This window comes from Phaethon aethereus (genome assembly GCF_964289735.1).
Source record: "Phaethon aethereus genome assembly, chromosome: 1".
Lineage (NCBI taxonomy): Eukaryota > Metazoa > Chordata > Aves > Phaethontiformes > Phaethontidae > Phaethon > Phaethon aethereus.
Window position 1 is genome coordinate 88,912,069 of NC_138575.1, and position 71,034 is coordinate 88,983,102.

Sequence of the window (71,034 nt, forward strand, 5' to 3'; positions counted from 1 at the left end):
CACTTTGCCTTTGACAAAAGGAAATTCCTTGAAACTGAGAATGGGGAGAGAGCGGGAGGGAGAGTGTCTCGTCATGTGGGTGGCCAGGAAACTGGAGGCCAGAAAAGTACGAGAGAGAGAAAGAGTAAGAGACAGGGGGGGAAAAAAACCCACCAGACTGAATTCTAATCCAAATGCTGTGAGGCGTTCACACCAGGCCTTGTGAGAATATTAACAAGGTTACAGGAGAAGGGCCTTTAGCCTCGGGAATTATTAGTGAATATGGAATTATATTTGCGCAAACACAACCAGATGCAAGCAGCTAAATGCTCTGCAGATGTGAAAGGAGACAGAGTGTGTTCCAAATGGGCAGCAGCTTCGTGTGTTTTAACCCTCCATCGTGGTGCCTGGTTGCCTGAGAGGGCTGCTTTTCTGAAATGGGAATGGGACGGGAGGAACAGGGTCTTCTTTTTTATCGGAAATTCGAACATGGGTGCAACTTTAGGGATTATTCTTTCCCAGAGCCACTAGCATCTCCCAGCTGACTGACTATCACGCTGAAGAATACGTCCTGTCTACATTCTTTTATATCTCTGTGCCTTAAATTAATTTCCTACAAGTTTTCATTTTTCCTCCATTTTGCTATGTCTTTTTCTAAAATCTCCCTCTGTCCTCTTTCCCTGTTTTTCCTCATTGTTTGCTCTCTCTGGTTGCATTGTCTAACTCCATCGTGTCCCGAGCAGTTAGCCCGTATGCAGGACATTACAGGCTGTTTCCATTAGAATGAGAAATTGATTACAAGAGCCAGGTATTTCTTTGAAGTAATCCTGTTTTACTACAAACAAAGTCCTGCTTCTTGAAATACAGTAAGATTGAACAAGAATCCGTTGCTTTGCTCGTGATCCCAGATCTGCTTGCATTCAGGGCTTTGCTCAGAAAGCTCCTTCCCTTGGCTTTCTTTCAAGGCCATTGTGTATTCGCTTCATTTCTTGTACCATGATTTTTCGGTTTGCTCCCTGCCTGTTTCCTCCCGCTTTCCACTGTTTCATTCACTTTAATCGATCCTCTGACCCTGCATTCAATGTTTACTTTGGGCAGTAGCCGCCATTGTTTAAGTTATTACTAAACGCAGGGTGTTCCCTTTTTTAGCCAGTGAGCACACCTAGCACCCTGAGTGGTATTTATGGATGATTCGAAACGAAAAAGCTGCCTCTCAGCTCCCAAACTCACATTATTAGGTGCACAATACCAGTAACTCAGGGTCTCAGTGGAGAGTACAGCTTCATCATTCTAGATGAATCACTACTTCCAAAGTAATCACAGTTCGTACTCTGAAGAGAAGACAGCATATACTAAATCTTTAACGATCAACTTTATCAATTGAAGTACAAAGCCACTGAAATGGACGTAGGCATATAAAGGTTTTTGGCGTCGCTCTGTGGAGGGTTAAGACTTCTGCTCAAGAGGAAATTTTCTGCTATAAAGAATAATGGCAGCAAATGACTGTTCATCATATAGAATTGTAAATGTAGAAGTATGGAGATCTGGAGGCTTGCGTATGTGGAATTTTAACAGATTACAGTTTGACTTGGGTGAGCATGCTAATTGTGATTTTTATTACCTGGATGTTTTGAATTCCTATTAAGTAAGATCTTGTGTGTTTACCTCCTTGAATCACAATGCTTGTTTTCGCTTGTTTTCAAAAATAATCACAACATTCCTACAGTATGGCTTGTGTGAAATTATTGATGATGTATGCGCTCAAATTTCATCATCTTTTAAAATATTTTCTATCACTGAATGCATGTTTTACAGGCAATTAAAGACTCTAGAGTCAGGGCAGAATTTTCAAACTTAGGCATGCTTTATTGATTAATTGATTTATTGTGAAAAACACAGTGTACTCTCCTTAACAGTACAATATGCATGGCTTGACAACAAAACAAAATTCCCAGTAATTTCAAAGATGTATTTGAATATATTAATTTGCTTAGAGATTAAAAATGAGGCATTTAAAAGAATGGACCACCCATTATTAGACCTCTCTCTGTCTCCTATCTTGGTAAAGAGAATACAGACTCTAGCAACCCAAGAGTATATGAGGCAGAAGGTGGCCCAGTGAAAAGGGAGGGTGGAAAAATATCGCAGCTTCATAGACGAAACGCTTATTATACTGTGACAAAAATTGTTTCCTATTAAAACTGTCAAATAAGAATTTTATTCTCTTAGTATTTAAGGGGGCATCAAGGCATCAATGGGAGAGAGCAGCAAAAAGGACTTCAACCTCCCCTACAGAACTGGCTAAAAGCTCTGCTAGCTCCCACATCAGCGGAACTCATTGTAACCTTGCACGAAGACTTAATTTCACTTGCTTCTTGTAATTAAGCTGGTTTTGTCTGGGTATTTTTCCTGTTGCATGTAATCTTGTTTTCCCGTCAGGCAGGGCCCAGAGGCTGCTTGGTGGACCACCGCCTCCCCTCAACATGGCTGCTGCTCCCCAGTGCTCTGGACGGACCAGAGCGGTGGCAGGCCTCAGCTGGTGGCCACGTTGAGAAGACTCTTCCCCATTGTTCCCAACGGGGTCTGTGTTTTATGATGCCTCACAGTATAGGCAGCCACCATCTCCCCCGAGGGCAACGGCAGTTTCTGTTTCATGGAGAACAATGGATGATGGTGGCCAGTCCAAAAGGGAACAATTCTACATGGGGGGAAAAACAACAACAACAACAAAACAACATTTATTTACAAAAAATAACAACAAGTATGGCCATTCATATGAAGCATCTGGGAGGAAAGCACCTATTGTGCCAGATTCTCTTTACAGACAAGCTGAGGGGGACGTTGGAGGCAGCGCGCTCATTTTCTGCACTGAGGGGGAAGCCAGGAGCACCCTCCCTGGAGGAGTGATGAAGAGGAAAGCGGACATGTGCAGATGGCTGGCTCCAGGCTTGTAAGCAACGTGGGCAAAATTGCATTTTGCTGCCTAAGGAGAAGGGACAGGGTCACTTCTGCCATGAGACGGAGGAAAGGTGAGGAGCTGCGGCAGAAGGCTTAGCGAAAAGCTGTGAAGAGCCGATCAGTCGCTGCCACCATCACCAAGAGGCCAGAAGAGCTGGAGTCATGGCCCCATGCTGCTTGGCCGTGCTGCCGTCCTGCCCAGCCAGAGCTGGTGCCCATGCAATGCCCTCGCGTGCGGCGGTGCGGCCTGGCTCGCTGAGTCTGCGGCGTAAGAAAAGCAGGCGGCAGAGCAGAGCGATTTTGCTGTCACCCCCCCCAACCCGACGCTGTAGGCAGCCGGTCGCTGCCATGTTGGCATACAAGGGCAGCAGGACTGCGTGAGCCCGGGGAATTTCATACATCCACAGGATGAAGCCAGGCTAAGGGAATGCAAACAAGGGGGTTGCGTATGAAGAATAATTAATGGTGGGAGGTGACAAATCAGCAGGAATTTGGAGTGCAGAAAGCAAAGGGTGCTAGATTCTATTTCAGCACTTTTCATTGCTCTGGTGAAACAAGGCAGCTGCAAACCCGGTCAAAGTATCCCACAAACTGTAGGTGTTCTGCATTCCCCAGATGGGAACACAATAGCCACAGCATATCCATGAATATGCATATAAGCGGTAAAATACAACAAACAAACAAACAAACAAACAAAAACATTGACGATCTTTATCTGGGAGTGTTATTTAATATTACATTAACACATGTGAGTGAGTTTTTTTAGAGATAATTATAACAACTCTGCATTTTACGCACTTCAATCTTTCTGGTGTCTAGAAACACACTTGGCTGTGCCATATCTACATTTCTGTGAAGTGTTTATCTTGGTATTTCATGACAGTCTTATTTTTTAAGTTAAAAAATAATCAGTGGAGTGTATATTGAATTGTACATTAAATGGTTGTTAAAGTATTACCAGTTCAACAGGTGTTAAGCCCCGATCTCATTTTAGCAATTAGTATTTTTATTAACCACATAGAAGAAAATATGAAAGCCCTGCTAGTAAAGTCTGCAGATGATGCACAGCTTGACGGAATGATAAACAGTATTGAGAAAGAGCCAGTTATACACAGCTGGGCTGTTTGGTTGGAAGGGGAACTCATTCAAGCAATGTGCCTGCACATAAACCGGGAAGGTCACACACCTGGAAACAGAAAACCTACGTCACTCTTACAAGTTGGGGGACTGTGGAAACCACTGACACCGAAATTGGTAGACAGAGATCAGATAGAATGTGAGCCCTCAGTGCCATGCAGCAGCTAACACTATTCTCAAACATATAAATGTTATTTATTGTTCTATCAATCTGTGCATCATCTGCAAACTTTCTTATCAACACTTCTATCTATTTTTTTTAGCAGATTGTTGAGTAGAAGCAGACAAATGATAACGAGAATAGCCATAGTATTGTGGCACATATTGATGCTTACCCTGAACAGAAGAGCTTGAAAAACTAAAAAGATTAAGACGCCACAACTGAAATTTAAAATGTGCAAAGCCTATTTTATGACAGTTTTGAAAAAAAACAGTCCATGCCATTTCTTTAAGAAAACAAATGCTTTGATTATAAGGGGAGAAGATTTCTAAAAGTAAAATGTGTTTTAGCTTAAAAGGCAATGAGGTTATACAATCAAAAATTGGAAAGTGAAATTAGACTGATTTAGATTGGAAATAGGGCATATTTTTTAGGAACTGGAACAATTTATAAAAATAAATCATAGGTTTTACATCAATGAGTTTTCAAGTGTCTGGTGCCTAATGACCTCTGATTTAAATACAAATTAGGCAAGCAGAACTCTCTGTACCCTAGTCTCACATCTTTGAGATCCTTATTGCAATAAGCAGGTTGAGGGACTCGCTTCATTATTCTTTGTAGAGTTTCTTCTGAAAAACTTGGACAGACATGTAAGTCACAGGCAAATGTTCACACTGTAATATATCCTTTAGAGAAGGTGAGAGAGATGTCATGCTAATTTCCATTGTAAAAAGGCAGCTGTGAGGTTCTCTAAACTGAACAACCAGAGTTACAAAGCAGAGGTTCAGACTGTGTGAATTCCTACCTACTCCTAAATTTTCCAGATCTTTTTGCTTATGAGATTTTTCATGACAATTTCTTAACCTTGCCAAGCTTGTTTAAACCTTTAGAGTTTTCTTAATTTTTCTATTAACTCCAGTAATAATATTTGCAGTCTTAAGAGTCTTTAATTGGTTCACAGGTATGGAAATATCACCATCAGTTGGGTATACCTGAAGGAGGTTTGGCAGATGGGGGAAATGATTAAGAGAAGACTATCCTCACTAATAATGTTGCCCAAAGTAAAACTCTAGTCCATGGACTGTTACTTGAAGATGTGCTTCCACTTCAGAAAGGAAGAATCACTGTTGCATATCACAAGAGCCTCCTCGGTGCCCAAGACGATTATGACTGAAGAATCAGACCAGACAAAGATTTTATCAAACTGTTTCACAGATTTGTTCCAGTTTTGCATACAAAATAACATATCTTTGGGTACAATGGAGGGAGGGAGTACATGAATCTAGAGAAATATATTTTGGGTGGTATTTGCATTGATGACTATTAGTATATTGAAGTTTTAAAAGGAGGACATTTATGTAGGAGATAGGAAGGTCTCAGGGCAGCATCTAAAACAATAAATTTCCTTCTTTCCAGGTCTAAATTCCTGTAAGAATACCAGAAAGTATGAGAAAGTACTGTATATCTGGCCCCCAGTGCTTCTTACAACATCTTTTCTCTCCTTTTCCAGTCTCGTGTTCTTTAAAACCAGACAGATATGGATGATACATCAGCACTGATTTTTTTCTTTGTGAAGTCCATTGACATAGCCGTTTTTTTCTGTTTGTGGATTTCACTTAACTTATAGAGGGTAAGTACATCCATTCACCATTTCTACTGACGGTCCCTAAGAACACTTATCTGGACAGCAATATTTGCATATAAAACTGAATTTCAGATACAAAAGACAGGAGTTATTAAAAGCATTGCTTATGTTACATGCAAAAATATGTTAACCATTTTAGAGATACAGGATAAGATAGCGCTCTGCTGGGAACAATGATCGAAGGTCTCCTCAGACACCCAGGCTGGATTAACCATCAGAAATAATAGCAGAATTGGGTTTTCTATTTACTGTAGTAAAGCAACCTTGTCTATAAACTCCTTATTGCTGCAAACCAAAGGTGTGTGTCTGGGGAGGGCAAGCTTTTCCCCTTGATGTTCCAGGACGTGGAAATACAATCCTTTCTCAGACACAGATGTTTGCAATAGAAAACTTTCACTCCGCTCTCTTCTGTTTTTAATCTGCTCATGACAGGAAACACAGATTCAAAATGAATGTAAAGAACACGGTCACCATAACTGATGATAATACAAAAGAACATGTAAGGAAGATTTCTTTTTCCCAATATATTATAGGCAGAAAAGGTTTACAGATTTCAGAAGATTCTAGGTGGTTTTATTTCTCAGTGGCTACCAGTACAGTGTTTTTCCATGAACTTCAGAGGATATAGCTCTCTGCAGTGCTATGATACTATCAACAGTTTCAGCATACAAAAGATAATACAACACTTCTTCATGCTCTCTGCCAGATCTTCAGCGCTTTCAAATGACTACCCTGCCAAAGCTTCACTGAAAAGACAGATGTATAAAAATGGTCAAAGATTCTTCTATAGCATGTGTAAAATGTAAAATGAAACAGGTAAGAGTAATTGATTCACCCTCTTCAGCCAGTCTTGCTGCTAACCTCTAGGCTCTCAAGAATTTCACAGATGTGCTTTTAAACTACGCCAACCTACACATCTCAAGTGAAGTTCTTTATCTATGACAATGTGAAGGGTTTGACTGGACTCTTTCCTGTGCTTTTTGGTTGCCTGTTCCAGTTTCTCCACTTACTCTGTTCTTCATATCCCACCCTACCTGGTCTCCTTTCTCTAGTTTGCCTAAATCCCCTTTCCTTGCTCTTTCATTCATGTAGTACCTTGCTAATAGCATCCATCTCTTAAAAAATGACGGGAGTCACAATATTTACGTGGTGATTTCTGCAAATCCATTTATCATGCTGCGTGTCATACACTCTTTGATCTGTGTCCATTTTGTCTTTTTAGACTGAGCTATTTGGAGCAGGGGCTGTCAGCTGGTGCGTGCTTGAGCAATGCATAGCACAAAGGGATCCTCTTTTAGACAGTACCTGAGCTATACTGTAGCAAACAATAAAAAAAATTGTAATTATAATTACCCCTCCCCCAAGCTACATTACAAAACATGATCAAACACTCAGAAATTGAGAAATGACAGCATCAACTCTGTGATGTGATTTTAATTAATTTCCCTTGCTTCTTCTGTATAAATATTATGATACTGTAGCTATATGATAGCGTACTATTTTTTCTGCAAGGGTCTTGCTTCATTGATTATTTTTCATTTTATAAAACATTTTTAATTCAAAATGGTGTCACAGAACTTTCTTACCATAAAATTTTCTGTCATAATCCCTCAATTGAGTAGAAAATTACTAATCTCCTTCTACGTTATTCTTTGTTACTTTTATCAGAGAATGTGAAAATTCAAGAGTATTAGTGAAATTATTTTCACAATGCTGACTTGAATAGCTGTTACTCTTACTCTATTTTAAAGATGGGAGCTAAAGCACAAATAGATTAAGCATAAAATGTAAATCTTACATGTTAAATTAATAGACATAGGTTCTAATATTCTAGGCTGTTTCATGTTTTTAGCATATGGTATAAAAAGCACAGCAGTAAAAAATCAGCTTTTAACTGGGAGTGCACAGAATTTCTGTTAATTTTTCACATAAGGAACACAAAATATTTTAGTACACATGATTTTTGACAGTGGCAAGGAATAAAGCCAGATTTTCAAAGCTTATTCTGCTTCTTTAACCATTCTTCCTTTTTATAATCTGCTGCTAACAACCAAACAATTTCTAATTTCTACCTTAAATAAGACAAGGAGGCTGTGCATAAAAACTCTCTACACATTCCTAACTAATTCCCAGGATCCCATTCACATTGTAGATCAAGGCTGGGTTGTGTGAAAAGCACTGCCTCTTCAAGGCTTCATGAAAATAAAAGTTTTGTGGGCTGTAGCCCAGCTACAGTGGTCTTTCTACCCAGAAAAAAAGAATCGCAGCCCTTCTGTTCTGCTCCTAGCACTATCCTGCATTTTCACTTTTTTGAGCACATGCCTAAGTCTTCTCTTAAATAATTTTACAGCTATTGTTTGTAGTTTTTTCCTTGATTTTTCGATATCTCTTTTTAAGCAAGGAAACCCAAAGTGGACTTAGTATTTACTGATTGGTACCCCGGTACTAACAAATCACTTAATTGACCATTTCAGTAACAGGACTGCACTAGAAAATAGAGTTGCTTGTCCAACACTAAATCTTTTGCAGAATCACTATGTCCTAGGAGACACATGCTCATCTGAAAGATATGGTCTAGAACTCCTGTTTCTAAGTCAACAGTCAGTTTGGCGGTATTAAAAACAGAGAATTGCACTAGCGATATTTTGATTTCAGTTCTGGTTCATGTTCACCCACTACTAATTTGGGCTCAGTGGCAGATGCTGGACATCTAAACAGTCTTGAATGGATTCACAATGTGCATTGGGGTAATATGGGTAGGGGAAAAGTGTCTAGGAATCATACATGAGAAATGTCAGAAGAGTTTCGGCAGCAGCAGGAGAATTCAGAGGACAATAAATATGAGCAGTGAATCTTTTTCCTCCCCTAACTTGGCCATCTCTCAGGATGCAAGCCATCTCGTCTTCTCCGGGATTCTCAAGCCAACCTCTTCCTCATCTCACTCGCCTTGCACATTCACACCATGCTGCCTCTCTGCCTGCACCAAGAATCTCTCGTGCTTATTCTTCTGCCCCTGCTAGATTTCTGTCGCAGTAGTGGGCTCATCTTGTGTTAAAACGCTATTGTAAATATTGTATTAAATGTTTTCTTTTTGTTTAGCTTGAGTTTGGGTTCAACAAAGACTACAAAGTAATAACTCAGGCTCAGCTCTGGTTAAAGAAAAAAAAACAATGTTAATTCAAGTTTTTACTTTGGTTTCAATTGGATTTTAAAACATGCTTTGTTTAATGCACTCCTATTATCAGAATGGTCTGAGGCATCACCACATTTTAGTGTTATTTACAAGTCTGTCAATATTTATGTCAAGGACATATTTCAACATAAATTATTCATATATATATTAAAAAAATTAAGTATTTATTTCCAGATTACTGGTAACAATATTGAATAGGGCAAAGCTCGGATCACCATAGAACTCTACTAAAAGTCTCTCAATTCAAATTTAACAAGTACTTCTGGAGAGCTGCCAGCTAATCAGCCCTTAGTCATTTAATGTGTGCTTCTCTGGTATGTTTAATTAGAATGTTCTGTGGTACTAAGTCAAAGGTGTTACAAAAGTCTGAAAAGTATCACCTTTTACTGTTCCATTTATTCATTCAAATTCTAATAACCTTGAAAATTAACACTAATATTTTCTAAGCAGTACTAACTATACCTTCATTCTTTAGTCTTCTATCACTGACTCCCACATAGCTTTTTTCTTCATCATTTTGCCTCAAACCAATGTCTGACTTACTGATTTATAACAACATTGTAGTATTTATATTTAGTAGATGCTGAAAGCTTTCTCCTTAGTAACTACACACTGGAAAAGAGTTTGTTTTTAAATGCTCTACAACAGAAAAATTGTCTTAACATTTCCTTATGACATTATCTCAATTTTCTTTACAATGTTTTGAAGCTAAGTTTATATTCCATTTGCCTCTCCAGCATCCCCCTCTTCACACTAGTTTAAGATAGCCCTACCTGCTCCAATTAGTCTCCAACAGAGAACAGTTCTAATTGTGAGACAGAGGCTAAGGCACCTGTGCATACCTCCCACCATGAGGGCTGTCACCCAATGCTCCACTCAAAGCACATCTTTAGTCTCTCATTCGTGGAGCAGCCACAGGCTCTTGTCTAGTACTTTTTGGCCTTAGGACTGGAAAATCTCAAAGAATATCACATGGACTTCTCCATTTTTCAGCTTCTTCCCTGATGACTCCTACAATTCAAGCAGCTTCACATGATTTTTGCCTAGTTATGTTCTCAAAACTGAGAGGCTGCCACATTTTTGCTGAAACGTAACACTGAATAAAAATGTCAGACAAAAATGAACATTGCACATAGTCTGTTTTCAGCTCTTTTTATAAACAATTTTATAAACAATATCTACAGTAATGATGAAAATGATCAAAAAATTATATGTAAAACTTCTGGATTCAACTTGAAGTTCTTATTGATTGTGCAAAGTAGTTTTTTAATAATTTGTACTATAGTAGAGTCTGGGGAACGAAATTAAAATTAGGCTCCAATGTACTAAGTACTGTACTTACAGTTCTAAAATTTAAAAACTGTTAGTAACCAATGCATCAAAGTGAAAATAAATAAAGTTACATAAATTTACAGTGGTTTTAGCTATTAAAATTACTTCACGATTTTACACTTAGGAATATTCTATATAATATCCCCAGTGATAGGGTTTGGACTGATCTTGCTCAGTACTGAGTTGGCTACTGGAAATAATCACCGGTACAATGCGTAGTGCCCCTGATAACAGACCTGCAAGTGCACCTTCTTTCCTGGTTTGTTTCCCCAAATCCTGCAGTGGCAGATTCCCACAGTCACTGCCCCAGATGTTTCCAGCCCTGCAGGGGAGCCACAGTTTGCACCACCTGAACATTGGTAACAAGCATTTTGTGGCTTCCCAGCCTGGGAATTTAACTGGGGAGAAACCTAGCACCCTTCCCAAAAGGGCCAGCTCGAAAGGTTCATGTATGGCATTTTCAGGAGTGTGTGAAACCTCATTTGTAACTTCAGTGTTACTTACTTGTTTTGGTTCCGTTATCTGGTGCATTGGAAGCAACATGGGGACAAAAGACCAGATTTGGGGACATGTTGTGTCAGGGGTGAAAAATGAAGAGAGCTGCTTCAGCCTTGGCGTTCGGGATGAAGCAGGGCCGACTCAGGGCTGAAAGCAGCTTTTCAGGGTTGTCTGTGGGGATTTACTTTAGATAGTTCGATGAGTAAAAAGGCGTGAGATGGGCAGAAGCGGGTATCTTCAAGTACGAGCCACGCTGCGGATCTCCGTGTGGAAAAGCTTCCGTGGGCATGGTCAGCCGGCCTGAGGGAAACCGCGGTCAGGGAGACCTTGGTTACACAGGGGCGGGCCGGGAGGAGGGGCTGAGAAGAACAGTTTCAAAGGCAACCAGCACGTAAGGCAGGACCCGTGAAAAAAAAAAGAGGCAATGCGCTGGCGTTTGCAAAAGGGGCAAGGCAGAGCTGACAACCCTCGGGCCCGGCTTCCCCAGCAATTGCCCCGCCGCCCCCGCGCCCGCCGCTCCGCCCGCCCGCCGCGGCGCTCGGCTGCCATGTGACCATTGCCCCCCCACCCCCACTCCGGCGGCCGCGCCCTCGAGCTGCCACTCCGAGATTGCGCGTGCGCATTCCGGACAGCGGCGACACACCCTTGTCCCCCCCGCCCCCCCCCCCGCTGCGCTGCAGAGCGCATGCGCTGATCCTTCCGGGCTTCTGCCCTGATTCCCTTCCCCCCCATCCCTTCCCGCCTTTGCCATGGCGACACCGAGTGGCCTGATCCGGGCCCTGCACCGCGGGACCCTCAGCCAGGTAACCGGCCTGGGACACTTCCCCCGTCCCGTCTGGACGCGGGGTTCCTTCCCGGTGTCTCCAGTTGGGCCGGGCCAACCGTCAACCCGCCCTCCGTACAGCCGTCCAGCTCCGCGCATGCGTGGTGGGGTGGCCGTGGCGGCGCGCGCCGCGGCGTTGGGGGAGGGGGGACACGGGGCGATGGAGAAGGGCGGGGCCACGCCAGGCGCCGTGGGTAGGGGCCGCCACTCGCGCCGCCGGTCTCTCGGCCCCGTCCTTTCGCTTTTCCAGCTGGTTGTCTCTGGTGCCTCTCAGCTGTAGGGGCTTTTACTCCGCGGGGCACACGAGGTTTAGCGGCACGGGAGAGAGGGAGGCCTGAGCCACCAAGTGAGGTGTCGGGGGGCAGCGGCTCGCTCCCGCCGCGCCTGGTCGGTGTCCTGGTGGTCGCTCAAGCGCTGAGGTACCACTGGACATTATTCAGCGTTGGTCTTTATTTTGTCCCTAGAGCATTATCTTCCGATTTTAAATATACCTACAGGCTACCGACTCCTTCTTTAGCAGGAAAAAAAAACACATAGGTATCTGAACGTTAGTTAGTTAGCGGATGTATGTCAATCCATCCACCTTAGTACTTACACAGCTTCGGAGGGCTGTGCTAATGGTTAAGTTTGCTTGACGCATTTGGGATTTTCATTGTAACCATAAAGAACAGGAACTCCCCCTCCCTTATATTACAAAATTGAAATAAACGGGCAATTGATTGTATTTGGAAAGATACCCTAAGCAATCAGCAGAGTCAGGTAGGAATATATTCCGCGAGCATGTGTTTGTAGGCACCCTCCTTCATAAAGATTTCTCTCTATAAATAACGATTTGCCTTTACCAATCCAATCATGAGTGGAAGAATTATTTATTACAACAATCTGATGACAATAATACTAATGTTACAACATTTTAGTGAATGTTTGTTTCCCTTAGCTAGACAATCGGCTTTTTCATTAAAAACATACATTCATATATCACCAAAATCCTGAATGGTATGCTATGTTTCTATAATGGAACACTTTATCCAGAATGGGTGTCAGGGTAGATGTGTCTCATCTTGCTTCTAAGGAGAAATAGCATAAGTAAAAGATTAAAGATGGCTTTCAGTTTCCTGGTGTTATCTGTCCTATCTGTGACCTTGCAGCAACTGAGTTCTATCTGTTACCCTCAACCATGGAGGTGTTATTCTGTGAATTTCAAGCTAAGACATACACTAATACATAAAAAGTTGGTGTATATATAGTGGTGAGTCTGGGTAAGCAAGTTACAGGAATGTTTGAGTTATTTCAGAACTAGGATTTTTAAGGTTAAACTTAAGAAATTAAGGCATATTTCAGTTACTTATCAAGATGGCTAATAACATGCAAATGACCTTGATTCTGCCCTTTCTACTGAGGAAGCAGAGTGAGAGGGAAAGAGGGAGAACCTGTTATCCCATGTGAAACTTTCATAACTGATATTCTACTTAGTAACTGTATGCTTCCTACTAGGTGTTACTATAAGGCAGAGGTAAAGTTTCCACTTACATTTTTTGTTTCAGAATTCATTTGTGTATAAGACTACTTTGAATGTTAACTATATAGAAGACCTAAAGAATCTTGACATGGCATACTCGATAAGCTTGTTGGGTGTTTCCATTCCTTTAGGTGTTTTAATTTCATTTCACTTATGTGTAACTAAATCTTCCTAGGTTTTTAACACTTAAAATTTGGACAGTTACACTGTCTCCGTAACACGTTTGCCAAAGCAAACAACATGCAGATCTTGCAAAGATGCCTCAAACCACTCTTTACTTTTAGAACAAGAGTTCTAAATGGTCTAAATGAGTTTAGAACAAAGTTCCTTGAAAAATTTAAAGGGTTTGTATACGCTTATCTTTCCAGCTACTCATGGTGTTTCTTTGGGATCCATTCAGTATCCTAGCAGGTACCCTCCCTTGCCTTCATTCCTCTAGCAAAGGATTCTGGTTTATCTTGCATCATAGAGAAATCTGCTCTGAGAGAACTTGGCTCTGTTATATCTTAGTATTTGCTCTGACATGAACTTTTTTGCCACTTCTGACTCACCTGTCAGATCAAGATTATTCATCAGGTGCTTTGTCACCTGGTTACTGTTACCTGATGTCCTTTAGATGTGATAGGTTTGAGAATGTACTTCCTTCCTATTATTTTTTAAATGTTTTCATTTAAAAAAAACAAGAAGCCCAAAGTAGTGTTGGTTATGTAACCATCCCGCCCACCCCCAAATAACAGTAGTAATTTGTTTCTCTGATTTTAAATTTGCAAGTCAAATATGCTGTGGGCTTTTGTCACTTTCCCCTCTCACTTTTAAGAGCCCTCTTATGTCTTTCTGGAAAGAACTGCACTGGAATTGAAGTGGTACTGAAGAGCTTCTTCAAAAAAATTGAAGAGAAAAAATGGCTTCCTAATTTATGCTGTTCCTGTTGTCAGGCTTGACTTCAGAGTAGTTCAACTATTATGGTAGACAGCTTGGAAGAGAACATGTATTTGCTGTGTGCTAATGAGGAATATTCAAATATCAAGATGGAAATGTGTTTGTCTTCAAGCTTGAGCAGTATATATCTACTGGCACACGTATAGTTTTGATGTTTAAGCGTTTGATAATGCAGTCATAGTTATCAGAAGATGTAATTTCTATGGTTTCAGCTTTGTTTCACTGTAGTGCATGGTTCATCGTTATGCTGCATTTATCATGCTGTGGAGAAGTTCCTCTATACTTTTTGTTGTACATACTTCTAGTATACAACTAGAATATGTAGGCAAGATATATGTGGTTAAGAAGAAGGTGACATTTTGTTGGCGAGATTAATTATATTTTGAGTATTTTGACTTTTAAGAGCTTATTTTCAAATTACTTGATTTACTGTTCTTGAGTGGTCTCTAAGCCAGGGTTATAGAAAGTCATTTCATCAAGTCTGTTTCTATGATAATACACTCTTAAAAATGGCAACTAGCAGCTACTCCAGGGAATTACTGATAAAATTCTGAGAAATCCAACTATGGCATAACCCATCAGTAGGAAAATTTAATCTAAGGTGAGTCAGTCAGCTGTTGGTGTATGACCTGATAAAATATGAATTAAGTTTAGTCCTGTCAGCAAAGCTGTAGAAGTTGTTGCTATCAATGTAAATGTTCAGTTATATCTTAAATCTTACTAAATCAGGCCTCACATTGTGTCAGTCGGTGCATTTCACGGTTTAGCTGTTACATCGGTATCTTCAATTGATAACCTCTCTGTAGTATCACTGTTGCAAAAGCCAAATCATTTAAGCCCAAAAGTGGCCAGTGGTCGAATCCCAGCCTGTGTAGGCTTTCTTTTCTCCAATTCAGACTTTCATTCCTAACTGTAACAGCTGCTGATTAAAAAAAAAAAAAATCTAAGTGAATGAAGTAAAGATGGGGACTGTTTGTGCTTAGGTGATTAGGGAAGAAAATCTTACCTATCAGCGGTACTAACAATGCCAGTGACTAACTGTGGAGCATTTCTGTACTGGTGTGAACTCAAGCTCTTTTTTCCCTCTATACCCCATGATGGACTTCTGATTTCTTCAGAGAGGAGCCTAGTCAGCATTGCACATACCCCCTTCAGACTCTCTCATCTGCATAGGTCCTGCTACCTACTATGTTTGAGACATACCAGAAGGTAGTTTGCTACCTTCGCTGTTACCCCAGTGAAGTAGAAGAATGACAATGTCTTGCTTTTGATTACAGAGTCTCATGCATCAGTAGGTGGCTATCCAGGCTCCCAGCTGGAGGCCTACTTCTAGATCTTATTTGCCTTCAAGAAGAAGTCAGGAGAGGAGTCTTTGGCACCATTTTTCTTTTCTAGTAGCAAAGTAGTTATCACTATTACAGTTATTGTAAGACTACTCTAATACCTATATTGCTTTTCTTCCTGAGAGCATCTTTTAAAGAAAACATGAACCTCTCATTTTGCTGCCTTTTCTCCTACCCTGATCTTCTCTCTTTGATAGGTAAGCTTTCCCTGGCCTTCACACATGATCCATTACAACAACTGTATTGTTGTTGCTAAGCTGTACATTTTGATGTCCTGCAACCTTCATCTCTTGTCAGCTTTCACAGGAGTGACGCATTGGGAAGTGGATTCTCTTTTAGCTTTAGAACTGTATCTTCCAGCCAAAAGGGTTGGTATTTTTTTAACACAAAATACTTTCCTTTCCTCTTAGGTGCTAGAATTTGGTCACTTTTTTTCTGGCACTCAAAGTTGGATTTACTGTAATGAAACTCTGGCACTGTTTGGGTCATACAAAGAGAAGGTTGGTTTGAGTCCCACAGTCCCGAGGATGCCTCTTCTACCTTTCAGTGAGCGCTGCACAGAAAACATCTCTGATGAATCTCTGGTCAAGCATTGGAACAGGCTGCCCAGAGAAGTGGTGGAATCACTGTCCCTGGAGGTGTTCAAAAAACTTATAGCCGTGGCACTTCGGGACATGGTTTAGTGGGCATGGTGGTGTTGGGTTGACAGTTGGACTTGATGGTCTTAGAAGTCTTTTCCAATCTTAATGATTCTATGATTCTATGAACGTTTAGTCAAGACCACTGCAAGTATGAGACCTTCAAATTCAAGGTATCTTAGCCAACATGTTGATAATCTTAGCAGCTCATTTAGGAATGTTCCTGTTTCTTTACCTGGGTTATCTGAAAAATAGTAGTTTCTCTAGCTTGCTTTACAGTTTGTGACCAAAGGCGCTAAAACTGCATTTACTGCATTTTTTTCTACTGTGACAGCCTAATGGGTCTCACGGCCAAAGTCAGACTAATCCGGCATGCTTTGCTCTTAACAAGTCCATGTTTGCTGCTGTTTTCCTCTAGTTATCTTCTAGGGAATTGCAAAAGATGTTTTTTGTTCACTGAGAATTGATACTAAATGGACTACCTCCCAGACTGTTCCTCTTTTCCTCTACTTTTAGAGACAGGAATGACATTTTTCTTTTTTTAGCCTTCTGATCCTTTTGCTAGGCCTCTGTGAACCTCAGTGATTCTGGCCAGTATTCTCAGTACTTTAAGAAGAGATCTTCAGACTGATTTGGCTCTGATGAAATTTGATTCATTTTTTGAAGAAGTATTGTTCTTTCTGTATTCAGGCCACCTGATCACTCCATTGTTACTGTGCTAGTCATGTTAATGACTGGTCGTGTTTCATAGTTTTTAATGAAGATGGCTGTGAAAAAGGCAGTTAGATAAAAATTGAAGCATTGTTTTGGTGGAGACCATTAAAATGTTTTTTGCCAGGTTGCAAATTTAATCTTGAAAATGTTTAGCTATGGGTTGGCATTTATCTATGCCTTATATGGGCCTATTGGTTCCAGAGAAAGGAAGTAACTGAAATTACCAGGCCCTAATCCTTAAGGATTTCAAAGATTGTAGTTAAAACTATAGTGGGAGAGAGAGCTCAATTTTTAGTTTCATTCAGATGTGTTATGAATGAAATGCAAAGAATTTAAAAGCATCCATGTTCCCATCTTGAAAGTGTTGCTGTCACATAGGGGTCACTTTGTTAACTATTAATGAAATAAGTCCCCAGATGCGTGTAACAAGCTGCACACATGCACAGGTTACTGCAGCAGGTCAACTTCAGAAAGTCCGTCCAAGCAGTCGTGTACTGAGATTGATGGATGAGCAGACAGTTTTTTAAGTGCCTGCCTTGGATTTATGATTGTGACAGTCCCCAGCGTAGCAATCTCTTTCTTTTAGAGTCCATGAAGGTTGGAGGTAGCAAAGGGCTTTTGACTGAGACAAAAAGCTGGAAATGCAAATACCTGTTAGCAAAGACCCATGCGTTTCCTGGTGTCCAGTATGGGGTTGTTCAGTATGTTATAATCTACAGGACCTCTAGGAAAGATCTAAGTGACTTGAGAAATGCTTTCCAAATACAAGTAGCCTCTATGTGGATTCATGTGTAGAAATTTTTACTAGTTTTTTAACTTCCTGTTTTCCTATTTTCCTGAATTTTAACTTTTTTTGGCTGTTGTTACTGGGCACAGATAGTAAAAGTTACCCAACTCCTTCTGAAACCAGCTGGATTTAGCAACTTGTTCCAGCCTTTGGATTAAATCTCTAGTGTCTCCTATCCAGGGTGGAATGGAATTCTTTCCTAATCAGTCATTTGTTTTTATTTTAATCACTAAAAAACTTATGTTTAATCCCCTAGGGAAACTGGCATATCTTTCAGATAAAGCATTGGAAGTGTTCTTTATGCAAGAATGAAACTGTTAGCTTGTGTATCATTTTCAGAGCTGAAGGAAAGTTAGTATGCACTGAGAATATACATTTCTTCAGTCTTCACTGGGTTTGAGAGAACTCAGATTTCCACACAGATCTATTAGACTGTCCAGTCATAGGGAGACTTCTAATCTGCCTTGCTTAATGCCTTGTCTTTAGTGGATTTTGGCCACTGTTGTAGCTGCACAGGAGAGAGCCCTCATTGTAGATAGAAATGAAGGATCTTTGAGGCGTGAACGGGTCCTATTCATTTCCATAATGGAGTTCTAACAATAAAGTCTGGCAAACGTAGATTCTTTTAGCAGGAAACAGCCCTTTATTCTGGCGTCTTGGCAGGGCTTGGGTAGAGTCCCACCATTCTTTCCCCCTCTGGCCTTTGCTTTCAGTCTCTTGGCTGAGCCTGTTTTTTCTCTTGAGACTGTTTTTATTAACTTGTTTTTGTACACTAAGTTTAATGAAAGATGCTACTCTGCCAGTCCTGGATGTTGATGTTTTGTGTAAATTTCTCCGGTGCGTATATTGGACAAACATACTGTGAATTGCACAGTCTATAGTGGATCACCTCTGTCTCTAGACCACAGACTGGGGATCTTGTTTTAATGCTGTTTCATTGGCAGATAGAATTTCCATTTACTAATACAGCAAGTGCTATTCTAGACATTCAACAATTACTTTTTCCATGACACAAGCTGTGGTTTATGCTGGGACTCTAGGGTTAGATGAACATTTTGAGGAGTTGACTCAAATTACAGTAGGATCAGAACTTGAAGTGAAGAAAACCCCTAAACACTAAGTCAGTTAAGTCACCTTAGATCACATATTTTTTGAGCTTTGCTGAGTTGTAAGTAGTGAATTGAAATTGTTTTCCTTTTGGTTATTTGAGCCCTTTACTCAATGGTAATAATACCATTCTTGGAGTCCCCAACTCAGACAAATCACATAGCAGATTTTATAATTTTCTGTTGTATTGGGTAAATCTGTGTATTCACTGGACAGGATTAAATACATTTTTGTCCCAGAGATGTCCACCTTGAGAGTGAGCTGAAGTTCTCACTGTGAGGGAAAGGAAATAGATATATATTTGTATATATGTATGCACACACAAATATACAATGAAGTATATGTACTTTTTCATTTCCCTCATTCTTGTGCTGAAATCTGATGATTGCTACTGGAAATGAAATGTCTGCTTTTACTTTTAATTTCAAGTTCTTTGAATTATGCTGGGACTTGCTTCCACTTCTTGGAGCTGGCAGAAGTAATGGAAAGGTGAAGTTTACCCGACTACTTCGGTGATGTCTGCACGATATCCGAATGAAGAATTAGTGTTGTGTGAATGGAGCACTAAAGGGGTTTCCTCAATTTTCATGGTGTTGCACATAGGTCATGTTATGAACTACTACCAGGATGCTGATGCCTTCATAACCAGGCAGATAAAACCCTGCTATTTGTATTTAGATGGCACTTTCATAACTGGAAAACAAGGAACTTTCATTTTGTTTAGATTACCTTGTTTTATAAATAAGGGGTTTGGAGCCTCACAGTACACATCAGAATGTTCTTGTTGATATTTCTAAGTGGGGTAAGGCCATCTACTTCAGTTACTTAGGTAAGTGTTAATATTTACATTCCTGCACAGAAGATCCCAGGGTTGGATAGTGCTAAGTTTCCATTTTTGAGGCTCAGAGCTCCTGTATAACTCCTTTAATTCCCATAAGTATTCAGAAGCTAAAATGAGATGAAGTTGTATACATACGCCAACTCTGACAGATGGACTATATGTGGTTTTGAATCCCATCACTGTTGTTTCTGGTCACTCAGTGACAATCAAATATTATAACTTGGTCTTCATAGTGTCCTCCTCACAATCTGGATGCTGAACTATTAATCTCATTTGGAAGGTTGTTGGCCAGCATTCAAAAAAATGGATTCACAAAAAATCTTCACAACTTGTAAGGTTCACCACATTATTTTTACCTTTTGCCAGGTGCATGGTTCTGACTTTGGAATCTGCCATGTTAGCTGTGGCTTGGAAAAGATATAGCAACATTTCCATGTTAATAAGAAACTCCAGGCTTCCTGGTGATCTCACCAAAGATTCATATAGCAACTATTTCTGTCACTTGCTTTCACACTTGTAGATACTCTAATATTCCTGTCCTTTGGCAGTGAGATTGCTAAATGGCCTATTTTGAGCTTACCCAACAGCAAGAACAGTTCTTTTCAGGGATTCTGCCTTAATTCTAGGTCTCATGGACATTCACTTTTCTGCTTACCAACATCACTTTTTACATTAACAGCAGCAAAGAAATAAGGGGAGGAACAAACTTTTGATGACAGAACTGTGTTATGTTATCCTTCCTAAATATAATCTTTTTATAGCCACATCAAAGTTTCTTTCAAAAGTGGTCTTTGACTTATACTCGAATTAGGTTATCCATTTGCAAATATTTTTCTTGAAATCACATACTTGCCAAGATGTAGAAAGACTTTACTTAATAGGCATCCATAGGGTGCTTTCCGTTTGCATAGAAGAACAAAACAGTTTCAAACATTTCAAAGCCTCTTTGTTGCTTATGTAGAGGGAATGAGGGGTCCAGCCCTCTGAATTCCTGACCAAATCTCATTTTGCATCTCTGCTGGCAACAAATTAGCCCATGTAATTGCTGCCACCAAGAATGAGTACACATTCTGCACTTCATACACTTCCACTGGGGTTTTTTTGTTTGTTTCATGTTTTTTTGCTGGAAGATATCCACATTTGAGGTCTTTGCAGAGTTAAAGCAATGTCAGCACTTTGCATGTTCATCAAGCATTACAGAATCACAGAATCACAGAATCACAGAATCACTAGGTTGGAAAGGACCTTTAAGATCATCAAGTCCAACCATTAATCCAAAACCACCATGTCCCCTAAACCATGTCCTGAAGTGCCACATCCACACGTTTTTTGAACACTTCCAGGGATGGCGACTCCACCACCTCCCTGGGCAGCCTGTTCCAATGCCTGACCACCCTCTCAGTGAAGAAATTTTTCCTAATATCCAATCTAAACCTCCCCTGGCGCAACTTGAGGCCATTTCCTCTTGTCCTATCACTAGTTACTTGGGAGAAGAGACCAACACCCTCATCGCCACAACCCCCTTTCAGGTAGTTGTAGAGAGCGATAAGGTCTCCCCTCAGCCTCCTCTTCTCCAGACTAAACAACCCCAGTTCCCTCAGCCGCTCCTCATAAGACTTGTGCTCCAGACCCCTCACCAGCTTTGTTGCCCTTCTCTGGACACGCTCCAGCACCTCAACATCCTTCTTGTAGTGAGGGGCCCAAAACTGAACACAGTATTCAAGGTGCGGCCTCACCAGTGCCGAGTACAGGGGCACAATCACTTCCCTGCTCCTGCTGGCCACACTATTCCTCATACAGGCCAGGACGCTGTTGGCCTTCTTGGCCACCTGGGCACACTGCCGGCTCATATTCAGCCGGCTGTCAACCAGCACCCCCAGGTCCCTTTCCGCCGGGCTGCTCTCCAGCCACTCCTCCCCAAGCCTGTAGCATTGCATGGGGTTGTTGTGGCCAAAGTGCAGGACCCTGCACTTGGCCTTATTAAACCTCATACAGTTGGCCTCTGCCCATCGATCCAGCCTGTCCAGATCCCTCTGCAGAGCCCTCCTACCCTCCAGAGGAAGGCCATTAAGCCAGGTCAGAACAGCCAAAGGTGCTGTCACTCCCTTCAGAGGGATATTTTTACAGTTGGCCATGCAACATTGATTATAAGTCTCTAGTAGAATACTTGCCAGTACCCAAAGAAAATTGGAGTATTACATATCTTTGGGGTATCTGCAGTCTTTCTTTTTCACTGATGTACTCCAAAGGATACATCCAAATTGAGAGTTGATAATTTGCTTGGTTTCTTGTGGGCCAGTTTGAATAATACAGGTAAGTTAGCAAGGGAGAGCTCATCTTTAAAACAAATCAGTGAGTGCCAGACATGAACTAGGGAACTTTTTCATTTGACCTTTCTGGGCCCAAGATGTGTAGTAAGCGGGACTGTGACTACAGTTTGCTATAACTTGGGTGGCATGTGCTCTGGTTATTCTAGTCTCAAAGATAACGTTCTATGAACTTCTACATACTTTAGGTCTCAAACATGGTAAGTCTTAATCGTTAACTGCTACAAATCCTTGCCTGTATTGCTTTTGTTTTTACATTCCTCAGATGTTAGTGACCAAGGAACAGCAGTGTTTTATTGTGCTACTGACTGAAGATGCTGGTGCACATTAGATATCAGTCTTACAAGAACTTCCTCTCATGTAAGCAAAGAATTTGCTCTGTGTACAGAAAACTTCATCAGTTGTAAATTCAGTCTGCTTGTTCAGTGGAAATACAGATGCTACACTCATCTTATCTTCAACTCAACCTTGGATTTAATTCCTTGGGAAGAAAATATAGCTTTTATTGACCATTTACTTTTTGGGGTCAGTGCTTGTATCTAAAATAGGGCATCCAGATGAGTTTCTGTGCTCTTGGACACAGGAATATGCCTTGGCTACATCCTCAATGGAGAGCAAGACCTGAGTACAAATGAACCTCTCTGTCCTCCTCATCCATTGTTTGTCCTTTATGTGGAAACAGCCCAGTCTGGTGATTTCAGGACCAACTTGCACTGATAGAAACAGTTTAAATGTAGCCTATGAGTACTGTCTGTCTCCAGAAAAAGTTTTTTAAATTCTGTAGAAGTCCCTGGTACAAGTATGCTTATTATGTCTAAAATATTTAAATTTATAGAATTCTCTTAAGCATGGACAAGGAGGACCGGCTGTAGCATTTTCTTTGTGCATGTGTGCACCATTAGGGAGACTTCCACATCCTAAGGCCACCTCAACAGCCATCAGGTGGTTTTAAAACTTTCCTTTTCACCTGAGATGAATTTCAGGCAGTGACCACAAGGTGAAAGTTTTTGAACAGCTGTGTTAATTTTGGCCCCATATGAAATGAAGCCAATTTTTCCTTGCTACAGGAAATTGCCAAATAAAATAATGAGAGGAAATGAACTACTCTTTGAGTTTCTAGGACAATATTCTGAAGGAACATAGTAATTCCAAACAAAAAATATTTTTTAAAAAACATCCCTCTAGATGTAAGTCGATAGTCTTGGTTTATATCCCATAGGGCAATCTTGGTAGCAAGCAGACTCCTCACTTGAACAAAATATATAAAAAATATCATAAACTCTCTTTCAGCTAGAGGTCAGGGAAGGAGCAAGAGTGATCAGATTTTTTAAGAGATTTGGATACTACTGTGATCAAAAGCGTAAAACATCTTTAATTTCTCTGGGAGGGAAGTATTCAGTTATGGGGGCATTCTTTAGCTTTTTGTTTTGTTTTGCTTTGCTTTAAGATTGTGATGTTTTCAGTACTTAAAGTGGTTTCATCTATTAACTTAAAAGCAGATCAACATTGCATGTATCAAATAACATATATTTATAATTTAGAAATACGATATACTTTTCATTTTGACAGTAATGCCTGTATCATATAGCAAAATGAGTGCTAATTCTTCACTTGTTGCTATCAATTTTATTCTATTGAAGCAGTGTACACTTCTGAATGTATGTATATACCAGTTTACAAGTATTAAATGTTAACCTGTATTTCACATCTCTTGACAACATGGAATGGTTTTTCAAAGCATGCCAGTGATCAGCTGCTACCTGTGAAAAGGCTTCAATTCTTAAATTCTGTTAAATGCAGGTAGAAAGACTTGAATCTTGAAATGCCACGAGATCTAGCCTATCTAAATGGAACTGTAATTTCTCTTCCATCCTCTTTGGTCATTGCACTTTGACCTTAATTATGCCTATATAGCATCATAGGCTCAGAGGACAAGAAGAGACCCAACTGGAGGTGATCTGGTGGTTCCCCCAGCCCAAAATAAAAATTGCCTGGCCCTACATCTTTATAAGCACATCTTATATGTTTTGGGTTTTTTTTAATAAAGAGCCTCTCTTAGCACTTTTCTGAAATGCTTTCTTTTTCTTACCATTGGAAAGTTTTCATCTGGTCTGAATCTTTCTTACTGCAACTTAAGCTCATTGTTTCTTACCCTATTAACCATGGTCCCAAAGGTCATATGTAGAAGACTACATATTTAAGCCATGTTTAAGACCTTGTCCCTCCACAGTCTTCCTTCCACTGGACTAAACCTCAGTTTATTTCTGAGGTCTCTCATTGGACTTGATTGTACTTCTATGGCCTCTTTCTACCATTGTTTTGAAACACAGGACCTAGAACATGTCCCAGTGCTCCATCTTGAGGCCATCCTCATCCTGAGTAGGATGAGTAAATTGTTTTGTGTCTTCTGGATTTTAATCCTATTCATATATTCCTGTGCAACTTTTGCTGTATTTTATAAAAGTGGTGGTTTTGCAGCAGCATGATACTACTTCATACTCACCTTCTAAAATGTTACAAACCCCAGATGCTGTTCTGCAGTTGTTGCCTGGACAGCTGTTCTCCTTCCTGTGTTTGTGCAGTTGAGTAGTCCTTCCTGTGTAGATCTGTGTTCTTTTACCTGGTAAATAGCATCCTGTTTTTCAGACAGTTTCTTGGCTTTGTCAATATAATTTTGAGGCCTTATCATCCTTCCACCTTTGTGTCATCTGCAGATTTCATGAACTCTTTATTTCAGCATCCAGATTACTAATGAAGATATTAAAATATTAAATAATACTGGACCCAAGAAAAAATCCTGTAAAACTGTATTTGGTATATCTTTCCACAACCACTGTAAGCCATCAATAAGTGCCTTTTTGGGTTTTTTCTGCCCAGTTCCACCCACAGCATATATTATGTTCTAGATGCTATTTCTCTAGCCTGTGGGAAACTGAGATAATATTGAACTTAATGAACCTTTAGTTCTACTTCTCCATTCTAGCATCTCTTGTGCTATAGGTTGAGTGATCTGATATCACTAGTTCTTGAGAAATACTGCTGTCTGCTGTTTATAGCTCTAATTTCTTTTACATTTTTTATTTGTTCCTGTATTTTTCCAAGAGCTGAAGTTAAGCTGACTGATACAGACTGATAGCTCCACTTAGGTGGGGTCCCGGAGTGGAGCGTGAGGTTCTCTGCTGGCTCCCTGGCCAGCTGCTGCTGGGCCAGTGTTCTTTCTGCCAGCCCATGCGGCTGCAGCTGCATCAGGGGGAAGGCAGAGCCGGTGGGTGCTTCGAAGAACTGTTTCCAGAAGGCATCTGTGCCCTCAAATTTTAATTGTTTGATTGCTGCTGCTTCAGCCTTATTATTCAATGGACAGTAAACTAGTTTTTCTATGGATTTGTGTCTTAGGGGTGTTCTCCACAGTGTAATAAGCCTGTCTCTCTGCTCCCTCTCCTTTTCCCTTGTGCCACCTTCTCCAAGCAATGCCTGCAGTACTGTAACTATCACATTTTCAGCTTTGAGCGTTGTGTGCATCATCTAATGAATTTGGAAGCAGCACATACTGACCTGCCCAGCTGGCCAGAATGTTCCTGCTGATGTCTCAGCACGCTTAGCTCCCACTGCAGCTTCCTGTCAGTGAGGCACTAGTTTGGTTTATCTCTTAGCACCTTACTTGTGTGGTAGTTGTAAGAACATGGTGTTATTAAGTCCTTTACCCATTCACTGAGTCTGGGTGAAAAGGGGATAAGGTCTGCAGTTAATGTCTGTGGTTGGGTGGTTTGATTGAAGAAGCTTTATACCTTAGCTTAAAAAAAGGGAAGTAAATGGTTTGAGACTAGTTAAAGCAGGGTTAAGGCTGCTGCCTGTCTTGAAACTGTCTGTCATTTGAAACCATTACCTGCAGTTCTGTGTATGTCTTTGAAAACCAGGAGGTGCAGAAATAGTGCGTGCGTCAGCATGAGTTGGACTTGCTCGGTAACTGCACCTCTTTGGGGTATTTCTCAGCTTTGAACAGATGCCATAGCATGCTGTCCTTACAGTTGATGTGGAAAACTGTAGAGAGCACAGCACCAAAAAAAACCCCTACTGTTGGGCTGTGGCGTTGCTAAGGAAGACATCATGGTTTCGAGTAAGATTGGTGACTGCCGTTGGCTGCGTGCAGACCCAGCGCTTGGTTCCTTCACTGTCAGAGCGTTCCCGCTCTGTCAAATATTATCAGCACTTCTTGTCCTAGGACCTCTGCAGAGTACTTGAGCCAGCTCTTCTGTTTTGTAGACTGCTGGCTGCTTAAAAGTCTCCTAGCCAGACTTTGTATAACCTGTTTCACTGGTCACAGGAGGGAAGGTTCCGTGGCTGCCTTGGATCCGAAGGTACCTTCTGTTGCGTGGCAGTGTGAACTGCGGCGACCTGCTGTAGGTAATCCTTGCATCTGTCAGTACAGCTGTCGCTAGCACATTGAGTGGCACGTGGAGCTCATAAAGGCAAATGAGAGAATACATTTGCAGAACACAGCGTACAACATTAAAGGATCCATTTGCTCAGTCGTCTTTAACAAGGCAGCATAAGAGGGCAGCCTAACCCAAACACAGTTATACTGTATTCTTTTGCTAGCCCTAGAGGGCAGAGTGAATTTTATAGGGTGGGGTTAGTATGTGCTGTAAATATTCCTCCTTTAAATGTGTTTCTTATTTGAAATATAAATATTAAAATTTTACTTAAGTTTAAATATAAATGCATTTGACATTCAAGAAAGGGATACCAGGCAGTGCTGTTTAAATCTTAGTTTAGTTCAGTTTTTTAGCAATGAGTTAATCCTTTGTCAGAAGCTATTTATTTGAAAACTTGCTCTCGTCTAAATGTGTTTCTTTCTAATTTAGTGTTAGCTCCTTAATATGTTTCTTTCTAATTTAGTGTTAGCTCCTTAATCCCTAATTTTAAGAATTAAGCACTGTAAAATAGCATTTACATCAGATGAATTTGATGTATTGAATTACTAGATCAAGATAAACATGTTTTAAAGATTTCTACAGCAAGTTTGCTTAAAAAGCAATAAATGAGGCAGTCTGTAGTCTGAAAGCAGTCTGAAAGCATAGACTGCTTCTAAGTTTCCCTTCAGGTTTTTTTTCAATCTCTAATAACATTAACACTTAAATTGTCCCAATTAGGCTTTAAAATTTATGCGTTAGCTAGTAAAATCTCACTTGTCTGGTTTCCTTTCATTTTGCTGCTTAATAGCTGTCTGAAGACAGGTTTTGCTAAGCCAAGATTAAGAGATGAGCATATCATTTTAGCAACGAGAGCTTTGAAGTTGCAAAGTATTAATGAGGGAAATAAAAAAATCATAGACAGATGCAAAAGATGCAGTAGTTAGGGACTTCTGTCAGCCAAAGAATTTCCTTTGTCTCTGAGGTTGAGGCAAGTTTTGGGGTTTTTTCTTCTTTTTTTTGGTCCCTGTTGGGAAGATCCTCATGTTTGAAATTTCCGATTTTCCAATTTGTGTTTTACTCGTGTCTGTGTTTGCTTAATGCTGCTCTTTCTTCCCTTTGACTTTCACATTTTCTTTTCCTCTGGCAAATTTGAACTTGCTTCAGTTTGGGACAGCTAGGGCTAAATGAGCCGCCACAGATAAAATTATAACAAGAAGAGCAAAGTCTGTGAACAATCCTTTGCTGTTTCCTGAGTCGTTCCAGTCTCATTAATCAGCACGGGTGCTGTGGAGGCTGTATGGTGTGTTATGTCGCCAGCACAGCAGCTTCTCCGTCCCTTTCCCCCACCCCCTGCGTGCCTACACAGTGGGGAAAACTAGAGAGGGAAGCCATCAATCTTTCCTGTCATAGATGTCAGCAGTGATTCTCCTGTCGGCTTCCTGCTCTCTCTGTCGTGCACACCACCTGTGTTTAGAATTAGCTCTGATGCTGCAGATCTCACTCAGCTCTTCACCTGTTCTGGCCCGACTAAATAGCTGTTAAAATAGAGCAGAGCAGCTAAATGCTATAGCATGTGAATAGTAACCACCAGTGTGGGTTGTGGGGTGATTTCTGTTGCAGCTGCAATTGTAATACTGTCATAATTTTCTGTCACGGTGATTTTTTTAGATCTGAAATCTCTTGCTTGTGTTTCAGCCCAAGGGTGAGCTTGTAAGCAAGTCCTTATTTAATGTAAAGATGAAAATATTTATTAGATACATTCTAGATAGAGGTATAAGCCTATCTCCCATCAGTTAGCTTGCTTGGATAGCTTTATGAACAATGTCTAAAGAAATTAATTAGTCTGAAGCCTTGCCCTTACCTTCAGTTACTCAAAGAATACAGTTAGCAAAAGACTTGTTGGGAGTTGATTTTTATACCCCTATATCTGGCTAGTGGGGGTCTTTGAAAATGTAAATGTCCATCTCCCCCATCACTGGGTAGACTGAGAAGCTGAGATGTACTGCCTTGGTACTTCTAGGGCAGGATTAATGTCATCATCTTGTGGTCTCTTTTGTTAAATAATAGGTCTAAAACAGACTCTAACCAGCCCAACTTTTATGTATACTTCTATGTAATTGTATAAATGTTCTCCTGTGCAGTCCTGAGAACTGTCTGTCTATTGGCAGCTTTCTCCTACCTCCTTGACTGGATGCTAGCTTTTTCTGTTTTTAAAACCCACAGAGAGATTAAAGTGTTTATAATCATAAAGTTTGCTTATAATTGTAGTTTGTTGGCAAAGTGTATGATGGTAATATTTATATGGAGTTACAAAGAAGAGAGGCTCTAAAAACTTAAGTCCCGTGAATGCTATCACTTGATTTTATTTGTGTAACTCCTTGTGAAGTGGAGGAACTGTATTATGGCTGATTTTACTATGTATTTGAGAAGCAGTTTTCTGTTGACGGTGCCAGACAAATACATGTAAGCAACAGGTAAATACTTGTCTTCACCCCTCACAGAATTCATAAAGCTAAACATGAAAGGTATAGTCAGGATACTAAGAATTGGCTGGTGCCATGGGATGTTTTGATGTGCATTGATCTTTTCAGTGTGGATTCTCAGCACTTTTGGGGACCTGCATTGGTTTCTTCTTTTCAATGAATGCAATTTGAGGCTTCCCAAATCACTAGCTACCTCTCCAAATATCCATGTATTTTGTATCCATGGTTTGTGTTTCAGTATGATGAGAGTTTCATGCTTGAATTTGGTGCTTATCCTGATCAATTTAAAAACATCACCACAAAAGATCTTCCTGCTGAAGTCTTTAAAATCTTTTTAAAAACAAAAATAAAATTTAAAAGGCTAACTTCCTATAATTTTAAAGGAGACAGAGGTGGCTTCTCATACTAATCAACAAAGGAAGACTTACTATTTTAAATGTTGCAGATGTGGTGCTGAGCTTTTGGAAAGAGCCCTGTAACTTTATGGTCAGTGATAAAATGAAATGCTTTCAGGAATGGGGTTGTCTTTTGCTTTCCACTTGATTTTTAGTTTGGAAAAACAATTCTAGATTATGGTTAGCTGTACACTTCCATACTTGTTTTTAAAGGAATCTTGAACTCTTACTTTCCAGATTCTCCAATGTTTAATTTTTAAGATATGTTTTCACAGATTTTTCTAAAGTAACTGTTAATATTTAAATTTCAGTTTTTAAGTTTGTAAATGTTTAGCTTGGGTAGATTCTTAACTTTTTTAAAGATGTCTTGTAGCTGTTGTGTTGTTTAGATACCAATTTTATATATATATCAGAGTAATATGTACTCAAATTTTACAGATGTCTAAATTAAAGGGTATTAACAAAGTAAATTTGAGTCAGCTGAAAGTTATGGAATGACATAGAGAAACTTCATTGTGAAACTTTTTCTACAGCTGCAGATGGTTTGAGGAGCATATGGCATCCTGCTCTGGAGGTTGCAAAATGCTTTTAAACACAATTGGAAATGCAATATGTACAGCTACCAGCATCCAAAGAACTGCATACCTGCTTTTAGGGATTAATGCTGCTGGACTGCAGAAGAGCTTGGAAGGTTCTCTGTGTGCTTGTTAACAGACAAGAGAGTCCTGTGTCTGCTTTCTGAAGGGAACATTTTAACTCCTAAAATTGATTGTCCTTCTTCTCCAGGTTTCCTATAAATAGTGAAAGGTGGTGCTTTCTGATACAGAATGGCTGAGCATGTTTAGTATGTGAAAATAGTTTGGCCCACTAAGGGCAAAAAACAAACTCAACCTAAGGTAGCTGTATTTTTTTAATCCCCCCTTCTTTGAAGAATATTTGCTTTGGTAGATTGTTGCGAGTATAAATTTTAGGCAGTTTGCATGTTTCTTTTAAAGGTTTGGTGGTCTTCAAGATGTAATCAAGATGTAAGATTCAGTGGTCTTCAAGTCAGTCTGCCCATGTCATTAATAACATGAGAAAGTTGTGTATTATACATACATTTCCCTATATAACTGAACACCATCAAGTTGACTTTACTAATATTCTTTTATAAAATTATTTTGATTAAGCAAGCATGCTGTTAACACCTTCTTTCCTTTAAAAATAAAGCTGTTTGTGATGGTCTTTAGGAGACATGCAGATAGGATTTCCGTAACTCTAGCAACTTTGGTTTGTTCCCCTGTTCTGGCACATTTGTTTCATGAGCAGGGAATGAGTGCATTTTTGACTGCTGAATTGAGGCCTTGACACTTGTAGCTCTCCTTACTAATGTGTCTCATATGAGGAAAGCTCTGCTTGGGTCCAAGAGAGCAGCACTGTATTTTGGAAGCTATCATCTTTTCCAGTATACTCTTTTGCATTGAAAGTGGATGTGGCCATACTGCAGGGTGTCAAGGCCAGACTTTAGCCATCCTGCTCTGGGACAAGAATGTAATTCTTATTCCTGATTATTTGAGAGCATTTGGATGTTGTCAGTTTTTCATTATAAGGAGCAGCAGTTGTTCATCTCATCATGAAAAAGGAGGTTAGGTAAGAGAATACCTGAATCTTAATTGGTCTAGCGCCAAGTTTCATTTAGAAATGCTGCTGAGAAATGCACTGTGGTGTTTGGAATTGCCATGCAGAAGTCTTATTGAGAGAAAACAAATAATAGATGTTAAAACATCTGTCAGATACCACGCTCTTAACAAGAGTGAAGATTAACATGCAGCACTACTGGTGTAGGTGCACGCACCACACAGAGTTAAACATACGAACAGCGGGCTCACACTGTGCTTACTACAGATGTCTGAATGAGTGAGTGCCTGTGGGCTGGAGCTGCATGTCTTGTGGCTTTCACTCTGCTCCATTGGGAAGTCTTCACTCCTTTTGTTTTTATCCTTTTCCAACTCCAGTACTTTCGAGCACACAGCTCCCATCCCCTGACCTAACAGCTCCATTGAAGTGCATTCCAGCCCCATGATTTCATGGTACCAGGCAGAACTCCCCTGCCACGCTGCTATGCTGCCCGCTGCTTCTCATGGAGTGAACAAACAGGGAACATAAACTGTCTCCAAAGGAGCAATGTTCTCTGTATATTTTTAGTGCTAGAAATCCAAGATTCATTTAAGGGTGTTTTGTGTGGGCTTTTTTTAATATAGACTTCTGCTAACACAATGGAATATTTCATACCACGCTATTTGCTGTAACATCTCATGCTTTATGTTGTTAAATGGAATCAAAGGAGTTAAGGATGAAAGACTAGTCAACGGGTCCCTCAGCTGGGAGCGTGTGTGGGTTTGTTCTTTGTAATGTATTTGCTAGTGCTTTACCCAGGTCCAGCCTAGCTCAGTTTTCATTATTGGCTTTACTTGTTTCTGCAAATTCCATACTTAGGTTAAGTAATTGCTGAGCGTAGTGTAATAGTGATACTGTTTGTTTCTTATGTTTAACTTGATATTTATTGCCCATATACTGAACAAACCTTTTATAAGTAGTTGTTTACCGTTTGAATGTACAAGCATTGTTAAAGATGCTATGCTTGCTTTCACAGGTATACTCTTTACTAGATAGACAGAGAACTTTGTTACCTCACATGAAACTGTGTCTATTTTACCTTGGACTTTTGTGTTTTCTTTCCGACATGTAGTGTCACCAGATGCTAACTTATATAGTGTTACAATAAACCTATCTTTAATTAGCTCCTTGTTACGCTTCAAATATTTGGAGTTAGTACAGAATTTGAATGTATGCTGAAACACTGATATCTTGTGTTTTCTTGGTGAAAAATGTTATCAAACTGCCCACTTGAATGTCTCTATTACATTTGTACCATGTATTTGAGTGTATGATTCTCAAATTAGGGGACATAATTTTGCCAATACATCAGATATGTTCATAGTGACTTAATCTACAGTGATCTGGGAAGCGGAAAAGGCAGATAACAAACATGTTGTAGGAAGCATATGAAGCAGGGACTTGGCTGCAAGAGAATGGAGTCTGCGTGACTTGGGGACTTTGACAAGGTTTGTTTGTTTGTTCTCTGCAGGCTGAGGGTGCCAGCTCTTTTTGGGTCAAGGTACTGGCACATGAGCTCATCTGTGCTGACTGCACAGAGATTCCCGCTTTCTGGTATTACAGACAGTTATCCCAGGGAGTAGAGCTGTTTCTGCACTGAAGTAGCACTAGCTTCAGGATCCCAGGGAAAAAAAGCAATAACATCAGGAGACATTTCAGGTGATGCTGTCTTTGTCTAGACTGCAGTTGAAAGTTATGCAAGTTTCTGCACCATGCTTTAACATGGTCATCCTAACATACTTTATTTGATGCACATGCATAGTTGTTTTCTAGAACAACATAAAGTTTCTTAGCTATTCTAACAGTGCGGGTAGGAAACATATTTTATATAAAGTCACTGGAGTCAAGGCAGTAATAGCTTCCTTACCATATAGCATACTCTGTGCCTCCTTACTGTCTTCATGAACCATGCAAGAGCTCTTCTGGGAAGCAGGGAGTGGGGAAGCACAAGTGGAGAAAGAAAAGAATACAGGAACACAGGGAGGATGAAACTACGTGATAAGAAAATGGAGAGTAGGGCTTTAAGTAAGAAGCTATAGCCTGTGTAGAAAAGGATGGTTAAACAGGCATATAAATGGGCACTGGAAAGGAGGAAGCACTGTGGGGAGAAATAATTGTGGGAGGGAGCATCAGGATTTGAACTGAGTGAGGGGAGACAGGGAGATGAGAAGAGGAAATGTGCTCTGACAAACAACCAGCTTTCCTGGGAGCCCTGTAGGGGCAGAACACCATCTTAGTGATCATCTGTTCATAGCCGGGTTTTCTTCTTCATCTCTTATTCTCTTGGTGAAGAGCAGGAACATGGGAAGCAAGACAAATGTTAGGCCTGTGAAGTACCTGTTGCACTGCCTAGCAACTGCTCCGTGACCTTACTAATAGAAGCACAGCTCTGAACCCTAGTGAATCCCAAGTTTCTCTTGTAGAGAGAATTTAATTTAAACTGTGTTTAAATTTATCTATGTTGGGATTCTATATGCCTCCTTCTCTAGGTGAGCACCTGGCCCTTTCTCAGTGTTAACAGAAAGCTGGCTGCAGTCCTTGGGCCAGATGCTTAGAGGGACGTGAGGGGCTTCTGCAAGTGGTCATGAGTGCTCTGATGTAGGTTCCTAGAAAAACAAGTGATCAAATGGCAAACAAGGAATTGAGTAGCATAATTCCATTTTTATATAATGTAGAAAAGAGGCACAGGTGGTCAAGAACTGGAGCACAAGAACTGGAAGTTAGAGTTGCTGTTAGAGGAAATGGTGTGCTTTTCATTGCAGTGACTACCTTGCAGCTGCTGGCTGGAGGTTCTCCAAGAGCACTTAGAAACTAATTCAAGAATATACCTAGAAGTCAAGCAGGGGTGAGGGGGTTACCACGTGGACTTACAAGTATAGACATTTATGTGAGCTAGCCCAAACCTGCTCTTACCTGTCAGCACAAACACCAAAACATTGGATAAGAAAATTGTCTTTTGATCTGAAAAACAGGCTTATTTTGAAAGACAAGAGAATTTTTAGCAAATTTTTATGGAAATGGGCTAGGCTTTTCTGAACTATAGATCATGTTTAAAGAACAAAAGTCCCATTCCACTTGCAAACACTTTCTCAGTAATTTTTCCTGAGTCTGAGTCAAACAAGTCAATTTGAAGTCCTTTTTTAATAGTTAAAAATAACGGTACTTGGCCTTGACATTTACTGCCATTTTGTGTGGCTTCGTAGTTGTATGACTTTATTATTTTTTTCTCCCCCATACATTTGTAAGAGATTCACAGAAATGAAAACAGACTACATCAGTAAATAAATTCTCTCTACTTTATAGATGTTGCTTATAAAATTTAGCAGGAAAAAATAATGCAGCCAGAGGCATAACAAAGTTGATGTTCCTGCTGCACAACAGAGTCTGAGGGTTTGTATTGTGCAGCTTTGTGACTGAGACTCCCTGCTCAGGTTGGTGGGACCTTCATTTATAAGTCAAGCAGTCTCGCATGCTCTTACAACTTGGCACATAACAAGCGTTTTCACATAAAACATTGTTGAGTTACTTTCTGAATATGGTGGAATTCTTTGGAAAGGTCGAGGAGGTAATTGATCATACACTGACAGCTTGGCGCAGTGAGAAAATGGTTGGAGGGCTGGGATGCAGGAAAACAAACTTTACAGGATGGTAACTGTCACTTAGCCAAGCTATACATGTTTTAAGCTTTTTAATCTTTTCTCACAACCTCAGCTTCTTAATCATTTTTTGCTGCTTCTCTGTGAACTCTCTTCAGATGTTGACAGTTTACTGGTACTGATGCATCCACAGTATTCCAAGTGTGATCTTGAGCTGTAGTAATATTTCTTTGTAGATCTCTTTTAGAAACTCTACTGCTGCCAAGATGGGTAGTTTTAGAACTTTGATAATCTCTTTAATTATTCTTTGACCTTTGGGTCAAGGACTAGGTTTCTTTCAGGAACTGCTCAAAATATTCTTTGCAGCTAGAAAAATAAGACTTCAGTGTTCATGGGAGTTAAGATGGCAAATCCGCTTGGATATTGCCCGTGTTTACAACAAAAATGTTTGAATATCTCTATGCTATGATCCCAAGTTTCTGTATCAGAGTGCATAATGTACTAAAAAGAAACATACAGCTGTGGCACAAAAAAGGGTGAAAGAATCTTCCACTTTGTTTCTGAGATCTAGTTTTCACTGATCTTGTTTACAGCTATGTTTGTACATGCAGCCTGACAGCTTAAAACTACACTAGTTGTCTGTCCCTCTGCAGTAAGATAGAGTATTTTGACTGACTTACTGCAATTATTTTTAGTCAATCCTGAGGTAATTTATACATTAATACACTGACAAGAGGAGAAAAGAGATAGGCATAAGTGACACTTCATTAATGACTTTAAAATGTAAAAGACTATGTAAAAAAAAGCATATGTTAATTTTACCAATGCTTTGTAACAGAATATGGTCATGGATCGGATTTTCTCTGGTATTCAGCCAACTGGGACGCCTCATCTGGGTAACTACCTTGGAGCCATTCAGAACTGGGTGAACCTGCAGGAGGAGTGCAGCTCAGTGCTATATAGCATTATGGACATGCACTCTCTCACCATGCCCAAGGAGCCAGCTGTCCTGCGCCAGAACATACTGGACACCACTGCTGCTGTCCTTGCCTGTGGTATTGACCCAAAGAAGTGTTTCCTGTTCCGACAGTCGCTGGTTAGTGCTCCTGTTACATTAGATTTGTTTTTCATTAAGTGGCTTTCCAGTCATGTTAATGAATGAGCATAGCATTACTGAACTCCTTTATCATCTTTGTGTCGGTGGTACAAATGTTAGCAAGGTTGGATTTCAAACTTGTCTCTTGCTGCTGTTTTGAAGTGGCTGAAGTCATGATTGAGTTCCCAGGCAGAGCTAAGAACTCGTGTGGGTTATGAGTAATATACCAAAAAGACCTGTTGGGAGAGCATTAATTTAGCTCATTAAGTCTCACTTTAGTTACAAAAGGTTAACTCATAAATGTGTAAACATCTGTGCAACCATAAAGGCAAGTAAAACATGCTCTTATGGTTTTGTATCAGCACCTACTGCTTAATCTGGCAACTGCACAGTATCTCCAACAGATGATTGGGATGGTAAGTTTTGTGTCAGTTCCATCGTAATCACCAGGACATTCTGTCTTCTCTGAGATTTTTTTTCCCTTCTTCACTGTAACCTCCTTTTCATATGCACCTTTATCCACCTGATCTGGTATGTGAAATATTTGCTGTTTCTCCTGACAACCCTAAAGGGTACAGGGTTTAACTTTCTACCTGGCTTATGTCAGCCTAGTGTATCACATGCTGCATTTGCCTGGAACACAACTTAGTTTCTTGCCTGATTAACTTTCTTTAACTGACTTTAAACTGGCAAACTTCTGTAATTTCCCACAGAGGCAGATGTGTCATAGCTTCTGCTCTTGTGAAGACATATTTAAACGGATGTCCGACTTGGAACAGAACTGCAAAGGTGATGTGCACAGGGTCTACATTTTATCAGTGAGAGATTAAATCATGGTATTGCATTCCTCCTTTGAACATCGTTCTTTACAGGCAGAGTTTCCTGTGGTTGTCAAACTGCAAATGACAATCACAGCTTCATATCCCTGGTGGCTATTGAAATAATGAAGACAGATGCATTTCCTGCTTCACTTTTCCTCTGTATTAAAAAAAATCTAAATAGATTAGCTCAGAATTCCAGTGGATGTATGTTTAAATTAGTTACCATCTTGGCTTTTAATTTGGCTCTACTTTGACTTAACTTCATTCACATTGAGACTGACATTAACTGGAATAATCTTAATGTGAGCCAGTGATGCAGTCAAAACCTGTCTGGAGTTTTGTTTTTTCTTGTTTTCAAGCAACTGAACAATTCGGTTTGTTACAACACAGGATCAGTGACTAGATACACAGAGAGGACTCCTCAGCCTAAAAAAGAGATGAGTTGCAGGTTATGGTTAGAGAGGAATAAAGTAAAGGTTTATAAAACTGCAAGTGAAGTGGAGAAAATAAATGGGGAGCAACTGTCTTATCCACTGAAGAACGTGACCTAACAGGTATCAAAATAAGTTAACACCTGGTAGATTCAGCACAAGCAAAACAGTGCGGCATTTCATGAAGTCCACAATTAGGTTACAGAACTCCTTGGGACAGGATAGAGCACATGCTGAAAGGTGTATGAATTCAAAAAAGGACTTGACAAATTAATCTGAAAAATGTGTTGAGGACTATTATACCTGAGGTGCCACCTGTGCAGGAAGTGCTGCAACCACAACTGGGACAATGTCTATGCTTTTCTGTACTTAACGCTCTTTTCTGTTGATTGTTGTCAGAGATGGATATTTGATCTGTTCCAGTGTTGCTTTTCTCATGTTCTTACGAGTCTAAAAGCTAAACTACTGCTATTCCAGGTTTTGCTAAAGCCAACACACAGCCTTCTCTTGAAGCCAGCAGATTACCAGTGAGAATCTTACATTGCAGTCAGCCACAGAAAGCATGTTTTATCTTTCACAATATAATAATGCAGTGATTGAGTCCCCAAAGAGAAAGTAACAGGCTCAAGAAATGAAGGACTGTAAGTGATGCTTCTACAGAACTGCCAACAACCAATGAAAACTTTAGATAGCTAGACTTGAAAAATGCCTTTATCAAACAAAAGCTTCCACCGAAGATTATTCTGGTTTATGTTACTCTGGTTAGGTTGGCCTCTGTTAAATAGACCACCTCTTATCTTAATTTTTCTGTGTGTCCTTATCTGTCCAGATATAATGTTTTTTCTTCTTATTCAATCTAAACCATTAAGTATGTTCTTTCTGTGGGTGGTGTCTGATGTCTTGAACCATATTCTTACTAATACTTATCACACATGTATCAATACAACTTTCAGAAGTGGCTGATTCTAGCAGATTTTTGTAAGCTCCTTGTCACACTGCAAGCAGAAGAGGACTATTACAGTTGTTTGTGAATCCAGACTGTTTCAGTAATGTTGACTTCCCAAAAACAAGTCTATTCAAGCTGTATGTAGTGGTCAGGTATACCTAGGTATGCACTATGGTCTGTTACAGTTGCATTGGCAGGACCAGACATTTCTCTGGAAGCAATTAAAAGGAATATATGTGTGTAGCTCTTGATGCAAGGAAAGGAGACAGGAACCTTGCTAATGTGTTTATTATTTTAGTATGATAATGAAATAGTACGTTATGGAATGTCATAATATTGAGATGATTGTTCCTAAAAACAAAGGTGTAAGATGAATTGCAGTTATTGCTAACCAAGAAAGTTTATTGCTTGATCTTGGATTGGTAATTGCTCTGTTTTCAAAAAAGGGTCTGGCTTCTCCTTTTCAGCCACCTTAGCAGTCTCCAAGGGCGGTCTAAAAGGCCACAATTTTATTTACAAACATTTGGCTGAGCTTTAAAGCGAAGTGACCAAAACTGATTGTATACTGAAATAGGTTGTACTTCCAGAGGTCATCAGGAAAGCAGTGAAAATCCAGCTGCAGATAGAGAACTGGTTTAGGTATCTGGTTATGGGCAAAAGTAGCTTTCCCTTTTCAAGACCAGATCAAACTGATAAATGAGTTCTCAGTATGTTAGCATGCTACAGTTATTGCTGTATTATCAATTCTATCTTGAAAATTACCAAATGTATAGATCACAGAAGTGCTACAGCAGTTACTTCTGCTTAACACTTCTGCTCAGTTTTTTTAAACAAACACCATGCGATGAAATTATTATGAAATAAGAATCACTAAAACCAGCTACAACTAATGACTGGTGGCACACTGATTCTGTAGCAGCATATAGTAGAATGAAATTTTTGCACTGCAGAAGTATGCTAGTGATGGTAAGCTCCCATTAAAGGAATTGCTCATGCCATCGCTGTTGTAAATACTCCTGTGTCCTCTTACTTCCTGTGGATTAACTTGGGCAAGAATGGTCTAGAATTGCTGAAGAGGGGTTTTTGTTTATTTTTTTAATTTGTTTGGTTTACTCTTTCTGTTGCTGCTTGTATTGCTTCTCTGCAATACGTTTGCCATATGTGAAAAAAATATTGATTACTTTGTTTCTCGAAAGACATGTGCATTTGGTAAGGGTTTCACTGTCAATAGGCTTTTATTTACAGCAGGGTTTATGCAGATCATATGTCTAATCCAGAGCTATCTGAAATACCTGCTTCCAGAGTTTTCCCACGTTTTATCATCCTTTCCAATACAAGCAAGAGACAAAAGGCTGAACAGTATTAATCACAGATTGACTGCTGGAAGAAAGTGTGGTGAGAACAGATACACCCTTCATGTTTACACTAGATCCAAAAGGTGCTGCTACAATAAGGATCCAGATGAAGTTGTCTTGGAGTCCCAGAATTTATTTCAGTGATTTGCCTTGCAAGAAAAATGAAATGAAAGTGAGAGGAATTTTGCATAGACTGATTTTTATTGTATTGCTTAGAGGGTGTATGGCCTCTGTTCTTATGTATCAGGTATTCAGCTAAGTTACCTATAAATGGAAAGTGCTAGTTTAATGAATATCAGGTTTATATGCTTCAGAATCTACCATTTGTAAATTAAAGTTTTTTATAACATACATAAACAGAAAGTTAATGGCCACCTGTATATTTGGTCTCCATACGTAGCAGTTCACCAAATACCTCCCACACTTATATTACCACTTACAAACTTGAACTCCAGCTTACAGAAGTAGTGGGTACAAAGCGCAAGTGATGTTAACCTGAAAATACTTAGAAGCAAGAAGGATGATGATGAAGATTTAAGGTAGTGCTTGGAACTGCATTTGTCGGTGGAGGGTTATAAACAAGCACATTTAATTATAGTGTCTTAGGAAAACACAACTGTGGAATATGTTGGACACTAGAATGGCCTCCCAGTGAGAGAAGCTCTTTCATTACAGCTTGATTAATTAAATTTTCTTAAGTAGGAAGACAAGTCATAGAAGAGTGACAATTTCTGTAAGAATACAAATAAATACATATTTCAAAATTACGCATTTTTATTTGGAGCACAGCTGCAAGATATATGAAATGCTCTTTGCTCTTAGAGAACATAATGTCAAGATACACTTTGAGTGACTGCTTTTGTGTACCAGGCATGAAAGAGAAGTAACACAATAATGACTTACACAACATATCCTGAAAATACTAGAAGAAAGAGCAAATATATTCCTTAAATTGTACCATAACTGATAAAAGCTGTAACAGTCGTCTTTCATAAAACTTAGAATGTTTTATTAAAAACAAAAAGGACTACAGGGTGGGGCGTTAAGGAAGACAGTAAGCAATCTGCACACATGGTAAGCTTCTATGGTATAAACCATTTTCTCTGATTCCTAGTGGGTACAATAACATGTTTCAGTTCTTACCCATAACCATCTTGTATCTCATCTGCTTCACAGTCAAAACAATTTTAGAAACTGATGTTGCTTTTATGTGGTCTTAGGCTGTTCTTCCTGTCCACCTACCTATCGTAGTAGACACATGCTAAATGTCCCAAGAGAAACTAAAATTCCATCAGAGTTGATTCAGCAGGCAGTGGTTGATATGCTGCACTAACACTTCTCTGAGGAGTCCTGTGAGTTTCTGGACAGCGTAATGTTCAGTTTCTGGGCGGAAAATTGCAGTTTTCAGCCTTCTGGATGGGGTGATTTATTTTTTTAGTATAATCAGCTGCAGTGTGCAAACAAATTGAAGCAGTAACTCTGGGAGGTGGGAATTTGCCAATTTGTCTTAGCCTTAACTCCAAAAGCCAAAATACAACAATTTAAATGTGTACACTAACTCTTTCACTGCTATTATTTTCCAGAAATATCCAGCTGCTTTGTTTTGTGGGCAGAGTTTGAATGAATTCACGCTACTTCTTGTCCAATTTTCAGAGGGGCTTAAAACTTCCATTGCATCATAGCCTGTAAATTCATTAATTTAGCATGGTCCATTGAAAACTTCTGTCATAAGAGGAAGTATGTGACTATTTAATTTAGAAAATTATTCTGCTTCTCTCATCTCTCTTTTTTCTCCCCCATAGGACTGAGCTAGACGTAACTAAAGCTCAATGGGAAGAAAAGTCATGATTCAGTAGGATTTTTTTTTTTTTTCTTCCTTAATTTACCTGGTTTATTCCATACTACTATTATGTAGCTGATTTATGTTCCTCTCTCCACCAATATTCTGGATACACCAAGCTAATTAATCGAAACAGTATTGCGGGTTAGACTAGGAGAATATTTCTGAAAAAGTTCATTTCATAATGAATAAAGAGAGGGAAAAGGATGCCTGAGCCAAATTACTGTGCTCTGTCTGGGTTTATAACCAGTATAACCTGATTCCACTAGGGGTATTCTTGGTCATGCTCTTTCTAAAGGAGAGTCACATCTTATTTCTGTGAGTTTTAGCCAAATATAAACAACAATAAGTTATTAAATTGTTCAAAGATAATAGTGAAAGCTGTAAATACTGCTGGATTTACCAATGACAGCTAGATAACCACACCTCAATTAATACATTGGTTAACATGTTCTTTAAATCAGATGTTTCCTTTGTAACCACGAACATATTCCACCTACACTTGAATTGTTTCTTTGAACAGGAATTTGGGTTACAATGTCAAATTCTCTGTCAGAAGTATCTTACTGGGTGTTCAGTTGCTGTGTGCATTTGATTCAAGAGCAGTCTAATTTGTCTTGTTTATGGCCCCATTATTCTCTCTAGCTGTATAATATAGAGATGCATTACGAGTATCTTGAACACATTGTTTGCGACCTTAGGCATTAATAAAATCTTACCTCTTATTTAAAAAAAAATGAATGTGAGCAACACTTTCTTCTAAAAGACCTCTTTAAAGGATCTGCTCACGATATCCATGCCTTTCCCTCTGTTATTGTTCTTGAATCTCATTGCTTGCTGTCGTCCTCAGCTGTATACCTCAGTGTAAGAAGTCATCTAGAATTACTTGAACTAAAAGGAGCTATAGGTTTTCCATGTATATATCATCAACTGTGGCTATGGCCAGGGAATAACAGCAATAACATGGTAGGGAATACCTAGGATAAAGGACAAAGTAATAGATGTGCAGGGAGATGCCCTGAGGTTGTACTTCAGCATATAACACCCCAGAGATGATCCAAGTGTACAGTGTGATCCGAGTTTAATAACATCAAATGGCCACACAAGTGAACAATTAAGAAGCTATTTGTAAAGAGGGAGGAGCAGGGCGCGCAGCCATGTGAAGAAACAGAGATGTTTGTGCCTTCTAGATAACTGTGCATGATCATTTGGAGGTGCTCACCTCTGTTAAATAAGCATGCTTAAAAAAAATAAAATAAAAGGAATCTGACTATGTAGACTCAGGCTTGTCGGGCCACAAGGAAGGAACGTTAAGTAGTTTGTTCTGGAAATAACTGATTAGTGATTAGCAAGCCAGGCTGTGGGGGATGCTTAATGCAATGGAAATTGAAGGAGGAAATCTGTCGTTGGTAATAGCAGAGAGATGACCATCTTGACCCTTTGAGAAATGTTGATGGTTTTTACAGACTTGTAACAGATTAGGAAAGAAAACTGTGTTAAAGTGGGTGAGAGCACAGAGTAGGAAGAAAGAGAGAAACGTGATGTTTTTACTGAGAAAAGCAAAGGGTATTATTTGGGCTGTCTAAAAAGAGGGGTTCACTATATGGATCTGGTTAAGCTTTTTTTGTGAAAACTGCTAAGTGGGAAATAGTTGGCTTTGTAAGGAAAACAATAAATAGAGGTTTTATAAGACTGTTAGTCCTCCAAATATTTTCAACCAAGCTGCAAAAAATATTTCCTGAGGAAATAATGTTTATATTGAAAACAGGCTGTTATATTCTTTCAGGACACAAAAGTACCTGAAGTTGACATGAAGGATTTACTGGATTAGATAGCTGTTTTTCAGAGTTACCAATGATTGTGACATTCCTGGAAGTTGGTTTGACATACAGTTCAGGAACTGTCACTGGTTGTTTGTTTTGTTCATTGGAGATGTAATTCTGTTTTTCTGCATTTTGTAGTATTTTTATACTGGGGCATTTAGGGAGAGAGCACTACTGAGAAACTGATGTCTTCGTTAGAGAAGAGCTAAGCTAATTATTATCTGTTCTCTTTCAGGAAGGTGGGGTGCTCCTGAAGTACAGGAGGGTACTCCCGTTGTCAGATTTTAAAATACAAACCAAATTAAGTTCTTTACTATTTCAAATATACACAGAATACCCTTAATTGATTGGCACTCTATATAACTTGTATTTCTTGGATTTGTAGTTAGATTTTGTGTGAACTCCTTTAAAAAAAAATTAAAATAAAAAAATAAGCAAAAGACCTCTTTGACAGTCCTACTCTTTTTAATGAAAATTGTGTGAAAAGTGATGCTTCTTTGACAAAGGTCTTCCTTGTGATGGCATGATGAATGCTGCCTAACAGAATAGGAGGCAACTGAAAATCATTTGACAGATTGATACAAAGATGAGGTATCTTTTCTATGTTTCATTTCGATGTTAAATGAGATGAGACAAGCTGCAAATTTAGTACAGGGAGCAATAGTATTAAACTTCAACTATCCACATATAGCCTTTATCAGAATGAGACATACAGGTAAAATTTTTTGATGTAATAAATTATGCTTCCTAGTTTTACAGTCTGTTAGAAATGACGCCATTCTACATTTGCTTTTGGATGGTGCACAGGACCTAGTTCAGGATGTTTTAGTGGAAAGCTCTCAGTAGTAGCAACCTCATTATAGCAGTGTTTGGCATTATGGCTGGAGAGAGCAGACCAAATAAAATGCATGAATGTTCTATTTCAAGAAGGGGAACTAGGTGAAAATGAAGTCCAGTTATCAGGAACAAATAAGCAAAAAGCAAGAAAGCTACAACTATCCTGGAGGTCATGCTTAAAAAAAAACCAAGCAACAAAAACCAAAAACACAAACCAAAAAAACCCCAGCAACAGTTAAATGTGTGACACCATTCATGAAGAAAACATTGGTCCAGCAAATCCCTTTCCATTGTTCCGTAAGTTAGGATGCAATCATAGGAAAAGATTAGATTTTCAGAAGGGAAAACTTGCCCAAATTAGAAAAACAAGAAAGCATATAAAATTTGCAAGTCCGTTTTGTTTTTTTTTTTAAACAAAAAATTAAGGGCACTAACAAAGAATTTGAGGAGCACCTAGCACAAGATTCTTAAGCTGGTAACTAAGTGGTCTTGCATCAAAAACAGGAGGTCATTTAGGGGATCAGTGAGCACAAAGTATAGGAGACACTCAGGGTTGTTAAGGCCCTAAGAGCAAGGCTCAGTTCTTGGTATTGGACTTTGCTGCTGAAGGTATTGGGAAGGTTGCCACTTTGTGCGTTTTGTCACAGCAGATCAGAAGAGCTAAGTCAGTTTATTGTAAATTTACAGAAACCATGAGGTAAAGATAAGAGAGTTTAGGCACCAGATAGCATTAAGCTGGGAGTCTGAAAAAAACTCAGATGTGAAATGGCAGAGCTGGTGGCCAAGGCGTGCAGTCTGACACCATTAATAGTCACTGTGACAGAGGAATAATAGATTGAAGTCATGTTGGCAGCACACAAGCAGAGCTCTAAATGGGGCCCCAGAAACTACAAACTGATTATTTTGACTTTCGTCTTAATGGGGATGATAGAGTCTTCAACAAAGAATAAGACACTGGGTGCATGAGTAAACAGTCTCTGTGGACAGTCACTATGGTTTCTTTAAAGGAAAATCCTATTTCACTAAACTGCTGAACTCTGTGAGGGTGTCAGTAAGCGTGTGGATAATGGGCATCCCAGGAACATAATGGATTTGAATTTTTTTAAAAGCCTTTGGCATGGTTCTATATAAATTCTTTTTTTTTTTAATGTATTGGAGAAAATGTTCATTACTTGTTTGCAGCTGGATAGAGTTGAAAGCCAAATAGGATATAGTGATCACTTTTTTTTTAATGGCAGTGGTCATGTCCCTCAGGATTTGTGCTGGGAGCAGTTCTGGTCAACATCTTCATTCATGACCTGAAGAAGATAGTGAACAGAAATTTGTGGGTAGTGCAAAGTTCTTCTGGGTAGTCAAATGCTATGCCAAGGAAAGGAACTCCAAAAGGACTCATAAAACAGAGTGGGTAGGCAAATTAGTGGTAGAAGAATTTTAAATGCAAAGTGAAGCATCTAGGTAAAAGTAATCTAAACCACCTGTACACGGTATTGAGCTGAGTCACAACACAGCAAAAAAGTCTTGGAGTCATCATTGGCAGTTCTCTGCAATCATTGGCTCAGCACAAGTAATTTTCAAAAAAGTGAACAATATGTCACCATCACCAGGTCTCCAGGAATGGTATTGAGAAGAAGACAAAGGTGATGTCACTATACAAAACCTTAGTGTGCCCATATCTTGAATATCAGGTAGAGCTTTAGTGTCTGCATCTCAAGAAGAAAGTAGTGAATTAGAGATGATAGAAAGAAGGGGAATTAATGCTGCAGGGGATAGAGTAGCTGCATTAAAAGGAAAAATTTAGAAGTCTGGGATGCTTCAGTTCAAAGAGGAGAAAGGTGAGGTTTAGATGCAATCAAAGTTTACAAAATCAGAAAAGCACTGGATAAACTGATCGTGGAATTGTTCACCGAATTGTGCAATACAATAAACAGGTGTCATTCAAAACTATTTAGTGGATAAATGAAAGTACTTTACACATCAGGTTTGAACCTCTGGAGCTTGTTGCTGCATGTAGTTGTGAAGTGGGCAATGTTAGCAGGTTCAGAAAGGAATTAGACACGTTAATGGGGAACGTGTGTACTAACAGGACTGCACCAGGGATAATACATTCTGATATTCCCTAGTACAACCATTCTGGATGCTGGAGAAGTATAAGGGGAAGATACTGTAAGAAGCAATAGGCTCATGTTCTCGCCCTAAATGCCATCTCTTGTTGCTACTCCTGGAAACAGAGTGCTAGGCTGCAGCTACCTCTGTTGTGATCCAGTACAATATTATTTCTTACATTCTTATGTTTTGGTTGTTCAATGAAGACATTTGCTCAGAATTTTAAATGGACTCGGAGCAAGAGGCTGACTGAGTTTGCCCGAGAGAATGGCTTCTCCTAAACTGTGATCCATTAGTATTGCTCAGTGCCAGAAATGAAGAGTAAACTGGGCCTTTATTTTACTGGTATCATATACATCTTCAATTCTTCCAGTTTCTTTGTATCCACAGTTATCCAATCAAAGTGATGGAGTACTGTAACTTAATGAGTAACCACATTTGATCTGATGCACAGTGACTGACCAAATGCAGCAATTACCTGCCTCTCTTGCCAAGTAAAACACAGTAGCTTAAACCATGATTTAGTCTGACAAATGATTTGTGGTTTAAGCCTAGTACCTTCTGATTCACAGACCAACATACAGTCAGTTACTGCAATTTGGGTGATGAATGTTAACTCATTAGGCTCCAGTACTGAAATTTTTTCCAACTGAAATCTTTACCTTTCTGTGCACTTTTTTATATTTTCTCCTGCTTTTATTAGGCTTTTTCTTCACCGTATTCAGCACTCTAGCCTTACTTAGGAAAGGACTGTGTGTGTTTGAGGATTAGAAGTGAGTATGACTTGCTAGGACACAGAACTGTGGATTCAACTCAACAAATGCTGTTTAGATCACTTGGTGTTTCGGTAACTGATGTAATGTCAAAGCCACTGATGCAGTGAAACTCACGTGCAGTCTTGGCTGTGGAAGCAATGTCTGACAGAGCTGGATCAACGGCTGCATAGCTTTTAAAGTGAGTCCTTGTCAACACAAGTGCAACAGAGCACCATCTCCTCTCTATCCGTGACTAGAAGAAAGGAATGAGAAACCACTTTGAACCAGATGGTGATTCCTTCTAAATTAAATAGGGGTCTTGAGCTCAGTATTTCCTATAAAGTTCAGCTCACTCTTTGTGTCTTGCAGAAGGTACATTTGGTGCATCTTGCTGCACTTTGTCTTGTGCACAGAAGATTGCAGGTCAAATAAGCATGAGGAAATGAAAAGAAAAAAAGAAAAAAAAAGGGAAAGGCAAAAAGAAGGGAATGAGAATCAACCTGGAATAGTTCATCTCTAACTGCTGAGCTGTTGTCTTGAGGTCAGATACCTCTATACAACAGGTGCAACCAAAATAGTCTAATTACTGTTAGCTAGGAAATTACTACATTTAAATTGTGACAATGAAGAATTGCCATTAACAGTGCTAGTAATTCTTACTTGTTAACAAACACTTTTTACTGCCTTCCTTCTGGATTATTATATCATGTTGCAAGCATGAAGCTTTGAACATCTTTGAGATGGTTAGCATGCTTTTAAACCACCAAACCTGCCAATACAGAAAAGAGTGAATCAAACATGTAAGCAAAGGAATAGAACATAGATCACCTTTTTCTTTTGATGATTATTGTGTATATAGCTAACTAATAACAGACAAAATGACAGGGAAGAGAAAGAACAGTGTATGTGTCAGCACTGCTTGCCTCTCTTACTAATCCTAAAATGAATATTTGAAATGGAAAAGCTGAAGAATGTATATAAAGAAGCTAAACACGGATTCATCCAACAGCGGTTGTTGCACAGCACATTTCTTGTCTCTGCCTGTAGAAAGCCTTCCTCTTAGCAGGAGGGGGCAATCACTCTGCCTGATGTCTTTCTGAAACTATTAAAATTCCACTATCACTGTAATCTCCCCAGAATGTTAAAATGAAGAGTTTGTTGTGTGACCTTAAATGGGATCTTTACTCCTCTCTCATCTTTTCAAACCACCCTTGTAGCAAAGGGTATGTGGAGGCCTGATACTTCTCTTTCACCTGCAGATCAGTATTAGTTTTGATACTATTGAAGAACTGAGGAACAAATTAAGCCACAATTCAGGCTGTTCTGTAGTTTGACTTCAGCTATTATTCCTGTTTTGCAGACCAATGAGGGTCCTTAAGACCTGTTAGTTTACCCAAAGCCCCAAGAAGCCTCACCTGGACCCTCCACCCATGCACCTTCTTCCCAGTGCCCCAGGAGCTCTGCTTAGGCTCAGGCTCAGGCTCCCAGTTTTCACCTGAGCTATGTCACAGTGTACCTGTGCTCAATCCTGTCCCTGACCCAATTTTCTCACTGGGCTTCCTGGATTGATCTCAGATGGGACTAATTACCTTGCTATGTCTGATGGTCACCAGACTGTCACCATCACTACACCTGTCCTGATAGATACTGCAGGACATTGTCCTGGTCAGGGAGGTGACTGTTCCTGCCTGGCTTATAGCTGTCTGCAGCCACAGAGCGTGGAGCAGCCCAGCTCTTCTTGTTCCCTAGCTATTAGTTATCTCAGGCTTCTGTGAAGGACCTGTGCTTTATTAGACTGCCAGACATGCTGCAGTGTAATGTAGCTCAGGCAAGGACTATGAGCAGTCTGGCCTGAGCTTAAGTGAGGCTCCTGGGGCCATAGAAAGAGAGTGTGGGTGGAGTGCTCAGATGAGGCTGGTGAGGGCAATTAAGGGAAATTAGTGCAGGGCACTGATGTAGCAGAAATGAAGTTTGGGTAACTTATTGGCACTGGAAATGAGAAAGGCAAGGAAGTCTTGTAGCTATTAATGTACAGTGGCCAGCAGTTGATTAGTTTACATGTACATTCAACTCAGTTATTGCTAAAGCATTTTCTTTCTTTTTTAGAATATGAGTGGATAGGATCAAGGACCTTGCTATGCTGCTTGAATGTTCAATCCATGTGGTGTCCAGAACTTTCCATTAGCTTGTCACTTGACCTTGCTGAAAAAATAATTGACAAAAATTAATTATTTTCTGATCTCTGATACTGTTTATCTGTATCGATGTTAAGAAAATATGTATATAAATGTAGAAGATTAAAACAGATTCTGACTTTGTACTTCCAGGTTCCTGAGCATGCAGAACTTGCATGGATTCTTGGGTGCTTAACTAACGTACCACGTCTGCTACGCTTGCCCCAGTGGAAGGTATGGACAGTTTCACAAATTGAAAGGAAACGTATGGGAATTCAGTAGAACTGCTGTCCTTGAAATACTTGTTATCTGTGAAGCACCAACTGTAGCTTGGTTATCCTTGCTTTACGTTTAAGTAATTCTCTAGTCCTGTGGTGGAAGGAGGAAAATGTGTCTTTCCAGGTCTGTTGTTTCCAGTGAAGGTTTTTCTGCTGGAAGGTACAGGATACTATTTTTGGCAGAGACTTGCAGAAACTGTACTAAATAGGAAGGTTGTTCAGTGTTGTTAAACTGATTTTGCTAGAATGCTTGGAGTTATTTCAATGCTTATTTAATAATGCAAAACAACTACAAAATATCACAGTGGAAGCCTTACGCCTTGCTGATTAAGAAGTTCCATAAACAGCTTTTCTTTTTCCACTGTGAAGAATTTTATGGAAGAGGGTGCAAAAGAAGCATATGTTGGAAGAGAAGTATAGAAATTATAAATATTAAAAATGTACTGAGTGTTAAAGTTAGTGCACCTTAAATGTTTGCCTTTACAAGTTTCAAGTGTTCATGTTCTTAATCTTGGTACTGCATCAGCATGACTGCATCAACTGGATTCTTGCATTTAATTTCCTTGTATTGTATTTGGTATCTAGTAAGCAGGAAGACCAAAAGGCAGGAGAGAGAAGTATCAAAAAAGGAAAAAAAAAAATCTTAAGAGCAGTTCTGCTTGCAGAGTTCAGAGCAGTCTTAAATACCTCCAGATGTTTTCTTTTTTCCTATTTTTCTTCTTAATTAAATAAAAACAGTAAAACTTAAATACAGCAACCAGCGTTAATGCATGGCATAGATTAAAGCCAACCTTTTCAAACCTGAGGTTCTAAAGTTAAGCTCTTAAATCCAGCTTTGACTGGATTGACTTTCCAAATCTACAGATAGGTGTTACAGGTGCTAGACTTTGCAAATTAGGTCCCCTGAACCCTAGGCACTTAGAGATGTAGACAGAAGACAGAATCTGTATGAGAGGGTGAGAAAAATCTAAAGATATTTGAATAGCCTTAATGAAATAATCAAGATCTTTCAGGATTTTAGTTGTATTTATTGTTAAAAGCTAAAAGTAGATAAGCCATTGCTAGAACAGAATGAGTATCTGTAGCCTGACTACCTTGGTTTAAATAATCCATATCCTAGAGCGGTAAACGACTTCAGGACAGTGGGTGGATTGTTGGGAGCAGCGTGAACTAATGGAGAGAACACTGGACTCTGACTCTGTAGTTCTGCGTTCTCCTCCTAGCTGTCACTGACTCTCCTGGTGACTGTGTGTGATCACTGTGTCTTAATCTCTTTTCTGTGAATCACAGGTATTAATGCCTTTTTATATCTTACCATAAAGTGTTTCAAAAATTTACTGATGAAAATGCTATTTAAAAAGAAGGGGGGTATCAATAATAACTTTAATAACCCAGCCTGATTGTTTTGTATTTGTAATAATTTCTATTAGTAAGATTACAAACAGAAAGAAAACACAAGCCTATGTTTTCTTCCCACTTCAATATCATAATAGGGAAATTAATAAATATAGGACATGAAATGGCATGTGTGTATCCACAAGGAGTGGATTTTGCATGGCACACTTTTCTCTAGAGTTACACAATAAGTTACTCAAATTAGTCAGAATTCTAATTTATTAAAATCATAGACTTTGAATAACGTTAGCCAAAAGGGTGATTCCTCTCTGTTTTTCTCTTGCAAACAGATGAAGCGTGCCAGCCAGAATAATGAAGGAACCGTTGGTTTGTTGACTTATCCTGTGCTTCAAGCAGCAGATATTTTGCTGTACAAGTAAGAGGCAGAATGTGAGCCTATGGGCAATGTCCGATCAGCTGCATTAGAATGAATGTTCATCAGGTCAACAGGCTAACTTACTAAGTGGGAAAGCTGGGCGTGATTAGATCAGAAGATTGGAAATGGATGACAGCTTTTTTGCCTCTCAAGTGGCTGCCTGAAATATAGACTGGTTTGAAAGCAACTGACAGCGCTGTAAAGAGAAAAAGCTGGTCACTTCAGAACAATTCTTAGGGAATTATAACACATTGATGTTTAATTATACATATTACATGTTCACATGCACACATATTTTTTTAAGTAGTTATACTTTATTTTATGCAGTGTTATGCTTTATTTTATGCAGTGTACTGTAGAGATACTTAAGCTGGCTGCATATAGTATACCCATATTAGTGTGGGATTCTGTGTAGGCCTGTTGATACTGATGAAAAAATGAATCATTTACTTCACCTTGTGGTACCTGGGCTAGTTGAATATTCTCTGTGGTGTACTATGTGCTGCAATGGAAATACATGCTACTGAGGGACTGGTGACTGAGCGTGCCTGAGTTTGTAGCCTAGCTGATAGAACTTCTAGTGCATTGTCGTGACTGGTTGTATTTAATGTTTTAAACTGTCTCAATAAGTAAATGTCAAAGACATTGCACCATGTATTAATTGTTTTTATGTTCTGAGCGTATGTACTTTGTGGAATTGTTCTGAAGTTGTGGGTATTTGTTGGGATAGAGAAGTAATACAGAACTATGAGGGCAGCGACTTTAGGAGGACAGAGTAACTGAGACTGGCAAGTTGTTAACCTAGAAAAATCTATCTAGAGAAATTTAATCCTAAGGGAAAACAGTAATGTTAGAAGACCAGTAGATGATATTTCTAATTCACTTGAATTTTAACTAGAAATAATGGGAAGCAAAAGTCAGAATTAATTTGAACGTTAAAATAATCTTCTAAGCAATGAGTCTTACTTGATTGTCAAGCAGTGTTTAAGGGTGAAATTTAGACAACTTTATCAGAAATCACCTTGTTTTGATTGAGCTCAACCATGTACATCTTTCCCATTTCTAATAAGATCATGTGATTCATCATTCATTAGTGCAGCCTGTGATTTGTTTGCTACCATGTGTATTAACAGCAGGCTATCCAGACAGAGCACGAAACAAAGAAGTAAAAGAGAAACACTATCTCTTTGAAGAAATTTGACATAATATCTTTAATAAGAAATGTTTTAATGTGAAAACATAATATAGGGAACAAGAATCAGGGAGAAATGGAAACACAGGAAGGGAATGGCAGTCATGAAGAAGAATTAAGAGCTGAAGGAGGGGGAGAAACAGTACTAATTCAGACGAACCAAGGATCAGAGAGACAGGAAAATGGACAGAAGGTGAATATATGACACTAAGGAATAAAAATAGCGTCAGGACAGAAATATTAAAAAAACAGCAAGGAAAAAGGCAAAGAATCATGCAGAGGCATTTATAAAGACAATATGTTTTCTGTTTAGTGGCAAACTTTGTGAAAATGGAACCATTTTGGCATATGGAAACACTTCTTTTGACCCGCTTAAAGTATATTGATCATGGTAACTGATTTTCTTTCTGTTAGTTTATAGGCCACTGTGATTTCCTATTGGCTACTGTAACTGTTTTTAGGTTGCCTTGCTGATTGTTTCGTGGGGAATAAAGGTGGACAAAATGATTCCTGGATGTCAGCCCAGTAATTTAGAATCGGAAGGAAGGAAGGAGTACCGTGTTGAACTGAAATTTTCTGGGAACTTAAAAGATGCATAGTGAACTTTCTTACACTGGAACATATCCAGGATGCGGAGCTGAATAACCCACAAGCCTTAGAAAAAAAATCTGCTGGGGGAGGGGAGAGTAATCAGAAGCTGGCAAGGCTTCAAGTCAAGAATCATACATTTTTAGCAAGTATGATTAACTGTGGGAAAGAATCACCAGGGGAAGTAATGGATTCTTCACCTCCTCATGTTCTCTGATGCAGATTGTGTTTTCCTCCAGAGCTGCATTCAAGCTATTGAGTTCAATACAGAAGATCAAATGATCCTTTGATCCTAACAGTTCTAATCTATGAATGCTAACACTTGTGGCAGTAGAGGCACTGGCCCACATGATATTTAAATAATGATGACCCATGAGGAAGAACTACTCTCTTCTTTCTTCCCTTGATAAATCTACAGTACTAACTTATCAACAACAGTTATGTTTTCCTGAGATTTGACAAAGCAAGGTGCTTGCGCTTTACGCCTTGCAGACCTTTCTTACTTTGTTTGCATGCTGTAACACATGCTCTTTGATCTCTAAAGAGACAGAAGGAGATACTACAAAAACCTTTCTTTGGGCTGAGTTTAATGATGTGCTCTTATTGGTATATTTACCATGTATGTTTTCATGAAGGGCTATTTTTGCCTTTGGAGATGTGTTTCAGTCCAGCAGAAAAAGCAGACTCATCCTGGAATACAGTCGGTTTGGGATCTTGTTCCCACAGCACCTATATCTAGCTGGGACTGAGTGTTTGGCTCGATGTGGCCCTCAGTCATGGCAGAAGCTGTGACAGTCTTGAGTATCATTTCAGCAGAACCAGAGAGCTTTACTGAGTTTCCTGTATCTGTCTTTTATTAAAAGGTCAACACATGTTCCTGTTGGAGAAGATCAAGTCCTGCACCTGGAACTATCCCAAGATATAGCACAACATTTCAACAAGAAATACGGAGAATTCTTTCCTGTGCCCAAAGCCATTTTAAGTGAGCTGGTTTTGTGGTTTGGGTTTGGTTTTTTTTTTCCCCCTTAACTGTACTTCAAGGTTGAAGATGGATTTAAATATTGTGGAAATAGTTTCAGGGACCAAGAAAAGGGAGCAAACTCATGCTAAGGGAGTGGAAAATCAAAAACTGACAACAAGAGACTACAGGCTGTGAAATTGAACTCCCAAGATAGACATAAGGCTTTACAAATCCCCAGTAGAGGAATGTATGCGACGTCTGGTATTCTAGTCCAGGGGGCCAGATGCACTCTGCTGCTGCCAGTCAGCCTTGCTCTTCAAGTATTGGACCTTTTAAGAGTAGGGTCTCTGCTCCATGTTGCTCATTCAGGAGACAGTTAAGAAACAAGATGAGACCTCTAGCAAGCAGAATTCTTCAGTGTCTGAATGGTAGATGTTCACATTAAGCGTGCTAAACAGCTTGTAGGTTTATTGTTACAGTGCTCAAAAATCTTTTAAGTGTGTTTAATATATACTTGCATACTTCAGTAAGGGTCTCTTACAGAGCTTAGACTTCTCATTTTTGATCTTAGACTCAGGGAGACTTATAAGGAAAATCTCAGCCATTTTTGAGCTATAAGGTCATAGGCCAGGGGGTGAGGAGGAGTCAGATGGCGCAAATGGCATGTTTGTTAAGAAACGTGAAGAATTGGGCAAGGAAGAAGCATTGCATCTTTGTTGTAAGTAATGTAGAGGAATGCACAGCAGAGACCTTCGCCCTTAAAAGGGCAAGGAGCTCTCACCTTAGAAAAGACAGGCAGTAATAAACCTTTCTCAATTTTCAAGCCTTAGTGACAAAAATGGTGTTATATCCCAGAGTGGAGCTTAGAGAATACTAGGTATTGCAAGGTCTGCAGTTTCTAATGAAAAACTAAATACTAAGCACTGTAATGAGGAGCTGAATATAGCCTATGGTGCAGGCAAGACTGTTTCCCAGGAAATAAAAAGCTCAATTTAAAGGTGGGGGGGGCGGGAATTGACATTTTCCTCATGAAATGCATACCTTCGTTAGTGCACAAGTACATGCAAACCAATGAAATATCCTAGATGAATGGAGGAGTTAGAGACCTATTCAGACTCACTGGCAATAGGCAGTTAGATTACCTGGAGTCCTTCAAATGTACAGAAAACAGACAGACCAAAAGGTGATTCAAAACAGAGCGCTTTCTGGGGAAGTCTGATTTTTACCCCAGAAGAACACTTATCCCTTCACTGAGTACATAGGTTGTCTATAAGGAGCATGCAGGTAATTTAGTTGTATTAGGTGTCTAAAAACAATTGGTGTGAGTACTTTCTAGATCAGTGGTACTTTGTGTACTCCACGAATCATGATTCTTGGGGAAAGACTAAAACAGTTTGGGTTTATGCTGTTAAAGAAAGTACTTTGCAATATTCCCCTAATGCTACTATTCTATTTCATGTACACGTATATATCTTAGCAGTTTGTACAATACCCACACCTCTCTTACCTGAACAGTGCTTTCCCTCTAATGGAGTTGGTTAGTGTTCAGTTAGGGAACTTTTAATAACTGTCTTTATTGATATTTAGGAGAATTACCAAGAGATTTTGGGTGAAAGATTTTCCTAAAGCAAGGAGATTAAATGTTCTGGGATTCCTTTTTTACCAGTGGATTTAACCTGTTTCTCCACTGTTACAGAACCTTTCAGTAATGTGTGGTCTGTGCTTTCTGGGTAACTTGTCCCCAGTGCCTGGAATACAAGGGAGGAGAGAGTTTTTAGAGAAGATCAGCATGTAATCATAGAAAATATTAGGAAGCGTCCCAGCAGAAGTTTCTGCTTGGTGAGGAGGAGAGAAAGGGAGCAGGTTTTCATTTAGTTTATGGGAGAAGAACAGTGTCTTAGAAGGACAGGAAGGGCATAAGGACTAAATAGGAGTATATGCTATTGTCCTCACAAATCATTTTTAAGTAAGGATAAACAGATAACTTTGTCATGCTGCTACAAATTGTTCTTAGCAACTGTCATAAGAAACCATTGTCTGTGTGTGCTCATAATTATCCCTCCCTTTTTTTTTTTTAAGGTACAACAAAGAAAATAAAGTCCCTCAGAGATCCGACAGTGAAGATGTCCAAGTCAGATCCACAGAAGTTAGCTACTGTTAATATTGCGGACAGCCCTGATGAAATTGTGCTGAAATTCCGCAAAGCTGTGACTGACTTTACCTCTGAGGTGACCTACGACCCAGCCGGTCGCCCTGGTGTCTCCAATCTGGTGTCCATTCATGCTGCAGTAACGGGGCTTAGCATCAAAGAAGTGCTGCACCAATCTGCTGGTCTCGACACTGCTCACTACAAAATGGTGGTAGCAGAGTCAGTCATTCAAAAATTTGCACCTATCAGGAAAGAAATCAAGAAACTCCAGGAAGACAAATCCCATCTAATAAAGGTTTTAGAGGATGGAGCAGAGAAAGCCAAAGAACTGGCAGCTCCCATCTATCAAGAAATAAGGCGACTGGTGGGATTTCAGTAGAGACTGCTGAGTAGTTGCAAGGACTTTTGGTTCCTGGGACAGACATTTTGGTTTTTGTATCTTCTTAATCATTTTAGTTTGAAACAAAAACTTTTTTCCTGGAAAATCCAAGTAGAACATTGAAGGTGTTTGCATTAAAAAATGTGCACAAAGCCAGATGTTTCCAGTGGGACCAGCATTGAGCTTGTGCGGGTAGTCAAAGAGGGAGGGCAGAAACAATCACAATTCATGAAGAAATCCCACAAAAGCAGAACATAGGGTTGCCCAAATGGGGTTTTGGGTTTTTCCATTGACCACTGCAAGAAGCTGAGGTATAGGCAAGGTGATCAGAATCCAGCAGAAAGATTTGTAATCTTCTCAAGAATATCCTTAGCTGTGCATGTGATCTTGTTACAGATGGACAGTTAATCCCAGTTGGTGGTTATTCAGCTTTGATACGGTAGTTGAGCGTGTTCTTGGATAACCAGAATAACTAAGCACAGGCTTACAGATCAAAATGCTCAGGGTGATGAAGAGAGAACCTACTGCCTTTCCCTATTGCATCTTCAAACTCAGTGTAATTTTGTATCTGCATCTAGTTTGTGTGAAAGTGAGTCAGTGTGTCTTATGGATATGGATATCCATACTCTAAAAGTCACAGTGACTACTGTACTAGATGGCCTCTTGATAGTCACTCCAAAGAATCCAGAGAGTGGACTTGAATTTTACTTCTGCTACCTGTGCCATCCTGCTTGGTCAGGTCTAAGGTGCTTCAGTGAGAAACAACACATGCTTCAGCTGCTCCTATTCCACCTGCTGTTCGGTTTAGCAGGGAGCTCCAGGATTTTCTGTTCAGCATCAGGTCTAAGATTCCTTTAGAAAATGTGCAGGGTGTAATCCTGTGTGAGAGAAATCTTAGGTTGAGAAATCAGAGAACTTTCTGTAAAATTTACAAAATTACTTGTTTAGAAAATTGTGCTGAGGTCAGAGACAGAATGGGATTATTAAATAAATCTCTATGAAATCTTACCACTGAGCCTCAAGAAAACTCAGTGATGGGAGAACAGTGTTAGCCTCTGCTGATCTTAGGCCTCACAAGACCCACATACTGGGATCCATGGACCAGGGTATTTGTTGGAGAGCATGTGGCAAAGGGGAGTTGCCAAAAGGAGACACCCTCTTTTGAAGCAAGGGTAGTAGTACATGTTAAAAGGTAATGAAAGCCCTCCAGGTCCTGTGCCAGCATATTAGGTGTATCATTGCACTTACTGGTGCTGTGTTTGAAATCACTATACAGTAATGTAAATTGACTTCATCCTGTACTCTGGCAGCTAGTAACCATTGTAGGCCTTTGCCATTTGTCATGAAGGATTGCAGTCTTACATGACTGAGTTAGTAGAACTGGGGCAGGGGCAGGTGGGTGTCTATGTAGTGCAGTTGTTTGTTTTTTTAAAAAAAAATGTAGTTTTATATTTTGTTAATTGTAGTGAGGTGATTCAGAAAGAATTATTTTGCTAAACAAGAAGTTGTGGACTAAGCATCTGTGGAGACCTGTATTCATTTGTTAGGGATCTGGAGAACTGCCATGCAAGAACTTGATGATGACAGAGTTTCTAAAGTTAGTCAAGACTAGGGGAGCACAAGGAATGGAGACAGAATGATGGGGAACCAAACTCAGTGTAGACAAGTCCAGGGTAATGTCCTCTGGAAAGAAAAAGTGTATTCAAAAATAGTCCTTGGTTTCAAATTAGCTGTAGTGGATTAGGAAAGAGCACAGTTATAACTGCGCATATTCAGCTAGTTCTACAAAACTTTTGTCAGTGTTTAACAGTTGGCATTAGTCTGCATGAGAACTAAGAAAATTAAGTCACGCAGTTACCGCTGCATACTGACTTGGCATAAAGTGTTTGCTGTGATACTTTTTAACATGGGTTGGTTTCTGCAAAGGACCCACAACAGGTTCCTGAAGAGAAGCTAGCACAGTGTTCATGGGGACGAAAGTCTTTAACATTAATGTGTCCAGTTTCCACCTGTTCCTCTTTTTCACTAGCAAACATAGGAGCATGTATTCAAAAGATGAATCAGAGTTTCAAGATGTCTTTACAACTTCTGATACTCAAATCACCTAGCGTATAGGGTTGGTATTCAACACACCTCCTTTGCAGTGAAAAGGAAATAGGAGTATTCATATGTCTTCAATACAATTTATTTTAAAAAGCGGGGGAGGGGATGACAGCAGCAGACAATTCTGGCTTGTTACCCAAGCTGTTCAGAGCAGTCTTTCCAAAACTGTTAGATTTTTTCAGAAAATCACGAAGGTGAAGTGGGAAGAAAAGCTTCAAAAGAGCCCTTTCTTTGAGGTACAGGTTTAATACATTACATATTTAACAGTGTTTCAATCAAATTTACTATTTTCTCTATTTTTGATTCAAGAGTAGATTGTGGTTTTCCCCTTCCCTTTCCCCTATCAGTCAAACAAATCTTACTTGCCTCATCTATTTCCTTCCGGTAAGGAAATATGCATGGTTTTTCTTCTTTAGGAAAGTTAAACTTGTGTAAAATGAGTATGTTCACCTACTGATTGTTGACTTAGCCTTTTTGGTTTAGTAGCTCCTGTGGAGGAATTCTCAAACTAAAAGCTGTGTTTGCCCGGTGAAGTAATCCCAATTCTACTAACAACCATGATCATTAGAGTCCCCGAAAGGCAACAACTGTAATGTAGATGTTTGCAGGTATCTGCTGCCTATTTCAGTTTTCTTAGACCGTGGCTTTTCTGGGAAGTTAACCATCTTGGCATTCAGGTTAAGAGTCTAGCTGGACCTAGCCTGCCTGCCTCTTTGCATTCCTTGAGCCGTTTACTTGGCAACTGGGAAGAGTTTGGCAGGAAGAATCTGAGCTTCAAGCAATGTGTGCTCACTACTATCAGTAAAAGTTGTTTGATACCAAACTGCTCTGATATTTTTGCTCTTCTTCTACCTCCCTGTTTCCTCTTCAGAACATTTTTGTAAGCACCCACTCTAGATGGTGTTCTGTGGCAGTGTTTACTTCAGCAAAGTAGTGCAGATGAGTTAAAGCAGCTTTTTAGAGAACAGTTGTTGGAGAAGGCTTGATGCTATGTGGTTGTTTCACACTGACTCTCATCCAGTGTGACAGGGATTTATTGTTTGTTTACGTCTGAAGTGCAGTAAAGGCACTTCTGAAATGCATTTTCATGTTTGGTTTCATGCAGTTCATACGCCCTGAGCCTTCTCTGTGATGCCTGCTGAAGTGCAGTTAGTGGGGACAGTGGGGAGCTTCTGAAGAAAAACACTCCTGATCCCAACTGCAGTGCTATCGTAGACATGCCCTGTTGTGCTGTGGAAGTCATTGTAAAGTGTTCTTCTAGGACTGTGTGAGAAAGATCAAATTGCATCTTTCCTAGTTGAAGAAAGAAGAGTTGAAAGGTGGAGAGGTATCCTTACCCCTTGCTGTGTTGCCCTTTATTTCAGCTTCCTTTTCTTCAGCGGTCCTTTTCATTGAGTATGTGCAGTAATTTGTGTCCTAGTCTCAAAATCTCCTTTCCCGTTCCTGTAAGTTTAGTGCATGGGAAGTACATACAGTGGTTGGGATCTGCAGTATCAGACCTAGAATGTCCAGGTAACTGAAGAGATTCACTTACTTCTAGAGATGAACATCAACTCCACAGTGAATAACTCACTAAGATTTAACTAAAACATTATACACTTGAGACATTTATCTTTGTGGCCAATGGTTCCTAGGAAGTCATCTTACCATTTATCAGAAAGCACTGATAGTGAGTCTCAGTTCTGTGCTCCCGGTTTAGAGCACAGAATTTATTGGGAATTTTAGATTCAGGAGCAATGTTTTCTCCTAGCAGAGACTCCAGATGATGACTGGCCTCATAAATTAACTCTGGCACTGCTCCAGCATCTGCATACATCCCTGCCTCAAATAGCTGAAGTGTATGTATATTGTACATTAGACTGGAATTTGTTTGTAACTCTTAAAGATGTGGTTGAAGTATACTTAGTTTTCAAACACCATGATCTGGGTTCTCAGATTCTCCAGAAGGCCTTGTGCATAATTTTGATTCAGTGTGTGTTTATCTACAAACAATTGAAGCAAAACTCCTTAGCAGGATTATGGTTGCCTTCACTGAAGGTTAGGGAGTTCATATTGACTGAGCTGAAAGTTTAAGGAAAGACAATTAAATGGGATCCTTGGGAACTGACCTGCATCTAAATGTTTTGGGACTGTAGGTTATCAGAGTAAGTGTTTTCTTATCCTTGGTTAGGGCCATCATGATCCTAACAACAGTACAGCAGTAAATGCTGATGATGAAAGCCTTTATGTCAGCTTCTGTAGGAACTCTGTATCTTATTTGTTGAGGACTGTTCTATAACATGAAACTTTTTAACTTTTCTGGTCCCTACAGTTTGCTAGATGATTGTGTCAGCAGAAATCTGTTTGGAAACCATTAGCCAAAGCCAAAATCTAATCCTCAAATCCAAGGCCTTTGGATGTTTTCCCAAAATGAGGATTTCCCAAAACACCTTGTTTTTGATAAGCTACAATACCAATTTCAGTAGTTGCTGTAGAATCAGTAAGAGCCAGAGGTCTATTCTGAATTACTCACACCTATTTTTCATTACTGCTCTGATGCACATTCTACTTATCCATGTTGCTCAACAATCATGACAAAGCGCAAAGAGAGTCTGTGTATGCTTCTGGCAACAGAACAACATGGACCCAGGTGGTTTGAGTCTTGAATGTAATGAGCACGCTCTTTCAGTGGTTCAGCTTGGTTAGATTTATGTTCAGAACAACAGATGGATCTTTCACCTGTACTGGTATCTCTGCATTTGAGTTCCTGAATGCTGCCTACCTGTTGGTTTATGACTGATTGCTTCATAGCACTCAGGAAAGGTAGAAAAGGTTCTCTAATCAGGAAACATGTTACCTGTTCTTGCCAGGAAAACAAAAACCCTCTTTCTGCTATATTGGACTACGTAATTTCCTTTAAATGATTTGATCTATTCCTTCTTTCTGGGTAAACTTAGCAATAATAGCTCCAGGAAGAACGTCACTTTATTGCGTAGTCAAAAGTCATGGAAGAACCCAGGCATCTCCTCTCATCATTTCAAAAGTCCCTTACACTGTGGGACTTTACTAGTTGCATGAGCCAGTTTCAGGGAAAATGCTGCAGCAAAACTGTGATCTTATGTGACATTCATTCATCTAATTAAAGCTTTTGTGTTTTGGTTTGTTTTTTTTAACTCACTAAGTTGTGAGACTTTTGTTAAACTTTGAATTTCCAACCAAGCTTTTTATCGCATAGTCCTTTGGTGACCAGATGACAGCTGAAGTAATGGAAAATTCTGTTTATTGTCAGAAAAGATTCTGTGCTGATTCCCACTTCTGTCAGTTTTGTTGGTTGTGCTAATGGTCATGTTGTGGAAGGTTTGACACAAAAGTATTTATTTTGTTTAGTGACAATGAAAAATCATTCTACCTGCAACAGTCCCACATTATTATGCAAATGGAAGATTCATTGGTCATTTTGCTTTGAGGCAGCAGCTTTAGTTTCACAATTATTTTATACAAAACCAAATGCCAACCTCCTGCACTGAGGTATGACCACATGTGCCCAGTTACAGCAAACAGTTTAACATCTGGGAAGATATTTTGCTACTGTGGTAAATGGCTGTCACAGTACACCATGACTGAAGATGAGATTATCCACTACGTGAGTGGTCTCGTGCTGCCTGTGGACATGAAACTAAGCACTGAGCTTAATGTCTGTTGTGCTGTCGTGCTCTCAGCACTCCAACATGGCTGTGAGACAGGAACAGCAAATCTCTGCCACACCAGAAGGCTCGATCAGTTCCAGATGTGCTATACTTGGTATATCTGCAAGATGAAATGTCAGGACAAGAGTTCCAGCACCAAAATCCTGAAAAGTTACTAAATATTTGGTAGTAACAGCATGCTTGTAAAAGCCTGGATATGATAGCATGGTCATAGCCTCATTCATATGGCTGACATGAGAAGTGACGGGGTTTATGTGGCAGTGGAGTAAAGTAAGCCATCTGCTTCCTCTTTACAATCAATGTAAAGGTAGTATGAATCTAATTTGAAGGGTTAATGGATCAACCTTTACAGGTGGGAAGCAACAGCTTAAGGCAGAGCAAGGTGGTACCAGATCTCTCTTGCTGTCCTAAACCATTATGAACAAGATGCTCACAGTTCAGGTGGGAGCTTCAGGTCATACAAAGCACAGGCAAGATCCTGCATGGACAGTGTCACTTGTCCCACATGTATCTACGACTCTCCAGCCAGTCTGGTTTCTGAGGCGTGTATTCATTGTTGGTGTGACTTTGTTGTCATCCATCAACCTGAAATGGTGGTCATGTGCTGATAAAATGAATGAAACTTCTGTTAGAAGTATTGAATGTATGTTCTCTACTATCTTTGGTGAAAACTTCTTTCCTGATGCCCCGGGATTTATAGAAACATATTGTTAAGCTAAATACAGATGAAACTTAATCAAAACAAGGCTACTCACTGGCATTACCCAGAGTTTCTGGTGTAGGTCATCTCTGGCTTCGTTCACCCTGTTTACCTTCATGTTTCCTTCTCTAAACCACATCCCTCTCTGAGTAAAGTAAAATCTTGTATGTTGAATGTTGTGAGACTGACTTTTTATTGTGACTGAAAATAGTTGTTCAAGTGTATTTCAAGACTCTCTTCATGGTGTTTGCTGAATGAATAACAAAGATCTCAATAAGCGCCTCTTGAGTACTCAGGCCAAGAAAGATCTTTCTGAGTGGGTTGGGGCTCGCTCTGCCCATACTTATTCCTTCACGGCCTGTCTGGCAGATGTTCCTACAGCAAGAATGGGAAATAAGAGCAATTTTCTGTTTAGGCTTGTGGGCCAAATGGAAACTGTGAGTGGCAGTGTGGCATCCATTCTTTTTAGGCAACCCTCATCAACTTCCTGTTACTGACGTAAGACCTTGCAAACCCCCAAAGTTGAAGTTGTGTGGATATTCGTGTGGGAAAAGAGTGGGTGTTTACCTTACAGCAGCTGTAGTTCTTCAAGACTTGTTATCCATATGTGCTGTGTGTCCTGCCTTCCATCTGTTCTGATCAGAAAGTTACTCCTGAGATTCTTGCTCTTAAACACAGGTTACACTTTTTTCTTGCAACAGGAAGCAAGGTGTGCAGAGTGAATGCTGGGCTTCAGTGGCTGCGTCTCTTAAAAGAATCCAGTCATACATTCCTGGGGCATATGTGGAATCCATGTGGACAAGGCATCTCAAAGAACCATGGTTCAACTATAGTTTTGATGCACAGAAAGCTCCTCCCTATCACATCAAGAACACTTCTCAAGAAGCACTGGAGTTACTGGCTAGTCACAGGCTGGATGCACTTGATGTGAATGATTTAAACCCATTTCTTTCTCAGAGATAGCGTGTTCGCTAGGCGTGCATGTTGACACACAAGGCAGAAGGGCCTTGATGCACCTTGGGAAAATGTTGGCTGGGAGAGGATTACTGCTGCCATTGAGACAATTGATCCAAGCTGTGACACTCCTGGCTTATGTTCAGCAATATGAACCCCTCTAGAAGGAAGCTGTGAAGTGGATTAATTTAATGTGTGGGCTGCATGAAGGCTACAGGTTGCATAGTGTTGGTGTGACCTGTTGGGAAAATATCATTTTGGCATTTAGTAACCATTGCAGAAACAGCTCAGGGATGTGCTGGGTTTCTGAAGAACTGGGATTCAGGTGTGTTGCTGACTTCTATGTGGGAGCAGGTGGTTTTGGTTCCACTGAAGATGAAATGTGCTTTTGTGGGAGGCTTATTTCTAATGGGCTTCATTCCTACAGAGGAACAGTGGTGTTAAGACAGACTTCAGAGTTACAATATACCTGTATAGAATAACAGCAAAATTGAGGTGGTGAACATCACTGCTGTTTTAATCTGTTTTTCTTACCAGCATCACATGCTGGCAGGCTGCCTTGGAGTAGAAACTCTACTTTTTTCCTTCTTTAAGCCAGCAAAGACCTGACTCAGTCTTCACTCTGCTCTCTGCTTGCCTTTGCGGAGATGAATTAGCTGAAGTGTGAATGTCGTCTTTGTGGTTTATGAGGATGTTTCAGTAGATGATGAGTGGGTTGTCAAGGGAGATCTCTGGGTGGCCTGAGAAAATTTAATGGATGATGGGGGGGACTTTAGTTCTCTTTTGTTCAAAAAAAAAAAAGTGTAATGTACCTGCAGCTAAGGATCAGCAGCTGAGAATTAAAATAAATAGAGAAGGTTTCCTATCAACTTCGTAGAATGTTTTGCTACAGCTTCATGGAAAACAACAAAATGTACATCAGCAAGGCCATTTTGGTCTGTTGGTTTTAATCTGATTTGGGTCTTTGTTGTCTGCCTTGCAGTTTTCTGTTCCTTTAGCATTATTTCTGCAGGAACAGTTTTACTTTTTGATTAAGCAAAAACGATGTTTTACCTTCTATTTCTCTGATGCCTTTGAGCAGGTTCCTTAACTGTGCTTTGCCTCGCTTTCCTTTGCTATAAAATGAGGCATAGGAGACTTCATTACACAGGTATTGGGAGTATAAACTAATATTTGCTAAGCATTTTGAGCCTTCCAGTTGAAGATGCCCTCTCTTGGCACAGAGTTACAGTGTTTCTTCCTGAGATGCTCTATTAGCGGTGCTTGTGGCAGGAGTAAATGTCGTGAAACGTGCTGGAGGGCAGACAGTTCAATCCAGAGCAATAAATAACAGCATCCAATGAAAGCGTCGAAGCTGTCCGCTTCGCAGGAACCTGTAGGCTATTGCTTTCTAACTTGATACTTTTTGTTCAGCTGCAAAATGCCTGAAAATGTCCTGAAAGAAACTTACACTACGGTCTCTGATGCAGCTCCTTCGTCTTTGTCTCCTCCTTGCAGCCTGGAAGTGAGGGCCTCTGGCAAGGATCTGCTATCAAAAGAAGGGTAATGCCACTACAGGGAGGGGAAAAATAATTACTAAATTTCCTGAATAGTAAACAGTTTAGGTGGTTTTCTTTTTTTGAGGAGCTGGTCCCTCCGCTCGCTTGGCCCTCGCTTTGCTGGTGGGTGTCCCCAGGGTGAGCTGCCCCTGCCTGCTGCTGCTGCTGCTGCAAGCCTCGTCCCTGCTCCCCACCCCGCAAACAGCAGCCCGTGGAGGAAAACAGGTTCGACGGGGAAAGCGTCACAGGATTTAAATAGCGAAGGGGAAGCGCTGCTCAGCCTCCGTGGGTGGGAAGGAGCTTTCCCCGCCGCTGGGGGAAGTACGCCCCGCGCGGGTACCCCCGCGGGCGGCGCAGTGCGCGGCGGCGGCCGCCAGGGGGCAGCCGCGGGCTGGGCGGGGGCTGCGGGGAGGGCAGCGCCCCCCGCCGGCTCCAGAGGGCCCCCCAGCGCGGCCCCGGGCCGGGGCTGCTCTCTGCGGGGCGAGGGGGCGGCGGGCTCCCAGCTCCACGAGCAGAAGGAGAAGGAGCTCAGCCTTCCAAATGGAGGCTCGTCCCCATGGGGAGGGAGCCTGGCTCAGCCCCTGTTATATGCGGGGTGATGAGATCTCCCATCAGAGAGATGGCACTGCGCGGCTCCGCACAGGGGCTCCCACGGGGCCTCTGGGCGCCCACCGAGCCCTCCTCAACGTCAAAAACAAACGGGCGGCGTCTTGACGCTCCAGTTGCGCGTCGCCTTTGCGAGCCTCTTTGCCCCCTCTCTCCCTCCCTCCCTCCCTGTGGGACGATGCTTGCTTAGTGCGCGGAGCAGAGCCCCGGCACTGGAGGCTATCCCGAGATCTCGGCATCCCGAAGGGCACCCTCGTCGCCCTCCCGCAGATTTCAGAGCAGGAAACGGGGCAGACCTTGTCCCACCTTCCGGGTAGTGAAGCCCTGCAGGGGAAACGAGGGCAACCCCGGGCCTCCTCGGTCCATCCATCTCTCGACGCTTATTCCCCAGCACTTTCCCTCAAGCCATCCGGAGGCTGGGGAGGATTTTGGTGGCCGAGCGGTGTGAAAGCGTACGGGAGGGGACTGTGCAGGCGCGATCAGGTCTCCTTATCGAGAGTTACTTGCTAAGCCCTCCCCGCTTCCTTAAACACGAATAAAAAACCCGAGACGAGCCGAAGGTTGGCCCGAGTCGTCACCTCCATAGCGTGGGGAAAGAGGGAGAAGCGTGCTACATTGCCCGGGAAACCTTCCATGACTTTGTTTTCAAGAGAGGCCAACAGGATCGACAGGGCAAAATACACCTGAACCTGCTACTTGCAGCGAGGAGAGAGTTGAATGTGTCGGCCGATAAAGACGCCCGCCGCCTTTTGCTGCAGTACGAGCTCCGATAGCACGACCTTTTCCTCTTGGCTTTATTCATTCCCCGCTGCCTCTTGCCGGGGCTCGCTACATACGCCTCCGAAACAAAAGCAGAGACGTGGGGTTTGGAAAGCCACGTCCGATCCTGGCCGTGTATCCCAACCTTCAGGCTCTTTCAGCCCTGCAATGCGATGCTAAGCCCCGCGTGGCCCTGCAATCTCCTCGCCTCCGCGGGGCCGGAGCGTTGCAAGGGAATAAATCTGCGATTTGCACGCCGTCACGTAGTATTCCCCGCAGTTTGAGCTCTTTGGGATGAGCGAGAGGTTAAACTCCTCCAGGTTCACGTGAAAAAACCCCGAGACAACGTGCGTGGGGGAGGAAGCAGCGGCGGAGTAAGGACTCTTGCTTTTCAAGCATCCCAGCGGGGAAAATTGCAGCAACTTCCCGACGACGAAAACCAATTTAGGGGAGAAAAGAAAACAGAAAACAATTAGAGAGTTGATACGTTTCGAGACATGAAGCCCGAAGCGCCCGACGCCGTTCCGCGCCGGGTACGGCGTTGGCTGCCTTAGCTAAATCCCGCTGATCGGCTTTCTCTTCTTCCCTCGGCAGAGCCAGGCGAGTCCCGCCGACTTCCCCGCCGCTCCAGCGGCGGCTCCGGGTGCCGAGGGCGGGCAGCTCACCGCTCCGGCGGCTCCGGGCAGCCGCTGTCTTTCCCCTGCCCCTCCCGGTGCTCACCCCGAGCGGGAGGTCTCCGCTCCCGCCTTCTCCCGGAGTCCCAGGGGTCAGCCCCGCCGAGCACCTTCGCTGCCTCTTTTATTTCAGGCCACTGAAGCGCCTACGCCAGCGATTCTCCTGGTGCTTCGCGAACTTTTCCCCAAGAGTTGTTGTGTCCGAAATAAACTTTCTAAACAAACGTTTGCCTCCCAAACACGGCTATGATCTTCCTGTGCTTTCTTTTTAATGACTTCCATTGATTCGATGCTGCAGAGCTCTTTATCTTAAAGTGCAATACGGAATGTAGCGTTGAACACATATGGTTTAGTTTTTTCCCCCCTAATTCTTGCGAGCTGGGCAGTTTTGAGCCGGGAAAGGCATATTTATATGTATTTGACTCCTTCTACATGCTAAGACTCTGCAGTGGTATAGGGTGGTTTGGGAGCAGTGAGATTAAACAAAGTCTGGGGCAAATGCACTTTAAAGCGAATTCCGAGAAAGCGAGTCTATCCTTAAGACAGATATAAATATAAATATATTTTTCTATATTTATATACAAAATATATAAAAATTCCCTGGAAAATCGTTATTACTGTGGCGGAAAATAAGCGAAGCGCGGAGCGATCAATTGTAATGGCAAACAGATCAAGAACAAGAATTAAGGTCCCGTGTGAAAAAAAAAAAAGCGCATACAGAAAGAAAAATAGAGAAGGGGCCGCCAACGCGGGTCTGGCGCGCGATGCGGGATGCGATGCGGAATCCCCGCGGGGGCGGCGGCGGCGGGGGAGAAGGCGCCGAGCCGCCTGCCTGCGCCCAGGTGCGGCCCCCCCCCGCCTTTCCCCGCCGCCCGGATCGAGCCGGGGGCTTCCCGCGTGGGGAGGCGTTTTGGGAACCCCGCAGCCGGCACAAAATCACGCCGCCGGGTCCCCGCAAATCCCCGCCCGCCCCCCTCCCCGGGGGAGCAGGGGGGCTGCGAGGGCTCCCCGCGCTGCTCCCGAAACTCATCCCAGCTTGGAACCCCGCACCCAGGGGTTCGCCTGCCTCTCACGCCACGCATGTCTCGTCTGTGTGCATGCGTGCGTGTGGGGGGGACCGTCCTGCGTGCGTGTGGATGCGTGTGGCTGCTGTGCCAGTGCCTGGTCTCCGTTTGAAGGCATCTAGAATTGTTGCCTCTGGTCCCCGCAGGGCCCGCTGGCGAGGCAGAGGGGGTGAGTGTAAGTCATGTAGCCCCTGGCTGTGACCCCTCTGCGCTGTGTTTGAGCTGCCAGGCCACCTTGTCTGGAGTGCGGTTTTTATCTTCAGCTGCTCAGGAAGTTTACTCCGCGTTCTCCTTCTTCCTCTGAACTTGACAGGGGAGTGTCAGTGCCGTTTTATTTCGTGCAAGGCAAGTGCCTGCAAAAGCCATATATGCTTCCATCCAAGTAAATAAATCCGAGTAAACTCCGCTCTCTCAACTGTGCCACCCCTTTCCAGGCTGAACACAAGCTCCTTTTCTAACTCGCAAAATCTGTCCTTGCGCCTTCCCGCCGGTCTGTCCTTCTGTCTGTCCGTCCGTCTAGCTACCTTAGGGGTTGGGCTTTCTGTGAGAGGCCACCTAGATCCGATCAGTGAGTATTCGAATATATGTCCAGTCCTTTACCAGTTTGTTTTGGGTGGGTTTCACCCCTGCCCCCCGAATTCGTTCTTTTTTGTGTAACTGAGACAAAGACAGACCCTCTCGTTCCTGAACAGCTAAGGCCCCCAAACCAAAACCCAGTCACAGCACTCCAAATTCAGAGGGCTTCTTTGAAAGAAATGTATTTGTATTTTTATTTATACACACGAACATAGACCCGTAAAAATCTCCCGAGCCGCGCCAGCGTGTAAACGAAGTGTCAACCCCTGTACTGTGTGGAAAGAGGTAACATTCACCTTCCTCCAGGCGCATTTGAATAGGTTACCGTCTGTTGTTACCGTCTATTTCCCTCCAGAAATAAACATGATCTAATTTTTGAAATGGTTGCGTGTGGCGTGTCCGTGTCCCCCCCCCCCGGTAGTTCCCCCTTTTCTGTGATGTGGCTGCCGTTGCAAAGGGAAGATGAGCAATTTCGAAACCTCGTATCACGTTTAGAGGGCGAGAAGAGTTAATGCCGCCAACCCAGCTCTGTTGCTAGACGGACATATTTTGGAAAATGCCAGTTCGCTGAAGGAAAGGTGCTCCCCGAAAGGACGAGCCGCCCGGCGTTCCGCCCCGACTCCGCGGCGGAGGGGAGCTCTGCAGCTGCAGAGACTCCGCGGTCCCCAAGGTTTGCTCCTCTGCGCTTCGCGGGGACTATTTGCGCCGGCCGCGGGAAGGCGGGAGGGTCGAGCTCTTCCTACAGCTCCGCTGCGGTTTACGGACGCGAACCGTGAGGGGACCGCACTGGAAAGCCGAGGTCTTGAGAGCCTCCGCTTTGGCGGGGCAACACCCCGAGACCTGGTGGGACACCACGACTCGTGGGGTGCCGCCGAGCTCTCCCCTTGCCTGTGAGGCTCTGGGGCTTGTCGCGGTGCCGGTCTCGGTCTCTCGGGTCGGAGGAAGCGTTGGCTAAATTGTTTTCCAGTGCCGAGGTTAAAACGAAAAGGCGACCTTTGAAGCGTCCCTTATGAGACGCGCCGCCCAAACCTGGAGACCAAGTCGCCGGGGATCGGTCGTGAAACCTAAAGCGGGGATGGGGAGCCTGGAAATCTTTGCAGCAGCAAAGGGGGATAACATGACGGCCAGACGGCGTCCGCCCGAGACCTGCGTTTGAAAATCAAAACGGCGGGGGGCGGGGGGCCCAATGCGAAAAACAGAGAAGATGCAGCTAGAATAAAAGCGAGTCACGCAAAACCTGCACCGCCCAGGCCGACACGCGTGGCCGGTGTCAGGGCGGAGGCTGTGGCCCAGACCGGCCTCCCTCCGCCGGGGGGGCTGTGGCCCAGACCGGCCTTCCTCCGCCGGGGCTCCCCCGGGCCGGCGGTGCAGGCGACGGCCGAGGCTGCGAAGCGGAGCTGAGGGTCGTGCAGCTCCCCCGCCGGTGCAAGGGGGGCTGGAGGGGAAGGGCGGCCGCGGGGGCAGACCTGCCGTTGAAGGGGGCACAGCGGCAGGTCTGCTGACCCCGCTTGGCCCTTTTCGGTGCTGGGAAAGGGAAGGCTGGGAGCCGCTCTCGTTTTCCCGAGCAGAGAGCAAGGCGCTGCGGTGCCTCCTCCGCGATTCTCCGGCCGATTCCTTCTTCCTCTCTGCTTTTAGACGCTTGTCCATTACCTCTAAAAACGTGTCGAAGGTTTCTGTTCCCGGGTCTCCTGACACTGAAGAGTCGCGACGGGCTTTGTCCCTTTCTCAGGAAACCTCCCAGCCCATGGGGATTTCTTCTCCTCTGCTCCAAGTTCAAAGGCACGATGCTGAAGTCGTTAAAGGGACAAAAGAGACAAGGGCGGGGAGGGGGAAAAAGGGGCAAGGGCGGGGGAACAGAGGCGCAGGAGTGCAGGGGTCGAAGCCGTGAGGGAGACCCGCCGCCTCTGCGGGCTCGGCCTTTTCGGCCTCGGCCTCTCGCTGCAGGCATCGCCCCGTCCTCAGGCGCTTAAGGGACACAGGGGAAAGGAGTTAGCGGAGTAGGGAAATGTCACGGTATTTCTCTTTGGAAACAAACTTAAAAGAGATGGCCCTGAAGGCCACCGAGCTCCCGAAGAAGTGACCCGGCGGGGAGCGGGGCTTGAGGAGAGCGCAGTGTACCCACCCGCTCTCTTCTCCCTTGTTGGCATCCATGATCCCGGGGGTCCCGGGGCAGGCATATCCCTCCTAATAAGTGGAACAAACACTTCTCTGCTGCTCCCGGGACCTGCCTCGCTCCGTCCCCCGCATCCCCTGTCAGCCCGAGGGCGTCTGCGGGCGAAATCTTCTCCCCGCCGCCGCCCTCTGCTCCTTCCCTACAGGTTATTAGGTTACACCCGGCTGCTGTGTTATACGGGGCATGTGCGGGGTTGTTAGAAGCTCTATAAAAGAATAAA

At 41.4% G+C, this 71,034-nt stretch overlaps 1 protein-coding gene across 1 annotated transcript; it reads left to right on the top strand.

The window, feature by feature from the left end:
• Positions 1-11,594: 11,594 nt before the first annotated feature.
• WARS2 (tryptophanyl tRNA synthetase 2, mitochondrial) lies at positions 11,595-55,981 on the top strand (the record flags this gene model as incomplete). Its single annotated transcript, XM_082006294.1, has 6 exons — positions 11,595-11,705; positions 35,321-35,578; positions 48,817-48,897; positions 50,627-50,712; positions 53,356-53,474; positions 55,533-55,981. The coding sequence occupies exons 1-6, from the start codon at positions 11,652-11,654 to the stop codon at positions 55,979-55,981; spliced, it is 1,047 nt and encodes a 348-aa protein (XP_081862420.1). The 5' UTR covers positions 11,595-11,651.
• Between the last annotated feature and the right edge of the window lie 15,053 nt (positions 55,982-71,034).